The sequence below is a fragment of the Canis aureus genome, chromosome 10 (genome assembly GCF_053574225.1).
Source record: "Canis aureus isolate CA01 chromosome 10, VMU_Caureus_v.1.0, whole genome shotgun sequence".
In the NCBI taxonomy this organism is placed as follows: Eukaryota; Metazoa; Chordata; class Mammalia; order Carnivora; family Canidae; genus Canis; species Canis aureus.
Genome location: NC_135620.1, coordinates 45,248,870 through 45,320,958, shown reverse-complemented (window position 1 = coordinate 45,320,958; position 72,089 = coordinate 45,248,870). Strand labels below are relative to the sequence as shown.

The 72,089-nt window shown below is 35.5% G+C and overlaps 1 pseudogene; it reads left to right on the top strand.

Moving 5' to 3' along the window:
• The first annotated feature begins 61,159 nt into the window (after positions 1 to 61,159).
• Positions 61,160 to 68,053, top strand: LOC144321530 (proline-rich protein 3 pseudogene; annotated as a pseudogene).
• Positions 68,054 to 72,089: the final 4,036 nt, after the last annotated feature.

Below are 72,089 nucleotides of genomic sequence, written 5' to 3'. Positions count from 1 at the left end.
AAAGTGAAACACCCTGCTCCCAAAAAATCTTCCAAATAAAAAATGTCACCCCTTAGTTAACAACTGTGAATGTAAGATAGAGACCCAAACTCGGGTTCACAGCTCTCCTCTGAGTTCACCACCTCTTATATCTCCAGCCTAGACTCATTCATTCATTCATTCATTTTAATGGCTTGATAGCTCATTTCTTTTTTTTTTTTTTTGTATTTTTTTATTGGAGTTTGATTTGCCAACATATAGCATAACACCCAGTGCTCATCCTGTCAAGTGCTGCCCTCAGTGCCTGTCACCCAGTCACCCATCCACCTGCCCACCTCCCTTTCCCCTACTCTTTGTTCCTTTCTCAGAGTTAGGACTCTCTCATGTTCTGAGATATTTCCCACTCATTTTCTCTTCTTTCCTCTTTATTCCCTTTCACTATTATTTATATTCCCCAAATGAATGAGACCATATAATGTTTGTTCTTCTCCGATTGACTTACTTCATTCAGCATAATACCCTCCAGTTCCATCCACGTTGAAGCGAATGGTGGGTATTTGTCATTTCTAATGGCTGAGTAATATTCCATTGTATACATAAACCACATCTTCTTTATCCATTCATCTTTTGATGGACACCAAGGCTCCTTCCATAGTTTGGCTATTGTGGACATTGCTGTTATAAACATTGGGGTGCAGGTGTCCTGCCATTTCACTTCATCCTTATCTTTGGGGTAAATCCTCAGCAGTGCAATTGCTGGGTCGTAGGGCAGGTCTATTTTTAACTCTTTGAGGAACCTCCACACAGTTTTCCAGAGTGGCTGCACCAGTTCACATTCCCACCAACAGTGCAAGAGGGTTCCCTTTTCTCCGCATCCTCTCCAACATTTGTTGTTTCCTGTCTTAATTTTCCCCATTCTCACAGGTGTGAGGTGGTATCTCATTGTGGTTTTGATTTGTATTTCCCTGATGGCAAGTGATGCGGAGCATTTTCTCATGTGCTTGTTGGCCATGTCTATGTCTTCCTCTGTGAGATTTCTCTTCATGTCTTTTGCCCATTTCATGCTTGAATTGTTTCTTTGGTGTTGAGTTTAATAAGTTCTTTATAGATGTTGGATATTAGCTCTTTATCTGATAGGTCATTTGCAAATATCTTCTCCAATTCTGTACATTGCCTTTTAGTTTTGTTGACTGTTCTTTTGCTGTGCAGAAGTTTTTTATCTTGATTAAGTCCCAGTACTTCATTTTTGCTTTTGTTTCCCTTGCCTTCATGGATGTATCTTGCAAGAAGTTGCTGTGAGCAAGTTCAAAACGGTTGTTGCCTGTGTTCTCCTCTAGGATTTTGATGGATTCTTGTTTCACATTTAGATCTTTCATCAATTCTGAGTTTATTTTTGTGTATTGTGTAAGAGAATTGTCTAATTTCATTCTTCTGCATGTGGCTGTCCAATTTTCCCAGAACCATTTATTAAAGAGACTGTACTTTTTCCAGTGGATAGTCTTTCCTGATTTGTCAAATGTTAGTTGACCATAGAGTTGAAGGCCCATTTCTGGGTTCTCTATTCTGTTCCATTGATCTATGTGTCTGTTTTTGTGCCAGTACCACACTGTCTTGATGATCACAGTTTTGTACTACAACTTGAAATCTGGCAATGTGATGCCCCCGGCTCTTGTTTTCTTTTTCAATATTCCCCTGGCTACTCGGGGTCTTTTCTGATTCCACACAAATCTTAAGATGATTTGTTCCAACTCTCTGAAGAAAGTCAATGGTATTTTGATAGGGATTGCATTAAATGTGTAAATTGCCCTGGGTAGCATTGACATTTTCACAATATTAATTCTGCAAATCCAGGAGCATGAAATATTTTTCCATCTCTTTGTGTCTTCCTCAATTTCTTTCAGAAGTGTTCTATAGTTTTTAGGTTATAGATCCTTTACCTCTTTGGTTAGGTTTATTCCTGGGTCTCTTATACTTTTGGGTGCAATTGTAAATGAGATTGACTCCTTAATTTCTCTTTCTTCAGTCTCATTGTTAGCGTATAGAAATGCCACTGATTTCTGGGCATTGATTTTGTATCCTGCCACACTGCTGAATTGCTGTATGAGTTCTAGCAATCTTAGGGTGGAGTCTTTCAGGTTTTCTATACAGTATCATGTCATCTGCAAAGAGGGAGAGTTTGACTTCTTTGCCAATTTGAATGCCTTTTATTTCGTTTTGTTGCCTGATCGCTCAGGCTAGGACTTCCAGTACTATGTTGAATAGCAGTAGTGAAAGTGGACATCCCTGTCATGTTCCTGATCTTAGGGGAAAGGCTCTCAGTACTTCCCCATTGAGAATGATATTTGCTGGGGGCTTTTCATAGATGGCTTTTAAGATGCTGAGGAATGTTCTCTCTATCCCTACATTCTGAAGAGTTTAGATCAGGAATGGATGCTGTATTTTGTCAAATGCTTTCTCTGCATCTATTGAGAGGATCATATAGTTCTTGTTTTTGCTCTTGATATGATCTAATACACTGATTGCTTTACCAGTGTTGAACCAGCCTTGCATCCCGGGGATAAATCCCACCTGGTCAGGGTGAATAATCTTCATAATGTACTGTTGAATCCTATTGGCTAGTATCTTGTGGAGAATTTTTGTATCTGTGTTCATCAGGGATATTGGTCTATAATTATCCTATTTGGTGGGGTCTTTGTCTGGTTTTGGAATTAAGGTGATGCTGGCCTCATAGAACGAGTTTGGAAGTGTTCCATCCCTTTCTGTCTTTTGGATCAGCTTCAATATTGATTATTGATTATATTATATTATTGATTATTGTTTCTTCTTTAAACATTTGATAGAATTCCCCTGGGAAGCCATCTGGCCCTGGACTTTTGTGTCTTGGGAGGTTTTGGATGACTGCTTCAATTTCCTCCCTGGTTATCGGCCTGTTCAGGTTTCCTATTTCTTCCAGTTCTAGTTTTGGAGTTTGTGGTTTTCCAGAAATGTGTCCATTTCTTCCATATTGCCTAAATTATTGGCATATAGCTGCTCATATGTTTTTAAAATCGTTTGTATTTCCTTGATATTGCTTGTGATCTCTCCTTTTTCATTAGTGATTTTATTAATTTGAGTGTTTTCCCTTTTGTTTTTAATAAAGCTGGCTAATGGTTTATCTATCTTATTAATACTTTCAAAGAACCAAATCCTGGTTTTATTGATCTGTTCCACAGTTCTTCTGGTCTCTATTTCATTGAGTTCTGCTCGAATCTTTATTAACTCTCTTCTTCTGCTTGGTGTAGGTTTTATTTGCTGTTCTTTCTCCAGTTCCTTTAGGTGTGAGGCTAGCTTGTGTATTTGAGTTTTTTCCAATTTTTTGAGGGATGCTTGTATAGCGTTGTATTTCCCTCTTAGTACTGCTTTTGCTATATCCCAAAGATTTTGAACAGTTATATCTTCATTTTCATTAGTTTCCATGAATCTTTTTAATTCCTCTCTAATTTCCTGGTTGACCATTTCATCTTTTAGCAGGATGGTCTTTAACCTCCACGTGTTTGTGTTTCTTCCAAATTTCTTCTTGTGATTGAGTTTAAGTTTCAAAACATTATTGACAATCCCAATCTTTTGGTATCAGTTGAGACCTGATTTGTGATCCAGTATGTGATCTATTCTGGAGAAAGTTCCATGTGCACTTGAGAAGAAAGTGTATTCAGTTGTGTTTCGATATAAAGTTCTGTAAATATCTGTGAAATCCATCTGGTCCAATGTATCATTTAAAGCTCTTGTTTCTTTGGAAATGTTGTGCTTAGAATATCTGTCATTTGCAGAAAGTGCCATGTTGAAGTCTCCCAGTCTTAGATAATGGTATCATTATCTAAGTATGTCTTTACTTTGGTTATTAATTGATTGATATACTTGGCAGCTCCCACATTAGGGGCATAAATATTCACGATTGCTAGGTCCTCTTGTTGGATAGATATAGTATGATATAGTGTCCCTTTTCATCTCTCACTACAGTCTTTGGGATAAACTTTAATTGATCTGATATGAGGATTGCTACCCCTGATTTCTTTTGAGGACCATTTGAATGGTAAATGGTTCTTCAACCTTTCATTTTCAGGATGTAGGTGTCCTTAGGTCTCAAATGAGTCTCTTGTAGGCAGAAAATAGATGGGTCTTGCTTTTTTTATCTAGTCTGAAACTCTGTCTTTTGATGAGATCATTTTGCCCATTCAAGTTCAGAGTTCCTATTGAAAGATATGAATTTAGTGTCATCATAATACCTACTCATTCCCTGTTTTTGTGGATTATTTCTTTGGGTGCCCTCTTTGTTTTATAGAGTCCCCCTTAAATATTTCTTGCAGAGCTGGTTTGGTGGTCACATATTCTTTCCATTTCTGCCTATCTTGGAAGCTCTTTATCTCTCCTTCTACTGAATGAGAGCCTTGCTGGATAAAGTATTCTTAGCTGCATGTTCTCCTCATTTAGGACCCTGAATATATCCTGCCAGCCCTTTCTGGCCTGCCAGGTCTCTGTGGAGAGGTCTGCTGTTAATCTAATATTTCTTTCCATATAAATTATAGATCTCTTGTCTCTTGCTGCTTTAAAGATTTTCTCTTGATCTTTGGAATTTTCAAGTTTCACTATTAAATGTCAAGGTGTTGAACAGCTTTTATTGATTTTAGGGGGGACCCCTCTATCTCCTGGATCTGAATGCCTGTTTCCCTCCCAAAATTGGGGAGGTCCTCAGCTATGATTTGTTCAAATATGCTTTCTGGCTCTCTGGCCCTCTCGGCTCCCTCTGGAACCCCAGTTATATGTAGCTTTTCCTTCTGAGGCTGTCATTTATTTCCCTTAACCCTTTTTCATGCTCTTTTGTTTTTCTCTTTTTTCTTCAGCTTGCTTCCTTGCCATCAACTTGTCTTCTATGTCACTCACTCTTTCTTTTACCTCATTAACCCTCGTCATTAGGACCTCCAGTTTGGATTGCATCTCATTTAATTGATTTTTAATTTCAGCCTGATTAGATCTAAATTCTGCAGTCATGAAGTCTCTTGATTCCTTTATGCTTTCTTCCAGAGCAACCAGTAGCTTTATAATTGAGCTTCTGAGTTGGCTTTCTGACATTGAATTGTAATCCAAATTCTGATTCTTTCTTTTGTGGTGAGTTCTTTTTTCTAGTCATTTTGCTCAGTGCAGAGTGGCTATATGAGTCGGCTGCATCAAGAATATCAACCACGACCTAAGTAAATTTCACCCTACATGATTCTGCTGAGGTCAGAGACCAGAAATTGAAAACAAAGATCAGAACAAAATAAAACAAAAGGACCACTAAAGTGAAAAAAAAAAAAAGTAGTAAAAAATAAAAGGTCTGGAATCCTAAAGAAGAAGAGAAAAAGCAAAAGAGAAAAGAAAAAAAAGTAAAGAAAAAAAGGAGGTGACTGGGAGATGGTGGTGGTGATGAAGTTGTAGTGGAGGGAGAATGTAGTCTACCTGAGGGGTCCTAGAGGGTGATTCTCCTGTTTCTGAGTATATTAAGTTCTGTATGTTAGAAGATGCTCAGTCCCAAATTTATATAAACCAGAAATACTTGTAGAAGGCCCCAACATTGACCACCAAAATATAAATGAGATAAAAGAGGGGGACAGAATGGGAATGAAGAATCTCGCAGAATGAACCAGCATGGTATACCACTTGGTTCTGGGTGCATACTGCTCATGTTTTATAAGGTATTGATTTCCACCATTGTAGAACAAAATGAGGCAGATTTCTCAATACAAAACAAAACAAAACAAAAACCATATCTTGTATATCTCCCAAAATGAAGTTGCATATGTTGAAGGGAATCTAGAAGTGGAAAATATATCTAGGACCTGTAATTGTAGAAATATGAAAGTCAAAAAGGAAGAATATCTTTTTTTTTTAATTTTTATTTATTTATGATAGTCACACACACAGAGAGAGAGAGGCAGAGACAGAGGCAGAGGGAGAGGGAGAAGCAGGCTCCATGCACCGGGAGCCCGATGTGGGATTCGATCCCGGGTCTCCAGGATCGGGCCCTGGGCCAAAGGCAGGTGCCAAACCGCTCCGCCACCCAGTGATCCCAAAAAGGAAGAATCTTAAAAATGAAGAGGTGGTAAAATATTGTGGTTAAGGGGAGAAAAGAGACAAAAAAATTGGAAATTTACAGTCTGATATAAAAACGAGTTGTACTGGAAAAAGGAAGAAAAAAAAGGGGGGGTATCCTCTGGTTCCATATACTGTAAATCCCTCGACTTCCCCTGGAGCTTTCCAGCACTGCTTGGTCAAGAACTTGTTCTTCCCCTGTCCTTCCAGCTGGTCTTCTGGGGAGGGGCCTGCTGTGCTGGTTCTCAGGTGTGTGCACCTGGGGAGCTGCCCCGCCCCCCACCAGTGGAAGCTGTATACCCCGTGAGGCCTCTGTCCCCTGGTGGCCCCGTCCCGTCCCAGGCACAGGGTGACACCAGGAAGAACAACAACAGTGGTGGCGGCCAGCTCTCCAGCTCTGGACTCAGCTCCCACAGTAACTACAGCAGTTCCCAATCTGCGCTGGCCTGGATGCTCCGGGGGTGGGGGGCGCTGATCTGCACAGCTCGGGGGCACCCCGCGGCAGGAGAGCCCTTGCTGTCCTGTGCCCTCCCCACCTCCGCCTTTCCTGGGGGGAGCGCAGGATCCTGGGCTGTGTCCCCCAGCGCCCTGGATCCGGGGCCTGTGCCACTGGAATTGCGCTCCTGGGGCCTCGGCCCCTGAAGGCAGCAGGACGCAGCACCCTCTGCCCAAAGTCCCCCTCCCCGCCCCCAGCTGCTCCCGAGGCCGCGCTGGGCATGCTCCAGCCCTTTGCGGAGCTCGGCCTGTGGTGTGTGGCACACTCTCCCCTGGACGCACTTCCTCTGCTGGTGACCCCGGAGGCTGGAGGCTCCACGGCCCCTCCTGGGATCCTGCCCAAGTTCCCTGCTGAGCGCCTTTCCATCCAGGAAGAATAAGGGGCGGATTGTTAAAGTTCCCGCTTCTCCAGGGCTGGGCTCTCCTGTCCTTGGAAGCTCTCATCAGGGCCTTACCCGGCTCCTCGGGGCCCCTCCCCGACTGGCTTCTTTTTTATTTTATTTTTCCACCTTCATACCTTGTTAGAAGTGAAAACCCTTCTCTCTGTAGCGTTTCAGCTGTTCTCTCTTTAAATCTCCCGTCAAATTTGTAGGTTTTCAGGATGATTTGTAAGTTATCTAGGTAAGTTGGTGGGGCCGGATGAGTTGGCAACCCTAATCCTCCACCAGCTTGCCCTGCCCCTCAGCCTGGACTCATTTAATAAACTCTTCACTCACACCTCTCACAACAAGACAAAGAGCCTTTGGTAACACCCCTAGGAGCGCTGGGTGAGGCCTCAGGGCCTGGAGTTCTCCCCCATTCACCCAGAAAAAAGAGAAAATATTTTTAAAAATCTCCTTTCTTAAAATTTCATGACTTATATCCATATATAAATAATTTTTCTAATATTAAATACCAATTTACTAAATGACCAACATTTTTCTGTCCAACACTTGCTTTTTCTGTATTTTCTTAAAATAATTTTAAAATTTAGAACAGTTTTAGATTTACAGAAATTTTTCCAAAATGGTACCAAGAGTTTTCATATATCCCATTCTCAGTTTCACCTTATGTTAGTATGGTACATTTGTTGAAATTAGTGAACCAATATTGATATTGGCCCCAGATCTCCTGGCATGGATGACTCTGGGGCTTGCATTCAGGAGTCCCACATGACTATAGCAAACAAAGAAGCAGTTCATTCCTCAGCTATATACTGGAGTTCAGTGCAGAGGGAGCAAGCAAAAATGTCCATCTCTGAGTTTCTCCCTGGAAGGGTTTTAGCCACATATATAACCAGCTGCTACCAGAGGGTCCAACTTCTAATCAGCAGGCTGAAATGCAGACTCTTCACTGTGTGTGTGGTGTGGGTCCCAGCATCAAATTTATAACATTTTCTTTTAAATCAAGAAGTTACTCTGTCTAGCTTCCCCATTTGGAGCTTGTTACTGTTATTTCCTTGTTAACTTATTTAATGACTTGATCATTTTAGGGCTACCTAGTTCATATCCACACTGTGAAGCCTCTGATATTGCTGCTCAGGAGGCTGACCTGGGGTATACCTAAAGTTCCTAATAATAGTTTTGGTAGGGTTTTCTTTCACTGCCTTTTTCTCTGATCACACTTGCTGTAAATTTGTAATTACCAGCTGATTGCTACATTTCAACAGTGCCCTACAGTATAAACCATTTCAGGGATTTATCCAAATCAAATTCAAGTTTCTTGAGAGGACTAGATCTTGAGGTAGGTTTTAGATTTTAGATTTCTTTTAAAACCAGAAGGGCTCTTTTCAACTCTTTCTCCATTTGAGCCTGACTGAAAAGAGCCTCCTAGCTCCATGGAAATTTAGCCTCAGCAGCAGGTAGCTGGGGGGGAGGGGGATGGATGAGAAATGCTGACATTCTACCCATACCAGGAAGACAGCCTTCTGAATGGGAGATGCAGGGAGAGAGAGCCCTGTGTGTTGGTTTTACTACTCTTGAGTGGAATTCCCATCTTGTTCAGTTGGGATGACAAAGGTTCAAGCAAAGTTCTTGGTTCAAATACCAAGATCTCTAAGCTCTTACCAAGTTTAGAAGATTTTTTTGAATAAATGTTTTATCATTTGCTATATATCTGCAGGGTCATTTTCAGAAACTTTAAATAGGTATTTGTCTTTTAATAGTTTTAGCCACTTTCACTGGGGAACAGTTCCACAGGGATTCTCCTACAATTATACTGGAAGTGGGATCCCCGGCATAAGCTTTTCTACTCTGACAATTCAACTTATGAATTAACAGAAATGGAAACAAGTCTATACTTCATAGAAAAATATATCAGTTCAGTTTCCAAACATGTAATAAATCAGAATTCACAGTCTTGTATTAATGATATCACTGTTCAGACTTTTACTGTGTATGCTCATTTTAGAGGAGTTTTAGAGGCATTATCAACTTAATTGTATCTGATAAATTCAGTGACAGTTATTAGTGCTAGTAAGAAGTGGCATGTGATTATGAAATTTAAGATAATAAAGAAAATTGGAAATGAGAAAACCGTACATGTTGCATATTGGCGTATATAATATATTCAATATTGGCAAGCTCTTTGGAGGACAAAATATTAATCATGCAGTGTGCTATATGCTCATGTAACTAATTCATCACAGAAAAGTAAAGGCATTATGCATTCAGTAATACATAATGATGACAGCATATTCCAGTTTTGTCATTTGAGAAGCTTAATATTATGACTAGAAAATCAACATCAATGTTGGATGCCTCTTTACCTGAAGTTAAGTCTAGAAAAGGCCAGAAGTTTGTTCAAAAATATAAAGCCTAATTATGGAAAGAGCACCCTTGAAAAAATATTACTAGCAAAGAATAGATAGCAAGGAATTAGTCTATAATTTGAAAGTCTGCTTGACTGTGCATAGATCACAAAGAAGTGGTGATTAACTTAACAGGCCCATTGGTAAGGAAAAGTGTATGAAAAGGTATTGCCTGAGTTAAATCTTGAAGAGTGGAGGTATTGGCATGACAAAAGAGAAGTACATTTAAGAAAGGGGAAGTATCTTCTCAAAGCCCCCAAAGACATGCCATCACCAATTCCCCTTCAAAGCCTTCAAAATTACTTAACCAAAGAAAAACCTGTCTCATACATGGAGAATAGATTACAGAATGTTTTACATATAGGTAAGGTAAAAGGAGAAGATTATTTCTACTTTAACTGGAAATGCCAGATAATATTTCTTATTCAGTATCCAGTTGGTAATTGTTTCAATACTCTATTTGATTTTATATGAATATATACATATGATGAAGTATTAAAGCTTTGGAATGTCATCAGATTATAAAAATACTGTGATCTTGGGAAAGCATGAATATGTTTGAATTTAATTTGGAACTTTATTTTAAGGATGCTGTATATTAATTCAGGTTAAAATAGATTTGCTAATATCACCTTTTAATTTCTATAATTACCATAATAGGCCTACAACATTTTTGAAAGAAAACATTTTGAAAATAAATGTTCCAATTTATTTGAATCCTATGACATACCTTTTAAATTTACATAGCCACTGTGTAAATGTCATGTTGCTCAAGATGCCTTCAGCCATTTCAATTTTTTCCTGCCTGTCTCCAATTTATGCATTTTTGATGCCTTTTACTTTATGGCAATGACCTTAAATTTCTCAAAAAGCTTATTCCAGAAATATTTTCCTTTAAGAAAATTAGTTCTCTTTACTGCACTAAAGGGAAAAGTGTTACATCCTGGGCCGAGTGAAATAAGACACAGACAAGAATACCTCCTTAAATAGTAAGAAACTGGGGCAGCCCTGGTGGTGCAGCGGTTTAGCCCTGCCTGCAGCCGGAGGTGTGATCCTGGAGACCCGGAATCGAGTCCCACGTCAGGCTCCTTGCATGGAGTCTGCTTCTCCCTCTGCCTGTGTCTCTGCCTTTCTCTCTCTCTCTCTCTTTCTGAATAAATAAATAAAGTCTTAAAAAAACTGTCATTACTTAAATAGTGAGAAACTTGTTCATTTACCCCTCGTTAGTAATATACCTATCTTTTCACTTAAACTATTTGAGCACTCATAATATGCAAATCACCATGAAATTGAATAGATTAAGTACCTGCAGAGGCAAGGCCTTAACACTGAAGATGCTTTTTTCCTTATGAAATCTTTTCCCTGAAGAGTCAGGACTCACTTCAATCCATTTACCAGCCTTTGGTTTCCTTCATCCTTGTTGATATCATGCACAGTTCTTACACATAAATACCCATACTGACTACAACTAGTCTTCAATATTTTCCTTTTTCCTCCCAATTTATCACTCTACCACTTCATTTTTCCTTTCTCACAGTAGCTTCTCTATTATACAAGCTCCACAGGGCAAACAGATCCATTGAATATCCTGTCCTCAAAGTGCTTTGATCTTCTCATGTCACATGACCTTCTATTCCATTATAGCCAGACCTTGAATCTCAACATTAATCTAAAATTGACAGACTGGGAATGGATGAATGAGAGGACAAACTAGTTAAAAAGCTGTTCTATTTCATCAGGTAAGAGGTGATGTGACCCTGAATCATGACGGTTACATTGATTGCTTTTAAAGAATAAATGTTGGATTTAAAAGATTTGGGAAGGCAAAAATAGACTTGGTTTCTGGCTGGAGGTGAGCTAAAAGCCCAAGAATGTAAGGTTTTATCTAAAATGCCTAGGTGGTGGAGCCAGTACCTGAATTTAGGAATATATAAAAAAACATAGATTATAATTGATAATATGTGACATCACTAATTTTATACATAATAAAGGGAATAAAATGTAATACTGTAATACTAGGTCAAACATAATACTATTAACAGAAAAATCCAGGAAAGTGGAAACAGAAGAGAGAGAACAGGTAGAAAAAATAGAAAATAAATACAGAAAAGGCAGACTTAAAGCCAATTACATCAATAATTACATTAAGTGTAAATGGACTATACACTCCAATTAAAAGGCTGATGTCAGTCTGAATTAAATAACAAGCCCCTAATGCTGTGCTGCCAAAGAAAAAGGCAGCTGAATGTAGTTGAATGTAAAAGAATAAAAATGGCAAATAATTAAACATATAAATTTGGTGTGACTATATTAACATCAGACAAAAAGAGTTCAGAACATAAATTATTAACAGGTGTAAGGGGGGAAATTTGAAATAATGAAGTGATCAATTCATCAGGAAGACACAAAAATCTCAATATTTTTATACCTAATATCAGAGCACACCAAAAGAGAATAAGGCAAACCTACAATTACTGTTGGAGTTCTTACACCTCCTCCCAGTAAGTATTCAAATGGAGAAAAAACAAGTACGAATAAGTGACCACAACAATGAAAGCCTGTGTGAGTATTATTGTCTGTTTTATCTATCCCCTTCCATTATACAACACTAGCATCAACAGCTACAAAATATAATCACTATTCAAATGCATGTGAAACATTCACCAAGATGGGATATATACTATAAAATAAATCTCAATTAATTTTATATATTTTACAAAGTCTTCAGCAGGGAACCTGGCAAATGGTTTAAATGAAACAGTATCTAGCATTCACATGATACTAGAAACAGTATCTCTTTCCCCTAGCCAGGCTACAAAGCTACATCATTCCAAACAATGGTTTTGGCTCTGTAGTAGGCCTACTGTGATACTGCTCAAGACCTACCTCTCAAAATCTTAAAAATCGGGACTCAAAAGGATCACACTGTTCCCAAATAACTAACCTGCATCTTTCAGCAAAACCTAAGCATATTTAAAGAAATGAAATTATATCTAACACCCAAAAAAGTTAAAATTTTAAAAAAATATTTTATTTATCTATTCATGAGAGACACACGAAGAGAGGCAGAGACACAGGCAGAGGGAGAAGCAAGCTCCAAGCAGGAAGCCTGACGCAGGACTCGATCCCAGATCTCCAGGATCATGCCCTTGGCTGAAGGCAGGCGCTAAACCACTGAGCCATCCAGGGATCCCCCCAAATGTTAAAATTTATAGTGTCTGGCAGTCAATACAGATTTATTGGGTACACAAAAGAACAGGAAAATATAAACAATAATTAGGAAATAAATCTAACCTAGAACTGACAGAACTGCTGGAATTAGACAAGTACATTAAGTACTTATAATCGTATTTCATATATTCAGAAAAGTAAGTAGAGACATGGTTGTTATTAGCAAAGAACAAATTAGAATCTTCAAGTGAAAACTACAGTGTATGAGATGACAAATGCACTGGCTGAAATTAACAGCCAGAGAAAGAAAATTAGTGAATTTGAAGATATAGCAATAGAAATCATGCAAAAGAAACACAATTTTGAAAAACCTTTAAGTAGCCTAATCTGTAATTCAAGTCCTGAACAAATGAGGGTAGGAGCAGTAAAGATATTTGAAAAAAGTCATGTTCAGGGATCCCTGGGTGGCGCAGCGGTTTAGCGCCTGCCTTTGGCCCAGGGCGCGATCCTGGAGACCCAGGATCGAATCCCACGTCGGGCTCCCGGTGCATGGAGCCTGCTTCTCCCTCTGCCTGTGTCTCTGCCTCTCTCTCTCACTGTGTGCCTATCATAAATAAATAATAAAAAAAATTTAAAAAAAAAGTCATGTTCAAAGCCTTTTCAAATCTGATGAAAACTAATAAATAAATAAATGAATAAATAAATAAATAAATAAATAAATAAATAAATAATGTGTTTCACAAGTTCAACAGAACACAAGCAGAAACAAGAAGAAAACTATATGAAGGGACCTTGTGATAGAATTATATCACAAGAATAAAAGAGAGATAAAGGGAAAATCTTGACTGATTGTCAAGAAAAAAAAAAAAAGCATTATGTGCTGATGACCATAGATCATATTTCTCATAGGAAAAAAATAGAAGTGAAAACACAGTGGTACAACATCTTTAAAATAACAGAATTAAAAAAAAAAAAGCAACAAAACTTTGAATTGAGAACTGTATTCCAAAACAAATATATTTTTTCAATAATGAAGGCAAAAAAATCCCCACAAGCATTTTAGATATATAAAAGCTAAAACAATTTATCACCAGCAAACTGCATCACCAAAAATATTAAAGGACATCCTTCAGACAGTAGGGATATATTAAGTGAAAATATTAATCAAAAAGCTGGAGGAGAAAAAAAGCACTGAAAATGGCAACTTACATGGGTAAATACAGGAAATTTTTCTGGCTATTTAAGTCACTCCAAAAGGCAATAAATAATAATACATAATTTATTTTTTAAATAAAAATATGAGGTTTATAATATGTGTAAAATTGAAATATGTGACAATAATAGCAGAAGAGATAGGAGAAGAGAAATGGACTTTACTACTATAAAGGGTCAGGAACTTAGCTGAGCAGAGACAGAAAGTGGAGTTGCTAGGTGTCCAATTAAAGTAGTAAGCCAAAAAAAAAAAAAAAAGTAACAGTGAAACCTTCAATCATTTACCACAATAATATAAGTCAGAAGCTAAAATTAGAGAATTATGACTTCCCTTGTTTCACTTCCCCCCATGGGACAGTGCACCAATAGAGGTAGATTAGCACAGACATGGGGGTTGTCTCTCTGTCTAGAAGGTCCTAAACAAAGAGTTCAGAAAGTTTTATAGACCATGGGGTAGAGTCAGGGCAAAAGGGGAGGACCAGGACTGGAAAGTACTGGGGTACTGAGTCAAAGAGGTAAAAAGGGTCTTATGTTTTCCCCCTCTTAAAGAGGCCTCTGAAGAGGCACCTGAAAAAGACCTATGCCCAAGGTCCAAGATGATGAAATACAGGTGAAGACACTGGAGTTAGGATGTTGCACATAAAGAGCATGACCAGCCAGAGGGACCTGAGACTTTGCCCACACCTCCTTTAAGAGACTGCTGGCTGTACAGTACAGCAGGTGTGGGGAGGGCAGCTTTTCCCCATCAGTCCTGTGAGGCAAAAACCTTTTAATTGCTTATAGCAAGGCCAGAAAATTCACGCATTAACTAGGAGGCTAACTCTTCATAGAGGTATGTATATTACATGTGAAGTATGATGATATCACTTGAAAGTAGGCTGTGATGATTTAAAGATATGAACTAGATTCTTATAGCAACCACTAAAATACCAATAACAGTTATAGCTAATAAGGTAACAGAGGAGATAATATGAAATCATAAAAAATTCATTCAATCCAAAAGAAGACAGTAAGAGTAGAAAAGTGAACATATAGCACATGATATAAACAATAAGCGTATAGCAAGATATTTAAACCCAACCATATCAATAATCACTTTAAAAGCAATTAATTCACATGCCCTAATGAAAAAGAGATTGCCAGATTAAATTAAAAAAGCACAAGACCAAGCATATGTCACTTACAAGAGATGCACCCTAAATATAAAAATACTTACAGATTAAATGAAAAAAGTCCACTTAGTTAATACTTAGGCGAAGAAACCTACAGTGATTATATTAACATTGAAATTTATTTAAGAGGAAAGAATACAAGGGAGCATAATATTCTTCGGATATTGTTACCAATATTACAATAATATTACTAGGACTACCCAAGGCCCACCACTATGTCTGTCTCCTTTGGATGATATCTCTAAGTGTCTTGGAGTTTATTATCATGTCCCTCCCTTCCATGGCATTAAATTGAAAGACTTGTGCAACTGCAGGAATTTTATAGTCATACTTTTTAGTCTCCAGTTAGGATAAACTTTGAACTTTAATGTTTAGTCCAGAGTTATCCTGTGAATCAGGTTGAGTCTGGAACTAGACTGAAATCATTTTTTAGCTCCTTCTCCTTCCTGCCCTGCTTTTCTTATTCCATTACAGGTTTCATTTGGAAGAACTTCCTTAATAAATCATTTGCATGCACACAAATCCTTCTTTTAGGGTTTGCTTTCTAGAAACTGACCTAAGATAGAAGTACCTGTGAAGATGACAGTTAAGAAGGTTTCCCTGGAAGGAGTACAACATTAAGTAGGAAAGAAAATCATACAGTCTGTTTTTTTAAAAGTTGTTGAAAGCACAAACCCAAACGTTTTGAGAATTATCTGTATAGTATTTTCCCCTATTTCCATTTAAGATAGTGTTTTTAACTCCTATTTTACCAATAAATTATTTTACCAAGTTAAACCTAAGGAATGATGTTTTTCTTGGGCTTTAGGGTTGTAAACTAGAACCACTGGCTATTTTGCTTATATACATTTCCATTATTATAGTAATTCTTCAAATTAATCATAAATAAGGAGGAAAAACAAAGGCAATTTTGCAAGTGAGCAGCATCAGAAAAAAAGAGAGGTCTATATTCCATCATATGAAATTAACCTACAGTCAATTATTGGAATTTGCTGAAGTTGCTGCTGAAGGTATATAGTTTCTTTCTTTCAAAGTTGTCTTAACCTAGAGTCCCTAGATGATATTTAATGAAATGAAATATAAAAGGCTTGATATAGATCATTTGTTTTTTCCTAGACAAAGAGTCAAAACTTTCATGAGATCCTCAATGAGACTGAATTCCTCCCCCCAAAATCATGCTTTTGTTTATGAATGCAGAAAAAAATGACTTTGATCACTCTGCAGACTTCCCAGAACCAATCACCTTCCTAACTTCTTCAATTTCACTTTTGAGAAAATGTTCCCTCTCGAATCTCCTTTCTGTCCTTATTTTTCTTATTCTATGTTTCATCTTATTTTTCAAAATACCTAATTATATTTTCCCATAAATTATTCTTTGACTACTTTTGTTTCTTCAAAATCCCTCAATGAATTCCAGGAATCCCATGACTTCATGTTGCCTCCTCTGTTGGAATCATTCGTGTTTGCCTTCAGCCCAAGTGTTTCCCAAAAGCTTCATTCTTCCTATCCTCACCTTCCTATTAGCATATCTGCCCAGATGTCACATTCAAAATATCCAAAATTTGCAATATTTCTCCTATTTATTTCTACAGTGTGACTCCCCATCAGTAAGACTGGAAACCCTCAAAGTAAAATTTCATGCCTCTTTTCATTTACTTCTAATTTCTGATAGTAAGTCCTATTAATTCTTCAGATTTTATCTTGAAAATATTCTTCTATTCCTACTGTCATCATCTTATTTTTTAAAATGATTTTTATTTTTTTATTCATGCAGACACAGAGAGGCAGAGTCACAGGCAGAGGGAGAAGCACGCTCCCTGCAGGGAGCCTGATGCAGGACTCAAACCCAGGACCCCGAGATCAAAGGCAGACGTCCTGAGCCAAAGGCAGACACTCAAACACTGAGCCACCCAGGTGCCCTGTCATTATCCTGTTTCAATCTCTTCACATATCCAAGGTTTTCTCTATTCTAAATTATTCTATAAACTCCCGGGTATGGTTTCTAAAGCTCACCTTTGTCCATGTTCTTCTGCTATTCAGACTCTTCTATATTAAGCCACTATTTACTGAATAACATCCTTATTCCACAATTGGAAAACAAAACAAAACAAAAACCCATCCACCTTCCATATTCTGCCCACACCAGCATCTGATATGTCTCTCCTTCTCATTCTCTAAGTGTCACATAAATCTCATACCAGCCAGATAAATATGTCTTCAACTTTCTGAGCCCTATGACTTTGCTTATAAATTTAATTTTAATGCCATTCCCTATATCAACAATTCCTTAACTTCCTTAACTCTAGCACTCATAAAACTTTTTTTTTCTAATCTTGTCATCTTGCAGAAGCATCTCCCCTCATCCATTTTGTTTGAAGACAGAGTCTTAACCTTAAGTATCCCTGAATTTGATTCACCCTTTAGTGTTTTATACATAGTAGGCTGTTAATGATTTTTAATGAAAAAAATTTTCTATTTTATTTACATTGGTTAGTTAAAAGACTTAAATATTAACTTTTAAAATGTGTTCTTCTCATTAATATTGTTAAAATATCTACACTATCCCAAACAAACTACAGATTCAATGTAATCCCTATCGAAATTCCAATGGCATTTTTCACTGAAATAGAATAAACCTAAATTTCTATGGAACCATGAAAGACTCTGCATAGCCAAAGCCATTTTGAGAAAGAACAAATCTGGAGACATCACATTCCCCAATTCTAAACTATATTACAAAGCCAGCATAATCAAAGTAGTATGCTATTCATGTAAAGACAGACACACAGATCAATAGAACAGAACAGACACAGAAATAAACCCATGCATATATGGGCAGTTAATTTACAATGAAGGAATCAAGAATATACAATGAGGAAATGACAGTCTTTTCAATAAATGGCGCTGGGAAAACTGGACAACGACATGCACTATTTGAATAGTGCATAATTTGAATGCACTATTTTATACAATATACAAAAATTAACTCAAAATGGCTTAAAGACCTGAATATAAGACCTGAAACCATAAAATTCCTAGAAGAAAACATAGGTGCTAAGTTCCTTGACATCAGTTTTGGCACTATTTTGTTTTGGTTTGGTTTGGGTTGTGTGTGTGTGTGTGGGGGGGTTGTTTTGTTTTGGTGGGGGTGGAGGTTTGACATCAAAAGCAAAGGCAACAAAAGCAAAAATCAACAAGTGGGACTACATCAAACTAAAAAGGTTCTGCTTAGCAAAGAAAACTTAACAAAATGAAATGGCAATCTAGCAAGTGGGAGAAGAATTTGTAAATCCTAAAGCTGATATGCAATTAATATCCAAAATGTATAAAAAATGCATACAACTCAATGGCCAAAAATAATACTATTAAAAAAATGGGCAGAGGATATGAATAGATACTTTTTCTAAAGAAGATAGAGAAAGCCAACCAGTATATAAAATCATGCTCGATATCACTAATCATCAGGGAAATAGAAATCAAAACCACAATGAGATATTACCTCATACCTGTTAGATAGCTATCATAAAAAAAATGATAAGCAAGAATTAGTGAGGACATGGAAAAGGGAATCCTTGTGCTATGTTAGTGGAAATGTAAATTGGTACAGCCACTGTACCAATTTCCACAATTTCCACAGCCACTGTGAAAAACAGATGGAGGTTCCTCAAAAATTAAAAATAGGAATGCCTGGGTGGCTCAGCGGTTGAGCCTCTGTCTTTGGCTCAGGGCATGATCCCGGGGTCTGGGATCTAGTCCCACATCAGGCTCCTTGCAGGGAGCCTACCTCTCCCTCTTCCTGTGTCTCTGCCTCTCCATGTCTCTCATGAATAAATAAATAAATATTTTTAAAAATTAAAAATAGAACTATCATATGAATCAGAAATTCTATTTCTTGGTATTTATCTAAAGAAAATGAAAATGCTAACTCAAAAGGACATCCATCCCTATCTTTACTGCATCATTATTTACAGTAGTCAAGGTATGGAAACAACCTATGTGTCCATCAATGGATGATTAGATAAAGAAAATGTGGTATATATATAAATACACAATGGAACATTCAAGCATTAAAAAAATGAAATCTTGCCATTTGTGACAACATGGATGGACTTATGGACATTATGCTGGGTGAAATAAGTCAGAAAAGGACAAATATCATATAATCTACTTATATGTGAAATCTAAAAAAAAAAAAAAATCAATCAAGTAAGCAAGCAAACAAAAACCCCCACCAAACTCACAGATACAGAGAACAGAATTGGTTGGTGCCAAAGTTGGAGTGTGGGAGGTGGGCAAAAATGGGTGAAGGGAGTCAAAGTGTACAAATTTCCAGTTATAAGTCATGGAGATGTGACTATACTTAATAATATTGTATTTCATCTTTCAAAGTTACAAACAGTGAATCTTAAAAGTTTTCATCGCAAGAAAAAATAATTGTAATTATGGTGGTAGATGTTAACTAGACCTACTGTGGTGCTTATTTTGCTATATATTTAGATATCCATCATTACGTTGTACATCTTAAACTAACAATGTATAATGATCATACCTCAATTTAAAAAAATAAAATGTGTTCTTGAGGAAACAGACTATAAGTTATGTTTCAATTCATGTTAACAACTTCTGGAGTCATGATAAAGAAGGCCAGGACCAAGAAGTGTTAAATAAACAGCATGTCCTGTGCACAAGACAATCATTGGTCAAGCCATAGTTGGTGAGCGGCATATTCCCACTAACTCTGAAAAACTCTTAGAAAGAAAAATTACTATTAGCACAGTAATTTGGTTGAACGAATATTGTGCCAAATGACTTCGAATTTACAAGCAGTTTCATGAAAGATTGCTCCCAAAATTACACGCCTAGAAATAGCAGGCATTAATCACATCTTACAAGGATGCATATATTTTGCAAAAGCCAAATCCTTTTGTAATTGGATACAATATATAATGTGACATTTTAACAACATCACAATATATTTATAAAATATAATAATAGTCTAATAAAACATCTATTATAGATGTTAAGAGAAACATGACTGTAGGATCTACCCACCTACAAACAAATGTAAAATAAAAATTTCTTGACTTTTTTTGATCATCTGAGGGAGGGATAGAAGGTAGTTAGATAAGGTTCAGGTAATATTTTTTAATTGTTAGCTTAAACATGAAAATTTTCAGGTATTTTACTTCAAAAAAGAACCTGAAAACAATGTTTTGAAATAGTCAGGAGAGACGTCTCAATTCAGCAAATAAATCATAAATATTTTGTACCTATTTCTCAATATGCATTTAGTATTTTATTGGTATTTTTTCCAAACAAGATAATTTTCCTAGTTTTATATCTAGGTACCCTAATAAAATTCTTTCAACAACTCTCTGACAAGTGTGATATTCCCACTCTAACAGATGAAGAAAATTGTGTCAAAGATTATAAACAATTTACTATTAAAACTATGCTTTCAGTCAGAAGTCAACTATTTAAGAATTGAAACTTTTTATCTCTGGGGTGTATAATGATCTTTTATGTTCACTGAACACTTAAAGTGTGCATGCACAGAACCTCATATGCTTCCCTAAAAATTACCTGAATGTATGTATGTGTGTCAATATCTGCACATATATAATGTAACTATATCATATTTATGTATTTAATTTACATAAAATATTTTTACACAAATTTTCACTTAATATGTTTCAATTTCATTGATGTCTGAACACTAAAACATAGTATTAATAGCTATGTATAACATTTTACCCACATATATGCATATTTATAGTTATATAACATCTATATTTTATACCTCATATACTATTATGTGCAACTCTTAGACTTTGGTTGAATTGAATACAATTCAATTCTCACTAATGAAGGAGAAGGGAAGAAATGCCTATTGGCCCTCTTGACATAAAGAGAACACCCTTGGGATCCCTGGGTGGCGCAGCGGTTTGGCGCCTGCCTTTGGCCCAGGGCACGATCCTGGAGACCCAGGATCAAATCCCACGTCGGGCTCCCAGTGCATGGAGCCTGCTTCTCCCTCTGCCTGTGTCTCTGCCTCTCTCTCTCACTGTGTGCCTATCATAAATAAATAATAAAAAAATTAAAAAAAAAAAAGAGAACACCCAACAGCATGCTATGGTTGCCTTGATTTTTCAGCTAAGATATAAGTATAATGTATGAAGAACTGTAAGGCTACTTATATCTGTGATCCGGCTGCTGTCTCAAGAGAAAGAACCAAATCACAGAAATAGATGGTAAACATCAGTTCAGTACTCAAAAAATGTAAAGGCAGAAGCATTTCAAAACATTTGTCTTTGAAACTATAAATTAAAACTGAATTAAAAAATATTTTTTGCAAAGGGACATTGATCTTTTTTAGATGTATTATAAGAAACTGGAAATCTCTAACATCAGGTGGAGTTTCTTTTCCAAATATGCTATATGTGCTAAGAACTAACAGGGCTAAAGTCACCACTACCCACATTCACAACTCCAGATCATAGGTGCCTCACCAAGAGTCTGTTTAAAGAATTTAGTTTAACATTTACTCTCTGAAAAAAACAAAACAAAACAAAACAAAACAAACATTTACTCTCTGAAGTGTTACAAACACAGACAACCTTTCTGTAGATGATAGCAAATCGCACATCTATTACCAACCAGGCTTTCTGACTCTGAAGCTCCTAGTTTGCCATTGAGTTGCAGGGTAGAGAATGTTCTGTAAAATTGGCACAATAATATAATTTGTATAGGAAATCCTATATATGCATGTACAAGTTATTTATTTACATGTGCTCTTATTTTGTGGAAATTCTGTTTGTAAAGTTTCTAGACATGTTTTATTTCAGTGAATTTTTTGTTTGTAGTTTTCACTGTTTGTTTGAGGTCTCCAATAGTTCTATAAAAAGAGGACATGAATCAAGTGAAGACATCATAACTTTGTGAATGAGAACCTCACTAAAGAAGCTGCAAAGCAACACAGATTCTATTATTTGTATTTGAAAGTGAGCTTATTTCTTAACCACAGATCTTGAAAAATAATGTCTGTATCACCATTCCCTAGTGCAAACTTTGTTCTCCTTAATAAGAGTTCATCCAAAGAAAGCTTAAACATTTTTCTCTGAAATTATTGCAAATATTATTGATAAAATATAAATAATAAAAACATTTACAACAGGATATTCCATGAATATGTGGAGAATAGGGAAATAAATAGGTATAATAAAAAGAAATATGAATAACTGTAGTCTGAATAATATTTATTATTTGTATACCATTACCATCTATAATAGTTTATAAAAGTATACCTGTTCAAATCAGAGTATCTTCTACTATAATAGCAAAAATCAGTGTTTTCATAACTTCAGGGAAACCTGATTTCCATATAAACACAAAATATAACAGACAATATAACTTAAATACATTTGTATTTAATTTCCTCAATCAGGTGTAGATTAGGTAGTACCTTTTAGATTTTGTGTTCATACATAGATACTCTTAAAAATAATTCCAGACCAAAAAAATAATAAAATAAGGGTAGAATTAGACCCTCAAATTATTCCTAGTGTCTTTCCTCCTGAAAAGAAACTGTTTATCCTATTTCCCCCTTTTTTTCTTTCTAGACTCTGATGTTCTTAATTGACTCTGAGTCTCCTAGTGACCTTCACTCTGTCGCTGAGATTGTACGCTAAAATAATTATTCATCAACCATGTTTCCTCCTGCCCAGCTCCATACTGTACAGGCTACTTGAGGGCATTATTCTTTCTCCTAAAGAAATGGTTTTCTGTAAAAATGTTGATGATAGAGACTATAAGAGAGAAAATAAGTGTTAAGTGCATTAATGTAATTTCAGTGACTATTCCAAGGAGAAATATTCAATGTCTAGCAGAACCAAGTTCTAAAGTCAATAAAAAATATTTTACTGCAACTTAGGTAAGATCTGCCTTGAGATCATTTATCTCCTGCTCTAATTTCACAATTACTAAATGTTTATTCTCTAAGTTTTATTATTGTCCACTTTATTTTTTATTTTTTTAAGATTTATTTATTTAATCATGATAGACACATAGACAGAGAGGCAGAGACATAGGCAGAGGGAGAAGCAGGCTCCATGCAGGGAGCCAGACACGGGACTCGATCCCGGGACTCCAGGATCACACCTTGGGCCAAAGGCAGGCGCTAATCCGCTGAGCCATCCAGGGATCCATATTATTGTCCACTTTATACTCAGTACTTGAATAGACATCAGAACAACAAAAATGAAAAAGAAAGAAACTGTTCTAGCCCTTGAGACTCATATGCAAGATATAGGTAGACCAATGACGATAGAAAGAATAGGATACAGATACACACATACAATAATGAGCTCTTTGAATAAGTCGCAAAATCATCTACCACAGCTAGTGAAAATTACAGCCTTCTTGGTTTATCTTTAATTTTCCCACATTTGATAGAGGCGTGGGTATAAGATATGTTCTGAACATAATAGTAAATGGCAACTGATCAAAGTGCTTTAGTGCTGGGAGGACTTATTAGGAATATAGAGAAATTTGGATATGGTACCATTTTAGCAAGAACAGCTGAATCTTACCATACTATCCAATTTTTCATTACTTGTTTCATTGCCTATCTATACATCATTACTTGTTTAAATAAAAGCCACTGGCTTTCAGATGTTGGTGACTAACTCAATTTTTTAAGTCACATATTATGCACTCACTCTGCCAGATTTAAAAATGTTGAGGTTCTGCCTTGGTAGATAGGAGCCTCTTTGTTCAGAGTAAAAGTATATTTTGACAGCCAGACAAAATGTATTATCTTTTTGGTATATTGTACTATGTGACACATCGGTCCTATTTCTCCCACCACAACTGAAAAACTGCCAAACCTCCTTAGACTTATTTGAAGAATTATCTTCCTCTATGGAGAACAAAGATGCATGAGTGAAACGGTCTCAATCTGTTTTGTAAACTTCCAAAACTACATCCAAAGAAATCTTTGAGCCAGGTCACCCCTAACTGAAAAGGAAATTTTCTTGAAGAACCAGAACATTTACAGTATCTATTCTCATTACCAAGACATTTCCTTAATTGCTCTTTACAGATATATTCTGCCCTTTCCATGCCTAGATTATCTATCCTTCCTATCCACAAGACAACCTATGATTACCTTTGATATAACAGACTGGTAACTACTGTTGTCACCTAAGTGCAGCAGGCATGAGAGGGGCCAAGCAAAAAGAGCCCTTCCTGCTGCAGTGAGTCTACAACTGAATGTACACAAAACCAACACTGAGAAATAACACTGGGAAGTAAATTTAGAACACTTCCTAGAAATATTCAGGCTAGAAATGTCCTTCACCCCTCTAAAGTCATGACAGAGAGAAAGGAGCATCTTTAGAAGGCATTTATACACAGAGGGCATATGGCTTTTGGCATTGGCTAAATGTATTACACATTCAACAAGAGTCATCCCTCCAACACTTCCAGCTATGCACAAAGTTCTACAACATAAATTAAGGGCGGAAATGACAGAATGGTGAGGAGAGATCTATAATTAGCCCTAGAATTATGATATATTGTGTGTCACATGGTTATTGATCTTTAACTCTTTAATAAACTACTTAGTTAGACATTTTAAAGTATAGATTTGGCTTTTTCCTCAATCAAATTTGTTGATCTCCATATCAGTTGTTTGTGCAAGTTAAGGTAAGGAACCAAGGTTACATGTTAGTGATCAACTTTTACACTAACACATACGAATAAGTGTTGTTTAAAAGATTACATATATAAGTGCCATACCTCACACAGTGTCTTGTATATAATAGATGTTCAATAATCTCTGCTAGTTTTGAATTTAAATCTTGATGATCATAGCTACAAATACTTCTTTCCTTGAAAAAAAACATGTGATGAAGAAGCTGGCCACCTGTTTCCTATCTTTCCAAGTTAGCATTTCTTATGGTAGCTGTTCAATAAGCTATTAATCTTACAAACTTGAGAATTGTTTTTATGACTCTTTACAGTGAGAGAGCACCCAGTTTGGGGGATTAGACTTTAAAATAAACTGTGTAGCACACCACTATATAAGGTTTCATTTCCTTATACTGTAAACAGTCATATCTTAGCCAAACTACTACCCTTTTCTTACATAGTCTGAATGTTTCAATAACTTGTAGTAATGTGAATCTAGTTAAAAAAAGTTTTTAACTGCATTTACACTGTGGACCACACTGATATGTCCTCTCAGAGTGTTATTATTTTATTTATCATAGAGTTTAATATTTCTAAGTGTTTCAGAGAGAAGCATGTTTATGTTGAGAGACTGATATTCCTTTGGGAATCTGTTGAAGTCACTCAATCCTAATATTTTAGTATCCCCTTATGAAAATCATTGTAGGAGTCCATCTGTATTGTGACATTTTTCTCAGTTACCATTTCATTGGTTCCTGACAGTTCTTCAATACCAGCAGGTCACAGAGTTCATTTCATCAAAAAGTCAAGACTTTTTGCATATCTGTATGTTACCAGTGGTTTACAAATGGTATTGCATATTTTAAAACATGTATTTCTGTTACAGTACCTTGTATCTCTTACTGTTGGGTTTTTAATATTTCTTTTTTGCCTAAATTTCCACCATTAAAATAAAATCCTTGATTACCATATGCTTTCCTGTGAAAGAATAAATAAATTAAATAAGGGGCTAGATTAGAATCTTCTTGGGTGATGCAAACTCATTTCCTATATCTTCTTAATAGAGTAAATTCCTAGAGAGGAAATATGAGAATATCTTTAGCTCATGTTCCCTTCTCCCACAGTTTTTTTTTTTTTTTTTTTTTAATTAAGTAGGCTCTACACCCAGGATGGAGCCCAGCATGGGGCTTGAACTCATGACCCTTAGAGATCAAGACTTGAGCTGAGGTTAAAGACGCTCAACTGACTGAGGCACCCAGGCACCCCCCCTTCTCTCACTTTTAATAAGATATTACCATAGTCACATCTTTAAGTATATTTTTAGTATTTGTTATGGCCTGAATATTTGTATCTCTTCCACCAAAATTCATATATTGAAATCCAAATGCCCTATGTGACAGTATTAAATATGTGGGGCCTTTGCAAGGTGCTTAAGGCATGAGAGTGGAACTGTCATGAATGGGAGTAGTTAGTGCATTACAAAAAAGGCTCCAGAGAGATCATTAGCCCCTTCTACCACATGAGGACAATAAGGGGTTGCGAGCTACGAAGTAGGAAGGCAGCCCTGATTAGAGGGTGATCTTGGACTGTCTAGTCTCCAGAACTGTGATCAATAGATTTGTTGTTTATAAGCCACCCAGTCTGTGGTATTCAATTCAAAATGACTAAGATAGTATTAATTAAAGTTTAAGCAATCAGTCCTTCTATTTTATGCAAAGAGAAACTTTCAAAATAATATCCACTTAGGCTTTCATTCTACTTCACTGAGAATATGCCAGAGCAATTATTTAAAATGTGATTAGGAATTATTTGTGCACACTGGAATTGAGAATACTTGATTTTGGCTTCAAAATTACAGTTCTTCTTTTCCAATTTAAATGCTTTTTCTTGCATATTTAATTGCTCTGATTATGACTTCAGTACTATGTTGAGTAGGAATAGTGAAAATGGATATCCTAGTTTTGTTCTTGATCTTAGAGGAAAAGTTTTTCACCTTTTACTGTTAATTATAATATTAACTGTGGTTCTGTCATATATGGCCTTTACTATGGTGAAGTAAAACTGTTATCTGATGATATGATTACATATAGAGAAAACACCAAAGTCTCCACCGAGAAACTTTAGATCTAATAAGTAAACTTAGCAAAGTTTTAGGATACAAAATCAGCATCACACTTCTTGATTTCAAACTATATTTCAGAACTAGGAATCAAAACATGGTGGTACTAGCATAAAAACATACAGATCAATGGAACAGAATAAAAGTCCAGAAATAAACCTGTGCAAAAACAGTCAATTAATTTACAACCAATGAGTCAGGACTATAAAAGGGAAAAGGATTGTCTCTTCAATAAATGGTGTTAAGAAAACTGGGTAGCCACATGTAAAAGACCCAAATTGTACCGTTATCTTATACCATACATACACACAAAATCAATTCAAAGTAAATTAAAAGTTAAATACATGAAACCATAAAACTCCCACAAGAAAACATAGAGGGTAAACTCCTTGATGTTGGTCTTTTTTTCTTAAAGATTTTATTTATTTATTTATTTATTTGAGAGAGAGAGAGAATGAGCTGAGGGAGAGACAGAGGGAAAGGGAGAGGCAGACTTCCCACTGAGCAGGGAGCTCAATGCGGGGCTCAATCCGAGGACCCTTGGATCACAACCCAAGCAGAAGGTAGACACTCAACTGACCAAGCCACCCAGGTGCCCTGACATTGGTCTTGACAATTATTTTTTTTTGGATTTGACCCTAAAACTAACGGCAACAAAATAAGAAAATAAAGTCTGCTTACACCAAACAAAACCATCAACAAAACAAAAAGGCTACCTACTAAATAGGATAAAAGATTTGCAAATCATATATAGGATAATGTGTTTGTTATCTAAAATATATAAACTCATACATCTCAATTGGAAAAAAAATCCAATTAAATAACAGGCAGACAAACTGAATATTTTTCCAAAAAAAAAAAAGACATACAGATGGTCAGTAGGCATATGAAAAAGTATCCAACTCAGTAATATCACTTATCATCAGGAAAATTAAAATAAAACAGGAAAACTAAAATCATAACCACAATGAGATATCACTGGATATATGGAGTCACTGGAGTGACTATTATCAAAAATACAAGAGATAATAAGTGCTGGTGAAGATGTGGAAAAAAGGAAACCTTTGTACGTTGTTGATAGGAATGTAAATTGGCACAGCCACTATGGAAAACGGTAGAGAGGTTCCTCAAAAAATTAAAAATAGATCTTCCATATGATCCAGTAATTCCATTTCTGGGTATTTATCTAAAAGAAACAAAAACACTAACTTGAAAAAATATATCTGCATCCCCATGTCCACTGCAACATGATGTTCAAAGAAACAGTGAGTAGAATGGTGATGGTCTGGGATTGGGAGGTAGGGAAGATGGGGAGAGATCATCAAAAGTACAACCTTTCAGTTTTAGATAAGTTCCAGAAATCTAATGTACAGCCTGATGACTATAATTAATATTGTATTGTATTTTGGCAAGTTGCTATGACAATAGAGCTTTAATGTTCTCACTGTAATAAAAATAAAATAGTAATTATTTGAGGTGAAAGATGTGTTAAACTAACTTTATTGTGATATTTTACAATATATTCATGTATCAAATCATCACAATATACACCTTAAACTTACACAATGTGTATGTGAATTATATCTCAATAATACTGGGGAAAAAAAGGAAAAACTGTAGTTCATTTCCTTTCTACTAATGAAATAAAACCGTCAAAATTATGAGAATGATGTACTATCCTTAGGAAAAAGCAAAGAATGTTCCCACTAGTATAGGCTATCTTCTTAAACACATCCTTCTGAGCTTACCTGTGAAAGAACCGTGTGCGTGTGTGTGTATAAAGTGTTTTTGTTGTTGCTCTTGTTTACTTTTCTCCTTTTCTTTCTTTTTTCAAGTATAGTTGATGGGGATCACTGGGTGGCTCAGCGGTTTAGCGCCTGCCTTTGGCCCAGGGATGATCCTGGAGTCCTGGGATCGAGTCCCACATCAGGCTCCCTGCATGGAGCCTGCTTCTCCCTCTGCCTGTGTCTCTGTCTCTGTCTCTGTCTCTCTCTCTCATGAATAAATAAATAAAATCTTTAAAAAATAATGTATAGTTGACTACAAGAATTATCTTTTTGGAGGGTAAAAATGACATAAAAATATGATACTTCCCTTTGAGTACACTGGCCAGGAATTCAGGTTCTAAAGATAGGCAACCCTTTGTTTAAGTCTCGGCTCTTCCACTTGACATCCATATGACTTACATATACTTTTTAATGTTCAGTTATCAGTTTCATTATGTACAGAGCAAACATAGTAGTTCTTTCCTCATAGAACTGATGAGGTATAACATGAGATTAATTCATGTAATTCATTTAGTGTAGTATTTCACAAATAGACATTCAATACATATCAAACATGGTAGGTAGTTACTCCAGTATCTGTTCTAATTCCCATTGTTCCCATTATAAAGACTGGTGGGAATAACTTTTAATAGATTTAATAATATGTTTATAAATTACTTTCCTTGGGTCCTCTTTAGGACAAATGTTGTTAAATAGAACATTTAAAAAAAAAGATCTACTAAAAGGTAATGTTAGCAGCATAGATGTGAATTCAGAGAATTGAGTCTAGAAAGAGTTTATTTACAGTCTGACAGTCATAAATAGCTGGCACAAGTTTGCAGAACTCGTCAGGGCCACTGCTTTTCCATATCTGGCATACTTACATGTGAAAGACACCATGTTAACAACTTTTCAAAACCCCTTATTTTAAAACTTTTTTTGGTTTTTATTTTCAAGCAGTAGAAACTATTCTTCTACTTTAAGCATAAAATACATTGACTGAAAGAATTTTAGGAAGTCTGCAGAATTGCCAGGAAGGCCACTGTGTAAAACTTCAGACATAGGTAGGAATTTAAGGAAGCCTTAATAAGCAGCCACATCTCTAGTAAGTTCAGCCTCTGCTGTAACATTACATGCTATTGTTTTTCCAGTCATAGACATCATCCAACTAGATGGTACTGCCACTGCTACTGCCACCTGCTTTCAGAATGTGTTAGAAAGAGCACGTGTATCCTTGTTTTCACCATTCTTATTTGAATTTTAGGATAGTGTATTTGATGAGTAAAGTCTAGATCACATGTCCATGTCTCAGTTGCAAAGGAAGATAAGCAAACAAACACTTGTCATTTTCATTGTTTATAATAGGAACTAGGCTCTGCCATTTGGAAAAACTCACAAATTGTTGAGCCCTCCAAATATAGAAAAAGGGTTTAGATTCATAATAGCCACACACACAGGAAAGAAAGAGAAAGAAAGAAAGAAAGAAAGAAAGAAAGAAAGAAAGAAAGAAAGAAAGAAAGAAAAGGAGGGAAGGAAGGAAGGAAGGAAGGAAGGAAGGAAGGAAGGAAGGAAAGAAGGAAGGAAGGAAAGAAGGAAAGAAGGAAAGAAAAAAATAACAGATAAGACCAGGAAATGTCAAACATTTTTCTCTACTTTCCATCTACTTTATATTTTTCCTACTTTCCATCATTTGAAAAGGTAGCCTCCCTTTCAAATTCTCTACTTCAGATTTGGGGGACCTATCTCTACTTCAGGTGACTGATAGGTTTACACAGGGTGATTAATTTTCTAGGTCTAGGAGGATAATGTGTCATACTTCAATTAGAAAGCGTTTAATAGGAGTCACACATTTAGATCTTTCATCCATTTTGAGTTTATCTTTGTGTATGGTGAAAGAGAGTGGTCTAGTTTCATTCTTCTGCATGTGGATGTCCAATTTTCCCAGCACCATTTATTGAAGAGACTGTCTTTCTTCTTTTTATAATAAATTTATTTTTTATTGGTGTTCAATTTACCAACATGCAGAATAACACCCAGTGCTCATCCCATCAAGTGCCCCCCTCAGTGCCCGTCACCCATTCACCCCCATCCCCCGCCCACCTCCCCTTCCACCACCCCTAGTTCGTTTCCCAGAGTTAGGAGTCTTTATGTTCTGCCTCCCTTTCTGATATTATCCACACATTTCTTCTCCCTTCCCTTCTATTCCCTTTCACTATTATTTATATTCCCCAAATGAATGAGAACATATAATGTTTGTCCTTCTCCGATTGACTTACTTCACTCAGCATAATACCCTCCAGTTTCATCCACATTGAAGCAAATGGTGGGTATTTGTCGTTTCTAATGGCTGAGTAATATTCCATTGTATACATAAACCACATCTTCTTTATCCATTCATCTTTTGATGGACACGAGACTGTCTTTCTTCCAGTGGATAGTCTTTCCTCCTTTATCGAATATTAGTTGACCGTAAAGTTGAGGGCCAAACTGTGGAAGGAGCCTCGGTGTCCATCAAAAGATGAATGGATAAAGAAGATGTGGTTTATGTATACAATGGAATATTACTCAGCTATTAGAAATGACAAATACCCACCATTTGCTTCCACATGGATGGAACTGGAGTGTATTATGCTGAGTGAAGTAAGTCAATCGGAGAAGAACAAACATTATATGTTCTCATTCATTTGGGGAATATAAATAATAGTGAAAGGGAATAGAAGGGAAGGGAGAAGAAATGTGTGGGAAATATCAGAAAAGGAGACAGAACATAAAGACTCCTAACTCTGGGAAACGAACTAGGGGTGGTGGAAGGGGAGGAGGGCAGGGAGTGGGGGTGAATGGGTGACGGGCACTGAGGGGGTACTTGATGGGATGAGCACTGGGTGTTATTCTGTATGTTGGCAAATTGAACACCAATAAAAATAAATTTATTATTAAAAAAATAGGAGTCACACATAACCCACTTATAAATTAGAAAATCTATTTGTTGGTGTGAGAGGAGGCAATGAGAAAGGAATAGTTGGATTTGGCAATACTAAACTGCCAAATAATAGCAGCAGATCAGCCCCAAATTGAGTAGTTTCCTTTCCTCCAAGCTAAATCGGTTTTACTCTTTAAGATCCAATTTCTCCTGTTATTGATGAAGATGTAGAGAAATGGGAATCCTCTTACACTTGAAAGAAGTACAAACTATTGTGGCTACTCTGGAACAGTATGGAGGTTCCTCAAAAAGTAAAAATAGAACTATTCTATGATCAAGCAGTTGCCATACTAGATATTTACTCACGGAATACAAAAATACTAATTTAAGGGATACATGCACACACCCCCAATGTTTATAGCAGCACTATCTACAATAACCAAATTATGGAAACAGCCCAAGTGTCCACTGACCGATAAATGGATAAGAAAGACGTGATGTGTATACACACACACACACACACACACAGTAGAACATTACTCAGCCATAAAAAAGAATGAAATCTTGCCATTTGCAGTGAGATAGGTGGAGCTAGAAGAGTATTATGCTAAGTGAAATGAGCCAGAGAAAGACAAATACATATAATTTCACTCATATGTGGAAATTAAGAGACAAAATAAACAAGCAAAGTGAAAGAAACAGAAAAAGAGGGGTTGTTAACTATACAGAAACAAAATGATGGTTACCAGAGAGGAGGTAAGTGAGTGGGGCACAGGTTAAATAGGTGATGGGGATTAAGTAGTACACTTGCTATGATAAGCACCAGGTGTTGTATGAAGTGTTGAATCACTATCTTGCACATCTGAAACTAATATTATACTGTAGGTTAATGAACTGAAATTTAAGTAAAAACTTAACAAAAAAAAAGATGTAGTTTCTCTAAGCAATCTTCTTATTCTATATAGACATGTAAGCTGAGATATGTGCTACTATTCTTTGCTCCCAAATATAGTGTGTATATTTCTTATAGTTACTGTAATACTTAAAAATACCCTTTTAGCTTAGTCCTATATCACTTTTCCTTCAAATCATCTGCCTTCCCAGTGACTACTATAGTGCCTGAATCATAAGAATATCTGCCATTGAAGAATATCTGTTGAATGGTATATTTTGTAGATATATTAAAAAATCCAAAGCACAAAGAGGTACACAGAGAAAACAGAAACATTATATTACACAATGCAGCAGCATCCTGCAGAGATTCTAATTTAAATAATTTTGATAAACAACTTCCAGTTGCTTGAGGTGCAGGGTAGGAATAAATATGGGACTCTTGACAAGAGGAAGCAGCACTAATAATAGTAATAGGCAGACCATGTTCCTAGAGTATAGTAAAGGTAGGAAGGGTTGCAGAATGCCTCTGTTTAATAATAGCTCATGCTTATTGTGTATGTACTTTGTGAACACACTATGCTTGGTATTTACTTCTTTCATTTATTTCTCACAAAATCTTGGGGAAAAAGGTATTATATTCATTCTAAGGTAACAAAATTGAGGCAAATCCATGGTAATGGCAATGTATAATTATTCAAGAAAAGAAAAAACTAGCAAAGCACTCTTTCCTATAAATCGTTGATGCCTTCTCTCTCTCAGCAAATTATCATAGCATTTAAGAAAAATAAATCTTAGTAGATAATTATTTTTGGTGCCTGCCTCATTGTTCCTACTTGAAGAGCTGTCCATTTCATTCAAAATTTTTCAATCAGTACCCATTAAGTATTCGTTTGCAATTCATCTATACTTTATCTAGATCATCTAAGAAACATGCAGGTAGTAGACAACTATATTCTGCACTGTCTCATCAATTTGTCCAGGAATTTCTCAGTGTTCCTCTTTCCCTGAGCTATTTATGATTTCAGCACTCTCAGGCTCTTGGATGTCAGCATGTATTTTCAAGAGTTTGAGTTTCTATACCCACAAGAAAGCCTATTCCCTTTGGAAAAGTGATTTTGGAGAGAAAGCTTATTGTCTGTTTAAAAGCTCCTCTGATTCATCAGGCAGCGCCTACAAATCTGAGAGAGATAGTTCAATCTCATTTCTTCTTCTAACCCATTTGTTAACACTTCTTGGTGAGCATAGCAATTCCGCGTAATAGAAGAGCTGAGAATTGTGTTGACAAATATTAAAAGGGCTCGTTGGCACTGGTACCATTTTCTGGTCTTGGTTGTAGACTTACTTTGGGCAAAAAATGGCTTGATTAGAAGGCCATCAGCTAACTCTAGTGTTCCTCAAATTTTTCACTAAATGTCCCCTACAAAAGAGAAAAATAAACATACACAGCTCTCAGTGTAAGAATATAACTTAAAACAGCCACTTACAGGAATTAAAAGTCTCCACAGTTATCTGTTCTCTGTTTAAAACTCATCTGAATTTTATAATCTAACTAGTAGGGGATCCCTGGGTGGCTCAGCAGTTTCGTGCCTGTCTTTGGCCCAGGGCACGATCCTGGGGTCCCGGGATCGAGTCCCGCATCAGGCTCCTGGCATGGAGCCTGCTTCTCCCTCTGCCTGTGTCTCTGCCTCTCTCTCTCTCTCTCTCTCTCTCTCTCTCTATGTCTATCATAAATAAATAAAAAATAAATCTTTAAAATATATATATATAATCTAACTAGTAGAAATATACACGCTTGTCATAAAATTTTTAAAAATTGTTGTCTAGAAAAATTGATAATTCAAGAAATTATGCTAGATTTTTCCTCTATTTTCTTATTATCCAATGCCAATAACAGAGAGCCTAATACCCTGAGAGTACTCTTGAATGTGATCAGCAGAATTATACAAAAAGTGAACATTTCCCATAATGTCAATCTAGCCTCCATAATCTTAGTGCTCCACTGATGTCCTTCAAAACACATAATTCTTGCTATGCACATTTGTCACATGTCACCTACATCGATTCATTGAATAGAGCAAGTTATAATGTGGAATGAGCTAGGCAGAGGTAAGTAATGGTAAACTATCTGCACATACTAATTTTAATACTTCCAGCTGTCTTCTCTCTATATTCTCCTAAATGGAGTTTAAACTCCTAGAGAAAAAGAAGTAGCACTTTATGAAACCTTTGTGCATCTCCCCTAGTCTTCCACTTCCACAGTTCAAGTACAATGGTTTGTACAATGTGTTCAAGAAAATTAAATTATTCAAGAAATGCTGATTTTCATTTTAAGACCTTGTAGAATTTTTCAGTGGGAGTACTGTTGAGATTTTAGGGAAGTGAGATTCTTCATTGAGTAAGAGAGTCACATGAAATACGGGGTGTGTATTATGCCTGTGACTTTGGGATCTGAATGCTAGCAACACTTTCAGATATTGGGACAATCAGAAATCCTTCTGTACATTCTTAAATATTATTTTAGGTATCAGCACCACTCCTTGAGGAGAAACAATAAAAATACAACCAAGATGTCTGTTGACAGAAGAATGGATACAGAAAATGTGATATATATACACAATGGAATGTTATTCAGCTTTTAAAAGTAGGAAATTCTGCCATTGTGACAACGTGGATGAACCTGGGGTCATTATGCTAAGTGGAATAGGCTAGATAGAGAAGGACTAATATTGCATGATATCATTTAAATGGGGAATTAAAACAATCCCATAGACATAGAGAATAGAGAAGTGGTCGTCAGGGGTTAGAGGTGGGGAAAAAAGGGAGAGGTTGGTAAAATGGTACAGATTTTCAGTTATTAGGGATTCCTGGGTGGCTCAGCAGTTGAGCGTCTGCCTTTTTGGCTCAGGGCATGATCCCAGTGTCCCTGGATTGAGTTCCACATCAGGCTCCCTGCATGGAGCCTGCTTCTCCCTCTGCCTATGTCTCTGCCCCTCTCTCTCTCTGTGTCTCTCATGAATAAATAAATACAATCTTTTTTAAAAAATTCAGTTATCAGATAAAAATAAGATCTGAGAATCTAATGTATAACATGATGACTAAGGTTTCTAACACTGTATTGTGTAATTGAAATTTGCTAAGAGAGTAGAACTTAAATCTTCTGACCAATAAATAAATAAGTAAGCAAGCAAGACGGTGGATGGTGTTAAATGAATTCAGGGAGTGGAATCCTTTCACAAATGTATACATGTATCAAATAATCACATTGTGCACTCTGAATGTTATAATTTTGTCAATTATACCTAAATAAAGAAATAACAACATAAAAAAATATTTTTACATAAAGCCAAAAATAGATACCAACTGAAAAGGGATAAAGAAACAAGAAAAGGAAACAGAAAGAAAGAAAATTCCAAGGACACAAGAAATTAAAACTATCATTATGCCAAGTTCTTAAAAATGTGAGCCTCTTGGGTCATCAAGTAAAAGTTAGAGAAAAGTTAGTTAAAGTTAAATTTCTGGTATCTCTGTACCCATGATATGAAGACTCTAACATAACTAATCAAACATTTTAAAGCCTCAAAGAAACAAATATAAATAAGAGAAAAAATTATGTAGCTCTCATCTTAAAAATAACAATGATATTCTTGCCCTCCTATTCCATTCTTTTAATCAAACATTATTGAATAGCCACTATTTATCAGACATTATTAGAGGAGGATAGTCTCCCCACATTAAGAAGGACTTGTAATTAAGCAAAGATATATAGATGTTCAAATAAATATGATGACAGTATTTTGTCCAGGTAAAGTTGAGACACGAGTGAAGGTGAGGTGATTTCTACATGGGATGTAAAGTGAGTGGGGGATGATAAAGAAGTGGAGATAAACATGATCTTTTCCATCTTTGAAATATTGAACAACATGCATATGAGAAAATGCTCCGCATCACTTGCCATCAGGGAAATACAAATCAAAACCACAATGAGATACCACCTCACACCAGTGAGAATGGGGCAAATTAACAAGGCAGGAAACAACAAATGTTGGAGAGGATGTGGAGAAAAGGGAACCCTCTTACACTGTTGGTGGGAATGTGAACTGGTGCAGCCACTCTGGAAAACTGTGTGGAGGTTCCTCAAAGAGTTAAAAATATACCTGCCCTACGACCCAGCAATTGCACTGCTGGGGATTTAGCCCAAAGATACAAATGCAATGAAACGCCGGGACACCTGCACCCCGATGTTTCTAGCAGCAATGGCCACGATAGCCAAACTGTGGAAGGAGCCTCGGTGTCCAACGAAAGATGAATGGATAAAGAAGATGTGGTTTATGTATACAATGGAATATTACTCAGCTATTAGAAATGACAAATACCCACCATTTGCTTCAACGTGGATGGAACTGGAGGGTATTATGCTGAGTGAAGTAAGTCAGTCGGAGAAGGACAAACATTATATGTTCTCATTCATTTGGGGAATATAAATAATAGTGAACGGGAATATAAGGGAAGGGAGAAGAAATGTGTGGGAAATATCAGAAAGGGAGACAGAACGTAAAGACTGCTAACTCTGGGAAACGAACTAGGGGTGATAGAAGGGGAGGAGGGCGGGGGGTGGGAGTGAATGGGTGACGGGCACTGGGGGTTATTCTGTATGTTAGTAAATTGAACACCAATAAAAAATAAATTAAAAAAAATAAGTAAAAAAAAGAAATATTGAAATACTCCGATTAAAGATGATCATTACAAATTTCATATACATCATTCAAAAAAACCTTTTATTTTTTTCCATTTTCTCTGAATAAGGATGCAGCTCTAATATAAGAACCATTAGGCTCCACATTATTGGTTCCATTTCTTGTTGAATTGTGAGTCAATTTTGGGCAAGTCGAGTATTGCAAACTAGATTTTTAAGAGTCTTAAAGGAAGGGTAGATTCAGCGTTAAGTATAGGTAGAATAAAAATATAATTGCAATAAAAATTATAGAAGCCAAAGAGGGGTTCCCTTGATAACCAGGGAAGAGACATTTACAGAGGGTTTCTTATATTAGAGCAGAGGTGGAAAGTGTCCGACAGGAATCTCAGAAGAATACAAATTCTAGTTATTTTTATTACAGTCTTGTAGAATAGCCATTCCTGCTAAAATAGTAACACAAATTCTGCAATGCTTTCCAGACTTGCTCACCTCTATTTATTTGAATCTTCTGCTGGGAAATAAAGGTGAAGGAGGAAGAAGGGCATTTGAGATCAAAGAAATTTTAAAAAGAAACCAAACTGAGAGTCTGAGGCCATGCAATATTACAACAGAGCAGGGAGTTAAAAGTATATCAGAGAAAGCTTATACCTCCTGAATCCTACATAACTTGGTTTCATCCTATTCAGTTTCTACCTAAAGATGCTGCTGGACATTCTAAAGATTCTCTTGCCTTTTAAATCTCTATAGACTTTAAGACACATTTTTTTCCCGGTAAACAGACATTCTGTGGTTAGATATTATATACTCTCCTCAAACCTGAATTGAAAGAAATTCTTGTTAATGGGTCAAACTGGATGCAACTGAACCACAAGAATGTTTTTGAACTCCTTATAGCCTGACCAATAGAGAGGGACAGGAAGGTTGTTTGAGTGCTATATTAATTACATGGCATCCATAATAATTTCAGGAGTAAAAATGCATTTTCTATGAGTTCACTGGCCTGTTGAATTAACCACACCATTATGGTTGTTACAAATAAGTGTTTATAAGAAGCATTGAAATACCCCAAACACTCTTTATCATATGAACCTAGGTTATTTGTGTCTGCATTTTCAGTTTTGTAGTAAGATAAACTTGGGAGAAAAAAGAAAGTAGTTATCTATTATGTTAAAATAAAAAGATAATGAAGAAATTTAAATTTAATATTAAATTTCCAACTTTGAATTTTTTTCAACTAGTTCTGTCTCAGCCAGTGTATTTTATAAACTAGACACAGTTTTTATTAGGGATCACAGTTTTTATTAGGGATTTTGGATGGCATGAAAAAATGGTGATCCTAATTTCAGACTCATTCCTGACTTAGTGATTCATTTGGTAACTCAATTCTTAAAAAAAAAAAAAAAAAAAGGAAACGACAATCAGCAACAACGAGACAGACATAGATAGTTCTGAGCATTAGGCAAAAGATTATCATCTCCTCAATCTCTTGTTTCTGAAGTTGTACATCTAATTGTACAAGTGTCCTGTATTGCTGGGACTGTTTCTCTAAAAAATCATACTTTAACTCTGCTATTTAAGAATAAGACTATACATTTGGCATGTGTTTTAACAACTCCACTCTTTCCTGTATGATGACTGGTGATTGTACCTTCCCACAGTGTGAGACCATGATTCCCTCTTAAGAAATTTGTTTGTAAGAAAATAGTGGTACTGCACAGGACTTCTTATCTTAGATATTCTTTATAAAAACTCACTGAAATCTAAACAAAACTATATTTAAGAGATATATTAATTCATAGAATATTATAATTTAATACTTTAATATCAAAGATGATAGAAATAATGACAAATAAAAATTAATCTTAAAGTCAGAGTTAAAATAAAATTATCCTGTATAGACACCTTTGGGGAAGACTTTTTATTTAAAGTATACTTAAAGTGAAGAAAGATATTACCTTATAGCTGGTACAAACAACTCTTGTTCTCAAGAGAGAGCGTTTTCAATTGTTTTCTGTTAAATGGCATTTTGGTATTTGCAGGTTCGCATGAAAATGAATCCATTATAACTACACTATAAAATAGCATCTATATAATCACAAAAGATGTTTTATGGTCTATAATACTGTTGTTTTTTACTATTGATACCTGCAAAGAGTATTACATTTAGACAATCCAAAAAGATATTAAGATAGTAATTAAAAACTGAGTTTTAAGGATTACTTCAACAATGAAGTAATATGCTGAGCTAATTAAAAAGAATACAGTACACTGACCTTTACTCTAAAATTTCAGCATATATCTGTTAGCAGTTCTCTAGGAAAACTACCAGCAGATTAATGTACTTTAAATCAACAAGTCTTCGGAAGTATTAATATGTGCCAGGAACTGTGTGAGGCATGCAGAATACAAATATAAAGCAGAAAAGATGTCTTCCTCCTCCAAATATTTATTCTATGCTTTTGAAATTCTAAGCATGAATGTCATGACTTATTTGTTATAGAGACCCCTTTTGTGCTGTGCTCCATGTCCACTAAAGCCTGCTGTGATTTCAGCATTGTGGCAGTAGACAATTCTAATATATTGCTAGGCTTTTCCTGAGGATGTTCTATGTATTTCTGCCCCATGACTTGTTTCAAGTCCACAGGAATCTGCTTCTCCCAGAAGTTCAAGGGAATTAAATCCATCTCTACTCTCAAGGGGGATTTGTCTCCAACTCTAATTTTAGGGGAACTCAAACTAAGACATTTGGTGAATTAAATATATTTAAAGAAGCATGAAGTGTCTTCCAGGGGCCAGACACTATGTATGTTCAATATATGTACCACATATTAAACATGTATTATGAACTGAATGCAATGCAATTCTTTTTATTTACATTCTTTCTAATACAACAATTCTGCAAGGTAAACTTAGCAATAATATTTTCAGAGAGGCCAATTAAATTGCATACATTCACACTAATAAATGAAATTTCAGGAATTTGAAACTCACTTTTTTCTCCGAACTTGAACATTTAGTCATATAAATAAATCACAATAACTCACTTTAAGTGAATCACATTAATCAGATGATTAATGGGCATTATCCTCAAAGAGCATATGGTTTTAAAATAGAGACTAGTAAGTAGCATATAATTGAAATTTACTAAAAAAGTAGATTCATCTAAAGACAAGAAAAAGGTAGCTCTAGTCAACTGTCTCTCTCGATATATATCGATATCTATCTATCTATCTATCTATATATATATATTTACACACACATACACTATTTATTGGGTCTTTCAGATATTTTACTTGACCTCAGAATACCCAAATACTTAATCTCTCTTTTTTTCCAGTGCCATCTCTCCAAGTGGTCTCCAGCCCTGAAAATTCAGATTATTCCTGTCTGTGGGTCTTAGCAACTTGTAAAAATTATAACATCTACAATGAAACTAGATAATTACTTTCATATTTTATGGTCCTAAACTCATCCTCTAGACCTCAGCTTCAGGGTTTCGATTCTAGTCTGATACTTCAGCTCTTTAAGTGTGCTTACTTCCTGGCTTTCTCCTCGTGTCTAGGCCTCAATTTTTGACAAAACTATATCAATAATTTTTCTCAGGCACAGAAAGACCTGCTTCCTATAAGATCTCTGAGGCCATTTTTGCCCTATAACCAAGACCTCTAAATATATTTAAATACATACATAGAATGCAGAGCATATGGATATGTATATAGAAATACATATATTCTCAATTTTATTCCAGTAAATCAGCAATAGGTAATTTATATCATCAATTACCAGCATTAAATTTATACCACTATTTTCTATATAGATGTATCTTTTAGAAAAGATAAATACCTCTTGTGGAAGTGAAGTGATGGATGCTAGTATTTTCACTACATATTCTCATTCATGTATTTCCAATAAAATTAAACATATTCAACAACAGGATAGAGAGAACCCTCTCTTCCATCTTGTCTATTAGTTGAATTCCAAACTCAAATGAACCTTGGATATTATCATCCATGTAAGAAAATACCACAGCATTATCAGTGTTTTGTTTGTTTTGTTTTGTTTTCGTTACATAAGTTCTACACCTAACATGGGGCTCCAACTCACAACCCTGAGATCAAGAGTCAATGTTCTACCAACTGAGCCAGTGCAGTGCCCCTCTTTGTGGTTTTAAGGTTGTCAATTCATTCTGAGTTTATTCAATAATCTTCTAATTACACTTGCATATTGCTAAGCAGAGAAATGCAAAGTGGGTCCCCTCCAATTTTCACTGTTCTATTACTTTTCCCTTTTTCTCTTCCTTTTCCCCTCCTTCTCTATTCCTCTCTCTCCCTCAGATAATACAAATGTTTGCAATCTATTATGAAGAATAAAAAACACATTCTTAATCTATTATTAAGAATAAAGAATAAAGAACTGCTGGGTGGCTCAGCAGTTGGGCACCTACCTTTGGCTCAGGTCATGATTCCGGGATCCGGGATTGAGTCCTGAATCGAGTTCCCTGTGAGGAGCCTGCTTCTTCCTCTGGCTGTGTCTCTGCCTCCCTCTCTCAGTCTGTCTCTCTCATGAATACATAAATAAATCTTAAAAAAAGAAAATAAAGAACACAGGAATTGTGTCATAAAGTACTTGATATCATAACTATTATATTGATTGCTGGGGATACTTACAAATTATTTTCTCATATCAGGCAGGACAAAAATTTGCAACTAAGGTGACAAAAGGAGTTATAACATTAAACCTAAGAGTAAAATGTGAATACACAAGAAAACTTGGAAGCAAACAAAATTAGGGTCTACCTTCCCCATTTCCCAAAAAAATATCTGCCTGTGCTTAGTTGAGAGATTTCCTGAAATGGTAATTGATCAAAGGAAGAAGAAAAAAAAAGTCATCCTTTATCATGAAAATTTGGTACTACTAAGAACATATTGGAGATTAGACATTTCAGGTAGAAATCCCAATGTTTACTTTCCTCTCTGGATAACAACATTCAAATGGGTAGCCAAAATAATATTCACTCTCACCCTCATTGACCTGATAAAAAGAACACAATCATTATTTGATATTTGTGAATGTTATTATGATATGGATAACACAAAAAGCATTAAATACAGTTAAATCATTAAGTATGGTTAAAGCATTAAATATGGTCTTCTAAATAGGTCTTAATTAAACTCTTAAGGCATATTTAGTCAATGAATCAAAAACCTTTGCAGACTCTTAAATTACCTGTCAATTTTTCTGCAATATTGTAACATCCTGTCTAATAAGATTCCCTTGCCATTATCTGAGAATGATCTTAATACGTCCTTAATTGATATGTTTATTTAATATCTATTGATTACTATATTTAGAAGAAAATTATCACACAGATTAGAAGAGCCAAATCTCATAAACACCTCATTCCAGTAAAGCTTAGCTCCTTTTCTTTTACTGAGCTGTGTAACAGCTCACTGACTCAAATCATTTACTTATCATTAAAAAAGGAATTTCTATAGTATATATCTAAAAAAAAAAATCAAGGCAAAAATCCTTTCAGAGTCACACTTCTCTTTGGAGTAATTCAATGAGTCGTCACAATATGACAACTGCGTGATTTGTTGTGGAAAAAAAAGCAGCAGCCATTGTGAAGCAAAAAAAAAAATTATAGATTTTATTTCAAAAAGATTGAAGCCTGTGAAAACACTTCATTTACAGAAACTTTGATGCCAAAGTCTATACGCACTAAATAAATTAGAGGCTGGGGAATAAATACTTAAGGTTGGTTATGTTTAAAAGAAAAAAACTGAATCAACAGTGAATAAAGTTTAACCAACTTTTCAGCAAAATGAAGAGGGATGAGAGAAATTTGGTTATAAATTTTAAATAATTTCATGTCCAAGTCGAATGTCTGAGATCCCATCTAGGAAATGTCAGAAAGGATAGTTATCTTGGGACTGGCAAGAGGCATTTTAACTATAACCAATTTAGCATCAATAGATAGAATTTTTGGTTACACCTTCATAAAATAGCAGAAAACCTAGCTTAAATGGAACTTCTGAGAACACAAAACTTCTGCTCTCTCTGTCAGCTGAAGCAAATAGTGTTCATTTGATTTGAGTGTTCTATTCCAAACATGTTCAATCACAGCCATGAAATTCACTATGGATTTCAATAGAAAATTTTAAATCATCTTGTTCATATTGTTTTAGGCTAGTCTTTCTTTAAAATTGTCCCGGGTGAGGAGTTTAGTTTTTGTTTTTGTTTTTGTTTTTTTGGCACCACTGAAGGCAAGACATCCTGCTCATATCCGTGCTGAGAGATTTTTGTCATTTCCTGAAAATCACGCAATGGGCAAAAGTTGTTCCTAAAGGAAGGTCATGTAAAACTTCAAGGATTAGAGTTTCTTCTCGTGAATATGAAATAAGAAGTGCCTTCCCCTCCCATTTTATTTAGCTATGCAAAGGCTATGTCTCCCTGATGACCTGACACAGACCCAGCCAACACCATCCATAATGAAAATCAATGGCACCAAGTCACTAAACAATTACTCTGTCTTCTTTAAAAATGCACAAGTCTTCAAAAAACAAGGATTTAGAGACTGATTAATTTGCCATTTGTCTAGGAGATTGCACTGGCTGCATTATTTAAGAAGTGCCTTGTCTTTGCACCCTCAAAAGCTGAAACAAGATCAAAGATTTGAGAATCACCAGTTTCCATGAAGGGCATTTGGTGGCAGTATGAAAAGCAACCAGAATATGTGCCCTGGGCCTGCAGCACTCAGAATCTTTCCCATATATAAGACCACGGTAGAATGTAGATTCTCCATATATACAATGTAAAAAATAAACCATGGTTCAAAACATGGTCATACATTTATTTACTCAATGAAATATTCATGGGGATATATATTTTTATTCATGTTTTCCGAGAGAAAGAAAACCAATCTTAGCACATCCACACTAAATCAGTCATATTCTCATCCTGATTCCTTCCTCTCTTTTGCCCTCTTTTTCCACTTATCTAAATCTGTTGATGATTATATCATGTGATAATTATCTTTTCCGCCTTAATTTTGATCCTCACTATACCATCTCTTGGCAGAAACTCCCACTCTCATAATTTCTCTTCCAGTAGACACTGTAGAAAAACTTATCAAGATATATATTGTGTTTTCCCTTCCCTACTCCTATGACACTGGAGGGTAGCCAAGTATTTTTCATTTTTATATGTGTTTATTTGATTGGTGCACTTATTTATATGGCACAAAGAAGAAATTTCTCGAAACATTCTTCCCTTATAAAACCTTATAATGACTAAAATTATTTTACTAGAAACACATTTCTGAGTAACAGGAATCTGTAGGAAGCAATTTCTCTAAGACTTAAGAATTAGAAATAAGAGGTAAGATAGAGGAGAGTCTGCATGCTTCTCTGGATAGTTCTCCCAGGATACTGAGAAAGGGAGCCTCCAGAAGAAGATGGCATCACTTCAGGAAGTACAGCACTGTGACTGCATCTTGAAAGATAGTCTCTAGACAGATGACTTGGTGCATCACATCACAGAGGACTCGTGGAAAGTACTGGAGGTCATTCTTATATGCAGTCATAGATTTTCTGAGTATCGCTGTCCCTTATATAGTCTGTTTATAGTGGCTCATATGTCACTTAACTATTTCCTCAGTCTATTTCTCACTTAGTAAAACTCATTTCTCCTCATATGTTTACTCAGTGAATAATAAAGTTAGAAATAAATGACTGTCCATGCTTAGCCTGAGACCAAGCAGGTGTTTTCCTCAATTTTTTTAAGATAAGCCAAAAAGGAGAATAAAGATAGTATCCTGACACTCATTCCTTTTACATCCATGATATAAACAAGTGGTTTTAAAAATAATCAGAAGCTAGTCTTCCAGAGGCTGGGGAGAGAAACCTTCTGAAGGCTAGAAACTGTTTTGGACAATGTGATTGATTGTTGATTTCCAGAGGATTTCTCTATGTGTACATTGTTGTACCTTGCAACCACTGGAAAGGAAATCAATCATTCATTTCTCTGACACCTGTGTGACATAGTATAAACACATATTGCTTGTGTTATTCCTAAAGCAACCAATTTTAACAGCTGATAGCAAACAGGTCTGACTATCCTTAATTAATAGATGAACCAATCAAATCTTAGGTTAAGTGACTAACATAAGGTCATATGAATGACCCTACATGACCAAGCCAAGCCAGAGCCTATATCTCATAACTTCAATGCTATTTTACACTATCTTATGTCACTAAATGATTTCTAAAAATCAAGGAAAAAATTAATTCCCATGTCTGGTTTATTCTCTATCATGTATTCACCCAAGAACTTTTCAGAAGGAATGCATATTCAATAAGATAAACCAAAGTAGAAAGAAAAACAACAGACTACTCTACCAAAGGCCTATGTGTATGTGTTGTCAACTCACTATCATCACCACTCCTTCCTAGAAGAATGGACAAAGGATTACATTTCTAGAATGTTCCTCTGCATATGGTTCCAGTTTAGAATATGCCAATGAGATACCCTCATGTGAGACTGAAAGACCAAAAAAGGGGAGGCCATTATTCTCTGGAGGCAAGAAGGCAGAGACATGGGCCTATGGCAGACTCTAAGCTCCCGGTAGCTTCCAGGAATGTTACCATCAATTACTTACATCAACTGCCTAAGCAGTGGCTCCTGGACCATCACATGCTTAGTGGTGGTTTAGAGTGTTCAAAGTAGCTTGTACATGAGTTGCTTGAAAGATTCTCTATGAGATTCTTGTGTTTCCAGCTGCTTAGGGAGATGTTCTTGAGAGCTGCACATTGCTTCCAGAAGTTGAAATCCTCAGCACAGGATTCCCTGTCCTTTGCTCTCACAGAACTTCTAATGGTTGTGTAATTCTTTAATTTCTTATGTTAAAATCCTTCATTAATGGAAAATATAGAATATCTTTGTTTTCCTGGCCTAATGCTGCCTGTTAGAGGAAACATCATTAGAAATGCTATCTGAAAAAAAAAAAAAAAAGAAATGCTATCTGAACACAGGTTTTACCCAAATGCTCTTGTAATGATGATTTTACATGGTGCAATAAGGGCATTCATGAAGCTAAAATAATTAGATAGCCATAACCAATGCTTTCAGAAGTCAGAATTCCTAGTAGTACTGTTAAGTAGATATGTTACTGATTTTTTTCAATAAATCAAACCAATAGGCTACTGAACATAAAGTGAGCATAAGCATGACTTAAATGTTTGTCTGTGAATCATATCAATCAAAGGCAAAATACCCTAAGTTATCAATAAAATATTTTGCATTCAATATTTTTATGATGTGTTGGATTGTATACACATACTTTAAAAAAATGGCTAATGATTTATTAAACATGATATTCTATAAATTAATATTTTGTTCTGCCATGAATATTTTATGTATTTTTAGGGCCATAAATATTTATTTTCATTTAGATGGGTATAAAGTAATCTTTTAAGCCTCTGACGTGATTCAATGTAATTGCAGAATAGAGTCCAACATAGAAAAAATTTACTCTTACTTTCAAGACCGCTTATGTAAATTAACAAGGATTAATATTCTTAGGCATCAATGTCCTTAGGTATAATAATGTCTTTGTGACTATTAAAGACTATTTTAGACTACTCATACTTTTAAAGATGAAAACTGAAGTAGTTATGGCGATGGCATAGGGAACTTGCTTTTTGATACTTCATCAAAGAAAAATTAACAAAGAAGAAAACACTTCCATTAATTAAATGTGGCAAAATCTTGGTAATTTAAAAATCTGGCTTTTGGTGATATGAGAATTTGCCATTCAATTCTCTGCTCTTTTGGAGATGTTTTAAGTCTTCCTAATAAAATGCACATAAGTAAAAAAGATAAAGCCTTAAAGAAGTTTTCTTAGCTTTTACATCATCATTAAAGTAATTTCTTACAAGATATGAGAAAAGAGTATCTCAACAAAAATGGTAAAATGGGCTTAAATTGAGTAAAACAAATATTACAGCAAAACAATAAAATAAATATGAAATACATTTCATATTCAAGATATTTTGAACATGCGGGATCCCCAGGTGGCTCAGCAGTTTAGCGTCTGCCTTCAGCCCAGGGCCTGATCCTGGAGACCAGGATCGAGTCCCACGTCAGGCTCCCTGCATGGAGCCTGCTTCTTCCTCTGCCTGTATCTCTGTCTCTGTGTCTCTCATGAATAAATAAATAAGATCTTTTTAAAAAAAGATATTTTGAATGTGAAATACAAGTTATAGAAAAACCACTGGACTTTGTTCACATGAACTGACCAGTGCACATACAGTCTTTATCACCTATCTTTTCATTTTAGGATTTTCCAATATCAGTCCCTTTCAGGGAACAATAAAGGAAACTAACTGATGATTTAGTGTTTATGTTATTTAACTACATTGCAAAATCTCAATTAATTCTTATATTACATCTGATGAGTAGGTGTTATTTGTTCCATTTTACAGAACTAGAGACTAAAGCTCAAAGAAATATAATATAGGCACACATACACCAAAAAAGGAAAAGAAATAGGATTTAAGAAGATGTCTACATGATGTCCAGGATTTCATGTTTTCTTGCTCTATCATGTTTCTCTTTCTTGATGATTCTGAATACGGATTATAATACAGTGATGAAACATATCAGTTTATGTTATGTGAGATTTTTCTAGCTTCATGATTCCTCTATATATTTCCTATGAATAAAGTAGATGATGTACAATTGGCAAAATATGTTTTAATTCATGATTGTTATTATTAAGACAATGTGGTTATATCAATTGGTGCTATGTTATTTATTTAAATAAAATATTTCTAGATAAAGTGGTTGTATTCTAGTCTCTTAAGATCTTAACTTCTCTATACTTGTTTCTTATGTCAGAAGGAATAAAAGTCTGGTCTATATGCATATTTGAGTTAGCATAAAGTGATAACATGAAATGTTGCTGGTGAATATGAAGACAAAAGTCCATGGTAGAGAGACACTATAAAATAGAAGCAGGTATCCTTGACTAAGAGCTAGCAATATTTGTATCTAATATCAGTTTTAATAGTAATCAATTGTAGGATTTAGGGTTAATCATTTTACACCTCTGAATCAATTTCACTATCTATACAATAAGACTTTAAGACTAGACTAGTATTTTTCAAAACATATTTTTTAGATATCCTGGGTTCTACTGATTGGCTTCAGATGCTTCTACACATTTAATGAGGAAATCTCTATCCTCCAGATAGGGATCCTGGCCCCTTGTTTGCTTCACAAAGGACTACTCAGATACATATTTTATATACTGTAAATCTTGTTGCCTAAGGTAGTAACACTGCCAAACTATATAGGCTCCAAGGTTTTTCTCAGATAACAAGTCACATGAAATATTTAATATACTCAAGGTTAAGAAGAGAAAGCTAGTAATATCTTGAATAAAAATAAAATGGCATTAATAATGGCAATAATGACACATACAGTATCAGCAACCTCTACTTTCATTCAGCAAGTACTTGCTGTGTGCCACATATTTTAAAAATGTTTAATCCTGTGTACAATCTCAAATGTTGGGATCATTATCTCCATGAGGATGAGGAAATAGAGGCTCAAAAAGATTAAACACTTTGCTTAAGTCCCAATAGTTATAAAGTGACAGAAGGATAGAGCAGGGCTAGCTACAAAACTCATACATTTGGCAACACCACAGTGCTTCCCAAATTTTGTCCATGATAAAAGAGAGAGAGAACTAGTGCACAAGAAAGAGTTTCTGAAGCCTGGAAAAGAAGTAAAAGGATTTGCCTAAAATACAACCAGAATATCAAGGGAAAGCTGAGATTCAAGTCCACATGCTCTGGCTAAAATTATCTCATTCTTCCCTTATGCCATGTTGCCACCATGAGGTAAGGGACCGTGCAAGACCATAATGAGAAGAGACACATAGGGTACCTATGGGTTTGCAGAGGCCATCGATAAAGCTGGCTTGTATCTATGTTTGACTACAGTGAAATTTACACTATTTTAATAGAATATATTCCTTGAACAAACAAATTCCACAGGAAAATATATTTCAAAAGACTCATCATTTACTAATTACCCAATACTTTTTTAACGTTTTTTTTTTTAAGATTTTATTTTTTTACGAGAGAGAGAGAGAGAGAGAGAGAGAGAGGGAGGCAGAGACACAGGCAGAGGAGAAGCTGGCTCCATGCAGGGAACTTGATGTGGGACTGGATCCTGGGTCTCTAGGACCACACCCTGGGCTGAAGGTGGCGCTAAACTGCTGAGCCCCCCAGGGATCCCCTACTACTTAACCAATAATTTTTAAAAATTTTTTTCTAAGTGCCATTTCTACTTACTTGCACTATTGGTCAATAACTCAAAGTATTTAGAAAGCATTTTCAAGGGACACCTGTACACTATTTACAAGTTAGTGGTGCTATACTTCTCATAAAAAAGACAGTTACCGTCTAACTTTGTGAAAATATACCATCCCAGTTTGTGGTCAAATACTTCATAAATTGAATTTCTATGTAACTATCTTGCCATTAGTTTTGATCTATTTTCCTATTTTTAAAAAAATAGTATCTTTCTTTTGATTGCCTTCTCCATATTTTTATCCCCATGCTTATGCATTTCTGAAAGCAAGTATGTATTTTTTATTTTAATAAGGTTAAGTCTAACTAATAAATAGAGATAAGCCCAAAAAGTAAATAACAGAGATGGTAAATTTCTGTTAATCTATCCATGTGTTTTTGAATCCTCTTTTTAGACAAAACTGGAGTGTGGAAGACATAGGTCATAAAATATTAAACACAAAAACAAAACAAAACTGATTAACTGGCATGTGGAAACCTTAATGGGGAAACCTGACCTCAGTGATCATGAGCTAGTCAGTTTTCTGGAGAAATGGCTATCCAGAGCAGAAGATATTCTGAAGCTTATCATACACCTAGTAAATGGTAGAATTTAAGTACCAAAAAGCGATTTCTTATCATCTGTCATTTCCATATTAATATTGTAGGTGTTAAAAATGAAGTTGTAACTATTTTTAGACACTAAATTGTTTGCCATAAATTTATTTTAATTCCACTGATATGTTGGTGGAGCCAAAAATATTCTGTTTATCCAACAGGATGAGAGTCAGACTGCTGCTTTTCAGCACTTAGTGTCTGTGTCCTCTGCTTGATCATATGTATTGGCAGATGCTCCAGTGCTACCCAGATGGAAGTCACCTAATATCTTGTAAATCTTATATCATTACCACTGACATCTGATAAATGTAGAACTGTCACTCTAGGCCAATAACAGGATTGCTACTAAAATTAATAGATACAATGGGAATAAGAAGTGTAATAAATACTTTTTTGTTTTGGAGCAAATAACATCACTGTATCATGACAATATTATAGACTATACAAAATGCTCATATGGTACACAGACTATATATCTTTATGTATATGTATAAAATGTATATGTATGTTTATATATATAAAAATATAGATATATAAAAATGTCATATAAACTTTTTTAATAATTAAAGCATTGGAACATCTAAGATCCATATGCTAGTATTCAGTACAGTAGGCCAAACTATGCTAAAAATTGTTGTTTTCATAGAAATATTTAGATTTCCCTAAAAATAAAATTAGTTTTACATAACTGGCAACGATTTCCTAATATACTTTTGTGTAAATATATCTTACGCTTTTGTATTGATTAAAAACAAAATCCAGTCCTTTACATAGAGAAATCATCTAATATGAAATAGGGTTTAAAGTTTCTTAATTGCTATATGATTTATAGTAAGTTCATATTCATTATGGCTGTTATTACAGTGATAATCTCATAATATTAAATGACTTTACAGGGAAATCTAACTCATGCATATACATAGTTTCTTAACTTTTGGACAATGTCTATCACTAATTCTATTAACGATGTTTTTTTTTATTTTCTCTATTTTATGATATCTTGACATTTGAGGCTGGGCAGACTCAGGCATGGGCTGCCCCTCTCACAGATAGCTAACTCCTAGAGATAACAAACAACTTTCCAGTAAGGGTGCCTTTTATTATTTTATTTTATTTATTTTATATTTTATTTATTATTTTATTTTATTTTATTTTATTTTATTTTATTTTATTTTATTTTATTTTATATGAGAGAGCACGTGTGGGGGGTGGGAAAGGGGAAAGGGAGAGGGAAAGAGACATAAGCAGTTTCACACCTGGAGCGGAGCCCAATGCAGGGTTCAGTTTCACCACCCTGAGATCATGACCTGAGCTGAAATCAAGAATCGATTGCTTAACCGACTGAGCCGCTCAGGTGCCCCTCAGCAAATCAACCAATCTCAAATAACCTTCCCCAATCTGCATCCTCTTATCAGCCTCCTACAATCCTAGGACACTGCCCCCCAGCCCTAAATCTCCCCAGGGTCAGATATGGGACAACTGGCAACTGCCCATATAGTACAGACACCACTGGAATTATTCACTACTTCATCCTAATTCTGTTCAGGTGGCCTACCCTGTTTTCCCCTTTTCTTCCTTTGAAAATCATAAAAAATATCTTCGGTCACGCCTTGCTCCTCTGACTCCTGCCTATTGCTGCTTCCCTCCTATGTGACCCTAAGTAGTGTGGCATGCTCCTTTCTCTTGGGAATTGTAACAAATTATTCTTTTCAGTCACAATAGTCTCCTGGTTTGTTGGCCTTACCACACTGAATAAAAACAAAATTCTGAGTATATTTTAAAACACTAATCAAATCTACTTTCTTTCAATCGATTCCAAATCTACTTCTGTTCTATGCAATGGAAAGTTTGATGTACAGAATGTGAAACTTACGACTCTATGGAAGAGAGTTAATAAGAAACAATGTAAAAAGCAAAGCATTCTTGAAGGGGGAGAAATATTTAGGTTCTCATCCTGGCTCTGAAACTTATTCAGCAATTAAATATTTAGCAATATATTTAATCATATATATCTTCTTACATACTCTCTCTCCTCAAAATGGTGATCTCTACTTGCAAGGAGAGCTGTTAATATACAAACTGTCAATTTACAAACACCAAGTTCTCAAAAAATGTAAATTTTTATTCCCAAGACAAGTAATTAACACTTGAAATTTGAGAATTAATTTCCAATGTTCCTTAATTTTAATCACAACATTTATGTATGTTCAATTTATTGTAAGACAATAAAAATGTTATAAGGAAAAGTAAATCTTCCCCCACTCCACCCCCATTTCATCTACCCCTCATGTTAATAGTAGGTAACAAATCCCTCAACACTTTTTTTCAAAGTAACAACTGATACTTTATATTTAAGAATCATAAAGTGTTCATCAGGAAAGGCTCTTCTTTACAGAGTAATGCCAGCAAATAAATGTAAAAAAATGACAGAATTATTAAATTACCAATATGCAACCCCACTTTGTTTCAGACATGGTTCATCAGTGCGTTGAAAACCATTAGATTAAAAAGATCTTGGGGGAAAAGATATTCCCACAGTGCCAAAATTGTCACCCTAGAGAATATTTGTAAACCACACAGGGAAAAAACTTCTAAAATGAGGAAACATATAGGTTGTCACTTTAAACAAGTGATCCAACTTACCATCAATAATACCATGACCACTTGACATGTGTGCCTCCTGATTTGATGCAATTATAAAATATCTCCTATGAAGAAAGTAGTATTGAGGGAGAGGAGGAATTTAAGAATATAACGAAGTTAGTGCTATTTTTCTGTTCATAGAATATAAGGTAGATAGAGTGATATATTACATAACACCACTGGAAATCAGACCAATCCATACTAGGGCATTCTGTAACTGCTTGGTTCCTTCAAAAGGCAATGTTGTTGAGGGTCGGGGTAGGTTTTAGTTTAAAAGAGATTAAGAGAAACTGATAAAATATATTTATTTGTAAAATATGTGTTCTCTGTGTTTTCTGTTCAAATTTGTTATGAAACTAAAACTGGGGGATTCCTGGGTGGCTCAGCGATTTAGTGCCTGCCATCCGCCCAGGGCATGATCCTGGAGTCCCAGGAATGAATCCCCCATCGGGCTCCCTACATGGAGCCTGCTTCTCCCTCTGCCTGTGTCTCTGCCTCTCCTCTCTCTCTCTCTCTCTCTCATGAATAGATAAATAAAATCTTTAAAACTAAATAAATAAAACTAAAACTCTTCTAAAATAATAAAATTTATTAATTAAAAATATAATATGTGGGCCTTGATTGAATTCTGATTCAGAAAATAAATCAAAGATAATCAAGAAATTTTGAATTTTGTATACATTTTTGGTGATCCTAACTAATTATTGTTAATTTTCTTAATTGTGTTCATTATATACCTAGTTAATTACATAGGAGAAAGTCATTTTCCTTAGGATATACATAATGAAGTATTTAGGAATAAGTGTAAAGATAGCTGCAACTTATTTTCATGTAGTTCAGCAACAAAAATAACTAGCTCTGTGTGTAAGTATGGGTCTGGACAGAGATAAAAGCAAATAAGTAGGCATTCCAACTATTGTTAAATTGAAGTGGGGCATATAGGAATGTCTATAGTACTATTCTTTAAACTTTTCTGATTTCTGATTTTTTAAAAGTTTTTATAATAAAGAGATGGGGAAAACCACCCTGTAAGTTTTCCTATCATAGTCGTTCAGACTTTGTGAGGACTGTAGCTCTACAGACTCACATCTACAACCTCCATCTGTACTGCAAAAGTAAAAAACAAGCAAACAAAACAAATCAAAACAAAAGCAAACAGACAAAAGAAACAAACTACAGAAGATTAAAAAAAAAAAAAAAAAGAAAAGAAAAGAAACAAACCACAGGGGTGACTGGTTTCTCAGTCTCTGAGCTTCCAGACTCTTGATTTCAGCTCAGGTTATGATCTCAGGGTCCTGAGATCCAGCCCCATGACTCTGCTCAGGAGGGATTGTGCTGGAGATTCTCTCTCTCTTCCTCCTCCCTCTTTCTCTCTCTCTCTGAAATATATATATATATATATTTTTTTAAACCCACAACATCTGATTTCTATATATTTGGGGGCCTGAATGTTCTATATTGCTTATTTATATTTCAGTGACTTACTAATTCTCTTTTATTGCACCTACTATTCTAAAGAAAATAGAGTCAGAGAGCTGTGGGGATGATTGAATCATCTTTGAGGGTCAGGGTATGCAACAGAAGTTGCTCTCCGCCTTGAATTCTACTAATATTTGGTTAAACTATGATAAAATAAATGTCACCAAGTTGAAATTATAAGCTCTAAAAGCTGGGGACCATAGGTGTTTCCATCTTAATACAAGCAAGTACTGTTCCACTAGGTTTTTCATCTGCTTTAATAGCATGTTCAATTGCTTAGAGGAGTCTGACACATTATTTTCTGTGAGCAGTGTTTTATAAAAGTGACTATGTTTACATCCCTTAATTATGCAGAAATCCCTTCAAATTTGTGATCTCTTCCATAGAGTAGGACACTAATTGGTAGTTTTGTCAAGCAAGTGCTAGAATTTTTTTCCACTTCTTACTGAGACACAGCTCAGTTCTAGGCCAAGTTTGCATTCTTTGCTTCCTTTTCTTTTGTTTCCCTTGGATCTGGATACTGCAAGCATTAGGTCATTTGTCATTTTTACCAATTAAGACAATGATCTTTACCAAATTAAAAGGGCTGCTACACCTTTAAGTATATATTTAATAATTCATGCATGAAATCGGACTTTCCCTTCCCTGGCTGGAATGAACAAAATTTCCTCAGAGATTGCTTTAGTGTTATATCTAGATAATGCTTTAGGATTACAACCTAAATCATACTAGAATAACTGCATTAGAATTACTATGATACATCATTCTAATGTACAGGCCTACAGTATAATGTTAGTGCTGGAGTAATCCAATAAAACCAGTAGGTCCCAGAACTAGGACTGTATAAGAAAGGCCTTGAAGATTGCTGAAATATATATTATTAGAGTGAAGAGAAGAATTTGTAGATTTGTAACCGCATAAACATATAGACATTCTGCAGGGTAAATGGGAATAATTTTACAACTGGGGAGAAAAAGCAGGCTATGGTTATAAGTCCATATCCAGAAATTGCAAATAATGCAAAAATCCTTGGTTGCTAAAAGCAAGTCATCTTGGCTTAATAAAACTGACATACATCCACTTGAATTTGAAATTTGGATCAATTATCCTTGGGTTAAATGATTCAGCTTCTTGCATTTGGCTAAGAGTGTGACAGTAGGTAAGAGAAAGGTCTAGATGTGGAGTTAAAGATTTGAGTTTTATATCCTGCTCACCCTGGAAACTGTGTAATGAGGGGCTACACATTATCACCCTGTAACTCGGTATTTTTACCTATAAGATGAAAATAACAAAAGTTAAATACATCCTGAAAAAAACAGGGTTAAACAAAATAACTATAATTCTCCTGAGACTAGGTTTTCAATATATATATTTGAATTATTAATATTTGTGGGCACAATACTCCACCCACCTAAGGCAACTTCCTTAACACTCTGCTGCTTCCAAAAATGTCCATTATTTTTTTTTCAGGAAATTCTTTGTTTACATGCAATACATTTCCTACTGAAAATTCTTCAATGACTGCCTATTGTCCTTAAAATTAAGTCATAGTTGGCTAACATCTTTAATATGATTTTTCAATATTGGGACTATTTATCTTTCTGGCTCTATTTTTTTAAATAATCTCTAGGGATATTCTAAACTTCTCTTTTCTATATGATTCATACTCCTACTCAACTTCTTGATCCTTGTATGACCCATGCTGTCTTTCAGCTTCAGACCTGGTCTCTCTCTCTAAAACTTTCTTGCCCACCTTATCCATTAGGCTAATGTCTACTTGGCTTCAAATCTTTATTTAGATACAACTTAATTTGGGATCCCTTTTTTCATTCTACAAGTCAAAATTGGGGTCCATTGCTATCATCCTCATCCATTTCAGATGTATTTAATATACTGAAATTGTAATTATATGATTTATAGGTCAAGGACTTATTTCAGCATATAGTTCATCACCTAAATTTAATAAAGCATTTTCCTGGGCAAATTTAACAAATTATTCAATGCTCCTTGTTGCTTATGGTGTTTGTGTGTGTGCATGCATATGTATATTTAACCATGCTGTAACTAGTGCAGACTAACTTACTACTTCCAAACCAGTGGCATTCATAAGTTTTTAAAATTGAGCTTCCTTATAGACTCAGTTTCACTTATTTGCAATTAACAGGGCATGCCATTATAAATATACATGATGAAAATAAATGTTTTGTCCTTAAAATTTCTGATAATTAAAAATGTGTTGCAATCTCAAATGTCTGTATTTATATTAGGGCAATATTTTTTTTCCAGAGGCACCAAAAATCCTTAAATGAAAGTATATGGGAAATGAGTTTCCATATACATTATTTTTTTCACTGGAATTTTTCAAAAACATTCTTCAAAGTAGAAACTTAATTGTTTTCAGGCTGTCAAAACAGCTCTCTGTGGAAGCAATGTCTCCCGTTCTCTGGGAAGACTCTCCCTTTCTACATGGTCATAGGCAAACTCAGAATACTTGGATTTTTACTTTTGGGGCCCCAACTGGTTGTATATTTGATGTAAGTGTTACAACCAATGTTGGTTTGGAAATTTGCCATGTAGACTTAATTCATTCTACGTGACCGCACACTTAAAGAGGAAAAGTTTTAAAAAGTAAGACATTGAAAGTATCCATCTGGTCTATATGAAGAAAGAAGTATATGGTCTATAATAAAGAGAACAGGAGAGAAAGAGAGAGAGAGAGAGAGAGAGAGAAGGAAGAAAGAGATTGATTTTCCTAGGTTGCAAGCTAAAATCTGTCTCTATGGCTTAATTGTATCCTGTCCCTTAGACAGATAGAGATAACTTCTTCTGTCCTAAGAAATTTAGATTTTTGGGTAAACTCCTACAATGTGTTCACTTTGAAAACAAGAGAACAAACAAAATCATTTCTAAGGCAACACAAACCCATTTTGGAAGACAGGTTCTAAGTCCATCTAATTACTATGGCATTTGGTGCCCCTCCTAAGTCCCAAATTTTCATTCTGATTGTTCTATACAAGAATATCATATAATAAAAAGGTGACACATAAATTATTGAGTCTATAAAATATCTACAATTTTCCTGAAAACTATAGATCTTGTGTAGGTCTCTCTTTATATGGAATTTTGAGTTGATAAAATTAGATAAAATGCATATTGTCTAAAAAAAAAATGCATATTGCCTGATAATTCCAAGCACAGCCTTTGCGAAAAGTACCCCAAGAGAATAATTTTGCAATTCAAGTAATTCCCATAAATCTTCATTGTCAACCAAGAAAAAAAAAACTTGCAAAAAATAAAAAGTAATAACTAATAATTAATGCAGTTTTCTAATCTTCAAACATCTACAATTGCTCTATTAATACCTTACATCTCTCAACTCAGCATATTCTTACCATCAGTCAGGGGATACTAAGTTTTACATTCACAGCTTGTGCAATACCTTTCTTCTCATTTTTATTCGTGGTTTTATTGTTGAAGGTATCTGTTGAGTATTCAGTCCTCATCACTCAAACATGCACACTACTGCATATATAATAAGTATACACAGACTGCTAACATGCTTGATTTACAAACATCTTTAGTAGGCCTCTAGGTCACTGCAGAAAGCAACTACCTCCCCCCAGTGCTTCTGCTCTTTCATTCCCCATTACTTAATGGAGAAAACAGATTGATCTGTTGTCTGACAATTTGTCATCCTCCACAGCCTGCTGATGTCAATCAGGGCTAGGGTACAGACATTCATCAGAACAACCTGGACCCTGTCATTAAAAGTGGACGTGTATTTCCTGTAAAGTTAATCTAAAATTTGAGCACCCAGAAAAAGGCCATAACAGGACACCTTTAAAGGTCACTTGAAGGTAACTACCAGCTATTGAATAGCTATTAACTATTAGTAATTCTGTTCAAATCCATGGTTGTGTCTCTTTTAGATGAAAGGCAGAACAAGGAGATAAAGAAGGAAGAGGGGAGGGAAAACACATAACATCTAAGAACTGTGAACTGAAAAACTGCCAAATTCTTCAGTTTAAATATGACTATTATGGTGACATGCAGGAATGAACTGGTTACATTTCTAAATGGAAAAAAAAAAGTCATTCAGACCACTCTTATTACAAGGTTGTATTTTATGTTAATATTGCCAGATTATACTCTTTAATACAATAATATAATAATGGTACAGGCCCAGCAAAACATCAGAAAAGAATTTCAAGGGAAAAATGAATTTAAATAGCTTAGAATTACATATGCTTCAGAACAGAGTTGACAGTAGTTAACATTTGTGAAATATATGTAGTTGTGCATTACTTAGTTCTCAAAACAGAGTTCATTAGCAATCAATTTTTTACTGCAATTACAATTACTTGGAAATTCCAATATTGCTATGAAAACAATCACTTCTCTTAAACTACATTTGGAAAATGCTTATTAAATTGATTAAATATTGTCATTGTGTAGTAGGTTTCCCAATAGTAATATATTATTCTTATTCTCCTGATTTTCTTATCTGGTTCAATGTCAATGAACAAGTCAATAACAAGATGAATTGAAAGAATACTACCCTGTCATTGAGCTGGTGATTACTTGCTAAAATTGCATTTCATGTGGATGTTTCTTAATTATATAATTTATTGCCTAACCTAAAAAAAATAAACCTTGAAACTACAACGATTTTTGAAGGATTATATGATTATTTATATATGGTTAAAGTTTCATTTAGTAATTCATTGAAAAGGGAAACAGTCTCCTACCACCAATCATTCATTCATTCACACATTCATCGGCTCACCAATTCAGCAAATATTTACACAGCCTTATTAACTTCTAGACACTGTACTAAGATCTGAATGCGCAGTGATGAATGAAAAAGACAAGATGTCTTGGTCCTAAAGAAATTGCAAACCTAAGGATCAAAACAGAAAATAAACAAGTCATAATAAATATATAATTAAATTGCACAAATTGTGGTGAATGAAGTGGAAAGGGGCTGTGAAAAACAAAAGTAATCTGGAAGAGGGGCTACTCTACATAGCAAATCAGGCTCATACCCTTTGAGATTTAATTTAAGCAGAGAGCTGAAGAATCAGAAAGATTCAGGACATAAAAAGCAAGGGAGAGCATGCCAGGTGAAAAAATAACCATTTCTGAAGACCCTGAAGCTTGGCCAGCACTTAGTGACTAGGAGAAATAATTTCCCAAAATGACGTTAGGGAAGTGAGAAGGGTGATGAATTCAGATTATCATTTATCTGTTATGTAAAGCAATGATAGTTGTTAAGTAAATGCCATTATCTCTCTCATACATATAGACATGCAGATATACATGCATATATACATACCAGTGGATATATTAATTAGCACAAGCCTTTACCTGTTTTAAAAGCCAATAAAAAATGCATTATTACTAAGATAAAAATCTCTTATCTGGTAGAAAGAAAATGAAACATATCATAAAAATTCTTCCAAAGAGGGTTGTGGCAGCATTATTTATGAAGCCAGTAACTGGGAAATACAAAATCTTTCAAGTATTATTAAAAGATAATTTGAATAAAGTAAAATAAAAAGTACAATTATTTTTTTATATATTTGTATTTATTATTTATATCATAAAGTCAATAAAAATGCTTCATATTAACATTTATGAGGCATGGCCAAGGTATATTCTTAAACAAATATATAGACTTAAATTATTACATTCTTTAAAACTAGAAAAAATGTGGAGTGCCTAAATGTTATTCAAATAAGACTGACCAAATAAATTATGACATATCCACCATAAAAAGTGCAATATGATATATATTTATGTTTATATTTCAAGTTTAAAAATAAAATGAAAATTTAGAAGATAAGGAGCAGCTTTTAACTGATCATGGAGAGTGAGAATTTAAAATTATGAATCCTAATAACCATTCCTGCTTCAATTTTGATTGAATTCAAATATAATTTGGGCCTCAACAAATAAAGAAGAATGACATCCAAGAATTTAAAAAATCTGTATTCAGTAGCCTACATGCAAGACAAAAGTATAACCTCAGACTAGCTGTCCCCTTTCTCTCTCTCTTTTGCAGATCTAGCATATTTGGATTATATAGGCAATAAAAACCTAAAATATCTTCTGAATGACAATTTCTCTTGCCTCTGTGTGTGCAGCTTTGAATTTGTGCAAGGTGTCTCATTAAAAGCTTCTACATTATAGTTGGGAGAAGAAAATGTGGTGGAATAGGATGACTCTAGACTTGCCCATGAATACAACTAGATACCTATCAAATCACCTTAAATAACCCAGAAATTGATCTGAAGACTGGAAGAACAAATTCTGCAACTAAAGGTAGGGAAGATGCTGCATGAAAGAAGGTAAGAAATACAGAGATGTGGCTTGGAAGAAAGGCAAATCATGGCTGCCCCAGTGGTAAGAGAGCTGTGATCATAGAAAGAACAAGAGAGACTTGTACACAGGAGAACACAAAGGGATTTGTCTTCCCATAGCACTTGGCTTGGAAAAGAAAAGGGCCTGAATTTTGTGAGTTCTTGCAACCAGCAGGACTTAAAGCTTGTAATTTTAAAGGTCAGTGGCCTTAGCTTGGGAGAATTAGGAGGCCATTGCACTGCTTTTGGAGAGAAGGCAAGCAAAAAGCCTGTGGACACACAGTGTGGAAACAGAGATCTGAAAAGTGCCTGGGGCACATAGTGGGGAGGTTATTTGCTTGTCCCAGAGAAGCAGTGATTGCAGAGAGACCCCTCCTAGAACAAAGAAACTGGCAGGTGTCATTTCTCTCCCCCACTCCTCCCCACAAACACAGAGCCACCTGTGGGAATCAATGCAGCACTGACACTAACCAACTTGCTTACACCAAGCCTCACTCCCCTGCACTCTGGGAGAATGGCTTTTCCCAGTCACACTTGTCTCATTCCACACTGTAGGATCCTCTCCCTGCAGACTGGCCCAAACTGCTGCTAACACTGCATCTCCCAAACTGGGAGTTTTGTACAGCCTTGAATTCTGGTGGCAGTGGTGACAGGTCTCATTTCACAAACAGACCAGGACACACCTAGTAAAAACATGCCACATTCAGGCCAAGGACCAAATACTACCTGCAACAGGCAAGGAGTGCCTCTGCAGACAACTGACCTGAAGGATAAAGTGGCCAGGCCAGGACACTCCAACAGAGTATATGTAGAATCCACTGGAAACACTGCCAGAAGCACCAGGCCCAAGGGAACAGGGGATATTATACTGCAGGTCACTACAGGACCTTTTGAAGCCATTACATTCAAGAACAGGAGATATAGTTGACTTTCCTAAAACACAGAAACAGGCATAGGAACTTAGATAAAATGAGAAGACAGAAGAATTTGTCCCAAATAAAAGAACAAACAAGGTCATGGCTGGAGATCTAAGTGAAACAGATGTAAGTAACATGCCTGATGGAGAATTTAAAGCAGTGATCATAAGGAAAATCACTGGACTTGGGAAAAAAAAAAAAAGTAGAACACATCTGTGAGACCACTAACACAGAAATAAGGAATATCATAGCAGAGATAAACATTTTGATAAGCAAAATGACAAACATGTTTGATGGAATCAACAGAAACCTGAAAAAAAGAAGAGGAATGAATTAATGACCTAGAAGACAGAGTAATGGAAAGTAATCAGGCTGAACAAAAGAGAAAAAAATAAGTATGCAAAATGAGAATAGGGTTAGGGAATTAAGTCACCCCATCCAATGTAACAACATTTGTATTATAGGAGCCCCAGAAGAAGAAGAGAGAGGAAAGGAAGTAGATAATTTATTTGAAGCAATAATAGCTGAAAATTTACTTAATCTGGGGAAGAAAGATCCAGGAGGCACAGAGAACTCCCAACCAAGTCAACAAAAGCAGGCCCACACCATGACATATTGTAATTAAAATAGCAAAGTATAGTGGTAAAGAAAAAATATATATTAAAAGCAGCAAGACGAAAGATGACAGTTACATATGAAGGAAACCCCATAAGGCTATCAGCAGATTTTTCAGCAGAAAATTTTCAAGGCAGAAAGAAGTGGCATAATATATTCAAAGTGCTGAATGTAAAATATCTGCAGCCAAGAATACTCTCCCCAGCAAGGCTATCATTCAAAATAGCAAGAGAGACATAGAATTTCCTAAGGAAACAAAAACCAAAGAAGCTCATGACCATGAAAGCAGCCCTGCAAGAAATATTAAAGGAGACTCTTTGAATGGAAAAAAGAGACCAAAAATGACACTATGAAGGTAAGAAACACAAAAGCAGTACAAATGAATGTTTCTGTAAAAAATCAGTCAAGGCATGTACAAAATTTAAAAAGGATGTAAAATATGATACCATATACCTAAAATGTGGGGAAGAGAGGAGTAAAGAATGAGTTCTAAGTTAAATGACCATCAACTTAATATAGACTACTATATGCAGAAGAGGTTATATACAAACCTAATGGTAACCACAAATCAAAAACAAGTATTAAATATGCAAAGAACTAAAGAAAACCAGCAAACCATGAGAGAACAAGAAGGGATATGACAAAATCTTCAGAAACAACTACAAAATAAGTAATAAAATGGCAATAAATACATACCACCAATAACTACTATGAATGTAAATGGACTACATGCTCCAATCAAAAGACATAAGGTAATAGAATGAATAAAACACCAAGACGCATCTATATGCTGCCTGCAAGAAACTCATTTTAGACCTAAAGATACTCGCAGATTTAAAGTGAGGGGATGGAGAATCATCCATCATGCAAATAGAAGTGAAAAGAAAGCTGGGTAGCAATACAAAATAGACTCTAAAGTAAAGACTATAACAAGAGTCAAAGAAGAACACTATATAAAAATAAAGAGGACAATCCACTAAGAAGATATAACAATTATAAATATTTGTGCAGCCAACATGAAGGACCCAAATATAGAAAATAGTTAATAACAAACATAAAGACACTAATTGATAATAATTCAATAATAGGGGGGATCCCTGGGTGGCACAGCGGTTTGGCGCCTGCCTTTGGCCCAGGGCGTGATCCTGGAGACCCGGGATCGAATCCCACGTCGGGCTCCCGGTGCATGGAGCCTGCTTCTCCCTCTGCCTGTGTCTCTGCCTCTCTCTCTCTCTCTCTCTCTCACTGTGTGCCTATCATAAATAAAATTAAAAAAATAAATAAATAAATAAATAAATATAGGGGACTCTAACACCCCGCTTATATCAATGGGCAGATCATCTAAACAGAAAATCAACAATGGCTTTGAATGACACACTGGATGAGACAATATTTTTTTCAGATAGATTTAATAGATACATTCCGAACATCAGAACATTCCATCCTAAAACAGCAGAATGCACATTCTTTTCATGTGCACATGGAACATTCTCAAGAATAAATCACATATTGGGCCACAAAACAAGCCTAAACAAATTTAAAAAGATCAGTGATGGCATACATCTTTTCTGACCAGAACACAATGAAACTATAAATCAATGACAAGAAAAAAATTTGAGAAGACTACTAATATATGGAGATTAAACAACATGCTATCAAACAATGAATGAGTCAACCAAGATATCAAAGAAGAAATTAAAAAGTACATGAAAGCACTGTGGTTCAAAACCTTTCCAATAGAGCAGAAACAATTCTAAGAAGGAACTTTACAGCAATACAGGCCTACTTCAAGAAGCAAAAACAAAAATACCAAAGAAATTATAGTTGGCAACCAGTCCATTGCACACAAAGGAAACTTGGCCCTAATATGTTATGAAAGGTGTTAAAAAAGTTCAGGAATATGTAAGAATCTTGAAGAAGAAGGAGAAGGAGAAGAAGAAATATAGGCTAAAGCATGTAGTGTAATTCAATTAAGTTGAAATAAATTCAACCAATAATACCTGTAGAGATTAGGAAAATGCAATGCTCTCCACTTGATCAACCAACATGTCCTTTAATTTCAGTTAAATGCCATCACTCTCCTAACACTCCAGTGTTACCAAAAAATGCCTTCAATTCATCCTGAACTGCTTTATATCATTTATCCTAATCACAAATTTATAAATTTTATTTGTTTTAATGGCTTTCATACTAAACTCTCACATTAGACTATGAGTAATTTAAGGGTTAATCCCATGGACATCAAGATGTTTCTTCTGTTAAGTCCTTGATAACTCCTCCATACACTCCTGTTTGCTTTTCAATTTCACCTTATGTAATCCTTTTGCAGTACTTTTTTTTTTTTTTTTACCTCTACAGTGGAATCCAAAATTGGGTAGGTATAATTTGATGAATACTATCATACCATAGCATAGTTCCTGAACTGATGCTCTGTTCTACACACATTTTAACTCCAATAAAACCTGTCAGTATAGAAACATACTAAAGTTCAACAGTACTTTAAGGTACATAATTTTCCTAATCTATTCTGCTTGAGTAGTATTCCAAGAGAAATGCATTCAGGGTGAGATGTCTAGTATTTAATGTCTCAGTTGAAAACAAAAAATAAGCACTGAAATAATAGCAGATAAGTCATCTATATGATATAAACGTGTTATCATGTCATTTGTGTCAGGTAGGTTCTTAAAACTCTTCAAATTAGTCGATGATCACTTGGTATTTTGCAGTCACCCATGCATTGTTTAGGTTTAAGTCCTTAATAGTCCATTGCACTGTCCCTCTTACCATTCAATCAACACCCCTCAATACCCTCTGTAGGACACTGCACTTTATGTTAAATTTACACAAATTTATAATCTCTACTTTATAAGCCTCATAGTCAATGGGTATGTTGTTCCCCTTGCTGATTTCTGTACTGGCCTATTTTATATATTGTGATACAATCTCCAACTCACAACCTCCAACTCACAACCAGTATAACCCAGCTCTTTTACTCCTACAGAGATGAGAACTCTATTTTATACAAGAAATTGGGAACTCTACACTTTTATTGTAATCATTATCCTTTATTGTAATTTCCTTTTTTTAAAAAAAAATATTTATTCATGAGAGACACACACACAGAGACAGAGAGAGAGAGAGGCAGAGATATAGGCAGAGGAAGAAGCAGGCTCCCCACGGAAAGCCTGATGTGGGACTTGATCCCAGGACCCCAGGATCACACCCTGAACTGAAGGCAGATGCTCAACCATTGAGCCACCCAGGCATCTCTCCTTTATTGTAATTTTCATAAAAATATTTGTCCTGAGACTCTGAACACTTTTAGGTCAGGCAACATTTTTTCATTTCTTTTTTTATACCCAGAGTCCAACACAATGCTTAAAAATGCATGCTGAAGGAACAAATAAACCCATATTTAAAAAAAAAAAAAAACAAATGTTTAGTTACTATACAAACATACTGTTCCCACCATATCATCACAGAATAGGCTACAAGCAATTAATGAATGTGCATAATCTATCACTATTCTGAAGTATTGATAAACCAAAATAAAATCAAGCACTCAGAAGTTAAATAATCTTCAAATAAAATTAATCTGCACAAAAGAGTATGCTAAGTGCATAAAAAGTAAATGTTGGGTAATATCAAATGTGAATCATGGCAATTTGAGGCGTTTGTTAACTACAAACATACTTTAATAAAAAAATCAGAGGTAAAAAGTTCAGAAGATTTTAACTTATTAAAAAACAGTACTGCCATTGTATTAATGCTTAATGAATATATAATTTTAGATCAACTTACAGAAGATATCCCTAAATAAAGATAATTTGAAAATGCATGCAAAAACTGGAATTATTACGGGCAAAGTGATTTATAGTGGCAATAGTATACTCACAATTTATTCTCTTAAGAATATCTGCCACTAAAAAAAAAAAAAAAGAATATCTGCCACTAAATTATTATGAAGAAATGACAAATTAGATAGTATTGAAGAAAAGTGCATTTCTATTTGCTTAACACAGATCTCCTTAAATTTTTTTCATTTTTTTAAAATGTTGACTCAGGTATATATTAATTTAGGAAAAAGTAGATATATATACATACATACATACAGATACTGACTTCGGCTATTAAATGGCAAAAATTTCCTTTTTACCATTTTAACTCCTTTTTGCCATATAAAAGGTCAATCTTGAGACATATTTATACTTCATAGTGCAAACTACAAGCCTGACTTATTGGAAAATAGCTAATTTATTGTCCTTGATTGAGCTATATAGCTGCCTGTAATTTGACAATAAATCAGTACACTTTTTGTATTTTTTTTAAAAAAGAAAAGAAAATAGTTTAACACAACACATTAGAATGTTAAAATGATTTCAAGGAAGATTAATAACATCCACATGATAGTTATTCTCTTGCTTTGAAAGAAAACACATTATCTATTCCATAACAATTGATTGCTTTTCTGAGGAATGTCCTTGATTTCAGTGGTATTTTTCAAGTTTTGATACTAATCTGTAAGATGTTGTTAGGAAGACTCTTACCTCATCAGACATTCTGTAAGAAACAAAAAATTCTGCACCTGATAAATCATCCATATTCTCAAAATGACAATTTTCACTTAAAGAACTGGTCTCCTCTGAATACTTCCGAAATAAAAAATCAGAGGTATGCTCTAGAATTAAAAAAAAAAAAAAAAAAAAACTCTACAAAATTTATCCTCTTAAATAAGAGAAGTGTTATAAAAATAGAAAATCAAGCTTGCCCTTTTCAAATTTACTTTGTGACTTTGTGCCTTTTTCAGATGCACTTTCTATTTTTCACTGGCTTTAGGAACATGTGTTGATTTAAAAAGTGGACACAGAAAAATTTGTCGTCCATTATTAAATTTGTCAATCTACTCAGCAAGTAAGCAACTTTGGAAATATGGGGATAGATTTCTTAACTTAAAAAACAAACAGTTAACCAAACTTTTACATATTATTTATTTTATATTTGCATACACTTTTCCTGCTAAGCCATGTGCCTCTATAGGACTGCATGGTGTAGTGGAAGAAGCAAAGTTCTGCACTCAGAGATACTTGGGGGGCAAGGTTATCTCCATTCCCCTCACAGAGGGACCTAGCATTATTAGTTAATTTGTATTCTGAATCTCATTTTACTTATTGATGAAAACTTAGTCAATAATTTGTATCACAAAGGCTATTTGTGATGTTTAAATGAGAAACATATAAGCAGTAGGCCATATAATTTATCAATAAATATTGGTTTCCATATTTTTGGCAGTTATTTTTGACTATTTGAAATTTTTTTTTACACTCTGATTAGCAAACTTTCCTACAGAGTTGTCAACAAATAAATGGAAAAAATATTTTATTAAATCAATAAGTAGGCAGCCATTGCCACAACCACGATACCCAAATGAAAGAAGCAGAATCAGCAGCAGCCGCCCCCCCCACCACAACAGCCCCCGCTTGCAGAACAGGAGGAGACTGGGGTGATGAGGAGGATGGGAGTCCCATCGGACCACCCAGCCCTCTGGGTCCTCCCCCCATGGCCAATGGAAAGCCTGGTGACCCCAAGTCAGCTCTTCACAGAGGTCCTCTAGGATCAAGGGGACCAATGATTCCACCACTGCTGAGCCTCCCGCCTCCTCCCAGGGGTGGAGGCCCAACTCCAGGAGGCCTGGGCCCCAGGTGCAGCTCATATGGTCATGGCTGGTGGGGGGCCAATACTGAACCTCCTTTTTCTGGACCAGGCCAGGGAGGTCCTTCCAGAGGAGGCTTTCACAAAGAGCAAAGAAATCCCCGAAGGCTCAAAAGTTGGTAAGCAAAAATACCTGCCCACCCAAGGATGGCCCCCAAGTTATGGAAGACAAATCCAACTGCGCTGTCTGCCAACATTTTGCCCAAAAGGGCCACTGTCGATATGAGGACCTCTGTGCCTTCTACCACCCAGGTGTCAATGGACCTCTCTGTGAGACTGTGCCTTCCCATCCAGGCTGGAAGGAGCCCTCTGACCTAGCGGCCATATATTTCCCTGGGGCCCTGTGACAGCTACTATGAGGCAGTTCCACCCACCACCCACAGTCAGTGACACCCACTCCTATCTGCCACCTCCCCCATTTGGGGTCCAGAGTTGTATTTCATCACTGGTGCCCAGCGTGTGGGCTTTCTTCCGATCCAGCCTCCAGAGGCTCGCCTTCAGGATCCCACCTTTGCTCTCTTCAACTGCCTCCTGGATCCTCTCCCCCTTCACCGATTGACTGATGAACAGGAAACCTCTTAGATGCTGTTTCTTGTGCATCTGTCCACCAAGCCCTCGGTACTGCCCTCGATTCCTAAGAGCCTTGGAGCAGTTTCCTACCATTCCCTTCTTCTAGCTGCTTGTTTTAAGTCATTTTTATGTGACAAACCCTACCCCCAAAGTTGCCAGTTGCTCTGTGAAACTCACCAGGTTGACCTGGGGTCAAGTATGGATGACTGGGGCAGAGCTAATCCCTGAAAGGCCACTCTCCCTGCTTTTGGATTTTGGAGATCCTGCGTCAGAAGCATGATCCCCACCACTCTGGTCTGTGATCACTGTGCTTTGTGAAATTGTGCATCCCCTTGTATGTAGCCCTTCTCAGTGTCTGTGGCACCATTGTGACTTCCCAACACTAGAGTAAGTTTTTCTGCCAAAATGAGTGAGGCTCTTGATTTGCCCTCTAGACTTTCCACACCTCCCAACATGGGAGAATTTGAAACTTTCTGCAAGACTGCCTCCCAGGTCTCCCCATTCACCTGGTGTCAGTTTTTTGGGGTTTGACACAAGCCCATGAGATGTCCTCTAATGCCTCTTATGGGCTATCATATCTCCTCTTCAGTTAGAGTACATCATTGTGAGGCCACCAGCCCTTTCGTCTGAATCCTGTGAATCTCCACCTGGCCTACCCTTGGGTGGAACCTGGAAGGTACTATCGTCCTAGTCTAACCTTCTTCCCTACATCCCTGGCACGGGTTGTTTTCTGTGAAAATGGCAGTGAACAGGTTTGGTTTTGCACTGGCCCTGAGGAAATGGGTCAGGAGTTGTGGGGCAAGAGGGAAGGATGAGAGCCATTGGAGAACTGAGAATGAATTTTTTTTTCTTTTTAACATTTTTTATATTAGTAATAAATTCAGTGGAAACAAAAAAATCAATAAGTATTGTTTAAATACATCTTATTGTCATACATCGTAATTGAATATACATTAAAACTTGAAAAGCACTATTCTAAAAGATTAACCATACCATATAGTAGGCTGAACTTGCTAATTAAATTAGAGAATAAATACAATTTGAAGGAATTCCAGACCCTGTGAACAATAACAGTCCTTAAATGTTGATTTTTCAGGAGGTTCTACCTAGCAACGCAGCTCAGAAAATCATAATGAGGTAATTGCCATTGTCACCAGGTATGCATTGATCTAGCATTGCTGGGTTTTAACATATAAGCTAAGCTCTGTCTTCTTCCCAATAGCAGAAAAATACTATTCCTAAGTTATCAAGCATATTCAACATTGTATAAATTTTAAAGTGCATATGACCATATTCAATTAAATCATTATATATTACTATCACTTAAATATACATGATATATATATATGTATATGTGTATTATCTTTTCATTTATATATCAATGGAAAACTAGAACAGAACTGAAATTCTATAACACTTAAAAATACTTTCAGAAAACTGGTTGCATGTCCATCATCTCAACTATTAGTCCCTTCCTTCACCTTGAATATTTTCTGTGAGTGTAGAAGATTAAGATGGCAGGAAGCTTCCTGAAATAGACCATCAGGGAGATCACAGAGACTGGTCGTGCTTGCACTATTATCAGAAGTACCTGTATATAGACTTACTAAACTCAGGAGGATTAGGATTAATAAAAAGAAAACAGAGAATAGATAGAGGATCAACAATAAAAGAACTGAAGAAAATGGAATAAGATTCAAGAACCTGAACTATATTAATTTATGATCTAAGAATGGCCCATTTGGACTTTTATAAGTGTTGAATGTGGTCAAACACAACATTCTTTGATAAATCAGGATGAGTACCGTTAAAAGCTATCATATAATCATTTTTGTTTTTCTTCACTTCCCTCCCCAACTTTTTCTTCTTTTACTCCTACTTTTTTTCCCTTCATCTTTGCCCAATTATACTTTTTTCCACTCCATTTTTATCTTAAGCAAGACTGATCCTGAATATCATTTTCTTGAGAACTAGTTTTTGAATTAAAACATTAAGTAGGGAATATAAACAGAGCTGCTGCTATTCACTCCTGCAAAGGCAAATTTTCTGACCTTAATTTTATAGCATGAATCACAGCTGTTCCATTGATATTGGCAGTGATTGATAATAAGGGGGATGGGAGTAATTAAAGAGCATATGATGTGTTTGTTTGCATTTTGAGTGACTGCTATAGAGTATATGCAGTCAAAGGCATGGTACATTAAATAAATCAAATAGCTCAATAAATCAGTACAACCTGCCAAAAATGAGCAGAGGGAGCTTGCAATGCAGCAGGCCTACATGTCAGGCCTTAGGCAAGCTGTTTCCTCCAGGGTGAAGTCATCAAAAACAGTCTCAAACCCAGAGACATGAGTCCTTTGAAGGATTCAGAATCTAAGTAAGCTAAGCCCAACTGTAATGACAATGTTTTAACATTTGAGCAGGAATGTACAATTTGGGAACTTATATATTTTCAGTATATCTTCACATTTTATCCTCTAATAATTTTGGGAAATGCTATTTACAGATGTGAAAATGGAAGCTCACAGAGGAGAGATAACTTAGGGCCACACAGCTAAAGAAAAATCCTCCTGAAAAAAATCTTTCTCCATATTTCACATTCTTTCCTCTGTACAGAACATGTCATAAAGGATAATGCTTCTCTCCTGATATTATCACAATTGTTACAAGCTTAGCTTAAACCTCTTGAGAATTGGTGAGTCTGGGGGTGGTAGATTATTGACAAATCAGAAAAGTTCTAAAAATCCAAATGAAATAGATAAAGGGATTTAGAACATGAAGATAATGGTTTCAGTAGAGGAAAACAACAATAATAGCACCAGGCTATATATAATGTAAACTAAAAAAGATACAAGAAAGTTTGTGTCACTTCACAATATAAAAAGTGAAATGAAGTTAACACAATTAGAACAAGGCCTTAAGACACCCAGTCAAAGCAGAGGTTACCATAACTGGAAAACTAAAGTCTCATATTAAAATAGAGATCTAGCTCTAAGAGAGATGTCAAAGTAAATTGATTGTAATTAAGATAGAATATACCTTAAAAATGACTGAGTCAATGAACCTGTATTCTACTATATGCCCTGTAAACAACTTCACTGATTTGCATCAATATAGCTATGAACTAACTTCAGAGTTGTCACAAAGTTTAGACTCCAGGTTTTACCTAATACTTACTAAAGGAACATTCCGACTATGGACAGAGAACATAAGTGAGGTTTTGCAGATTGTTTCACCAGTGAGTGGTATTACTCACCATGATTCTGGAATTAATAAAATAATTTTCTGGTATGCAACTTTTGCTGCTGAGGTTCACAGTGTCTTGGGTGTAATGAGTATCTGAAAATGTGGAGAATTTTAAGACCTCTGTCAAAGAAAACACACATTCAACTCATGAAAACTTAATTATTATTGCATACAATTTAGAACCCCACTTGTTGACTCCCTCAGATTCCCAGGACTCCTGTTGAAAAACGCTGAAACAATAGCTCTTTCCTTTTATGAATATATGAATATACTTTTGTCTTTCTGTCAATATTGGTTCCAAATTTATTGACCATACCTTGTATATATATATTTTGCAGAACAATTAGGTTTAAAATAGTAAGCATATTGTCAAACTACCTCATATTTCTTATACTTTGCAATTTTAATGGGACATACCTTTGGAACAAACAGAAATTCAGTGAGGTTTTTAGTGTCAAGGAACATTGTGTACAAAACACACACATGTGAGTTAACATATTACAATAAACTATGCTTTATGTCTCAGAAACTTACTCAAGAATTTATTTAAAATGCATTCAAAACAAA